Source organism: Tasmannia lanceolata, unplaced genomic scaffold (genome assembly GCF_043159265.1).
Source record: "Tasmannia lanceolata isolate RefF3 unplaced genomic scaffold, GAP_Taslan_0.1 ptg000013l, whole genome shotgun sequence".
NCBI lineage: Eukaryota > Viridiplantae > Streptophyta > Magnoliopsida > Canellales > Winteraceae > Tasmannia > Tasmannia lanceolata.
The window spans coordinates 10,330,440-10,402,139 of NW_027518690.1; the positions used below are offsets into that span (position 1 = coordinate 10,330,440).

A 71,700-nucleotide genomic window follows, 5' to 3' on the forward strand; every position below is an offset into this window, starting at 1 on the left:
TATGTAGATTAAAACCTGTCTTTCGGTACAAACTAATTAACTTCAGTACCGACCGAGCAATTAATACGCAATCGACTGAATGAAACTGGTCATCATAAATCTCCCATGATTTACTGTTCAGCCATTTAAGAATTGTCAAATCACGCTTCTGTGAGATGGCAACCTTTCTCATAATGACCTTAGTACACTGTTCTCGAAGCAAATGGTATCATGACACGCGTCAGGAGAGCGGGGGAACCCCAAGGGGTGTCTTTTCACCACCTTTTGAGTTCTATTAATAGGAAAGTTTTTCTCAAACGCTTACTTACTAAATCTTTCACACATATTTTCTCCTTCTTCCCTTCCTACTTTTCCTTACTTCCCAATCGCCATGGCCGAAAACCAGGATTTGGATCTTTCTAGTCCTTGGTTTTTCGAAGATCATACCATCGACGTTGAAGCCATCCCGGAGGGGGATATTATTCCCGTATCTTCTCCGGAGCCGTCGGTAGAACGAGTGGCTAAAAGGGGGATATTATTCCCGTATCTTCTCCGGAATTCGCTATACCCGATAATTATCTTATTCGGATGCCCAATCCTACCGAGCGGGCTTACAAAAGCTCGGTCGCGAACGAGACGACCTTCTATCTGGAGGTCTTTCGCGGGGGTTTAAGATTCCCCATGGCCGAGGTAATTCCTCAAATCTTTAAATTTTATGGGATTGCACCCTCCCAAGTTTTCCCCAATAGTTGGAGAAATTTACTGGCCTATTTGGCAAAAAGCAAACTTTTGAATGCTGGAGTATCGGTCGATGTCTTCCGTCGATGTTTCAAGCTGGTGGATGATGGAGAATGGCTGACCATCACACACCGGCGAAACATAATGATTGGATAAAAAAACCCCTCTTCGATCAAGGGGCGGAAGAATGAGTTTGTCTTCATTCGGCCTCCTACGAACGCTGGGTGGGAGTTTCCTCTTGATTGGAGAAAACCCTCAACCGACAGATTGAGTGTTATGCCGAAACTAGGAGACGTGGCAAATAATATTTTCAGGTCCGTCTCGTCGGGTTTTAAGATCGATACCCGGGAGTTCAAGGACCAGGAGAAGCTTGTAGAATATGGTTTGTGCCGTGAGGTAGCTCGCCCCAAAGTTTCCATCAAGGGGATCGAATCCACAAAAAGCGGTAATTTTTGTTCTTGCCTCTTATTCATTTAGTCGTGTCTTTGTTGAAGATCTTTAAAAATTATATTCCTTTATGCAAGAATGGAGTCTCAACAGACGGGCGGTCCCGAGAAAAAAAAGGCCCCGGAAAGAATCCAAACTCATGAAAAGAGCAAAGAATCCGAACAGGGTAAGGTTGCTGAGAAAGGTGAGGCTCCTTCACGAACGATGCCAGTAATATAAGTGGTGGCTCTGGAAAGGGCTCGGAGGGCCAAATAGGGAGGGCAACAACTTGGTATTGCTCCTCCCTTAACAACCCTTTTCGGGAAGCCTACAGAACCGTCGGGAGGGGAGAGGCCTAGCCCGGGCAAGAAACCCAGAGAGAGCACTCCTGATGTTCTAACCGATGGAGGCCCCAGCAGTATTCCTCGTTCTTCTGCAGTGGACGGGGGTATGCGAACACAGCTTCTCTTTCATCATGTTGACTTTCCCGAGGGAGACGACAAGATCTGAGGGGGCCTTTTTACCCCTTCCTGGAAAGTCGAAGATAAGGATTCTGCTATGCATAAACCTCGGGTGGGGGTAGAGATGTGCCTGAACAGCATGCTCCCGAATGATAAGGAAGAGCTGCGAAAATTGAGTGCTGGGGCACTAAGCCGCTTCTTTCTTCATCAACAGAAAATAGTATGTATCACCGTGTCTTTCTTCTTTCCTTTTCTTTCTATATTTACTTGGACTTACGTCCGTCACCCTTTATCAGATGAACGACCTCAGTGCCACGGCCTCCAACCGTATTATGGATACTCTAGCAGACAATCTAAAACTCAGAGACGCGGTTGGCGGTCTAGAGGGAAAGAATGGCCTTTTGCAAGAGCGAATCGTAGAATTGGAGGGGAAGGAGAACACCAATAAGGAGGTCACTGCCCAGCTCCGTAATGATTTAGAGGACATACAGAGGAAGCTCAAAAAGTCGGAGGAGGTAATTAAGGATCTTACTAGAGATCGGTCGGTAGTCGAGGCGGAGGCCATTTCCCAATTCAAGCAGAGCGAGGATTTTGGTTTTGCAGTGGCATACTATGCTCTTGACTTTGAAGTGAGAGGGTTTGAAGAGTGTAAGAAACAGGTCCTACAGATCATGCCCGATTTTCCGGTAGACCGCTTCGCCGCCCCCAAGATCGATACCGTTGCTACCGATTCCCCGATTATTGCTGAGTTGAATCCTCCTGCTGATATTTAAAATCCTTACTTGACACTTTATTAAACTTATCTTGGTTGTAATATTTGCCCCGTGATGGGCATATACGCTGTCGTGATGTGCTTTTATTAGTACTTTTTGATACTTTTCAGCACATTTTATTTATGTTTATACGGTGCATAGGTCCTATTCCTTATCTTTATGGGGGAATAAGACTTATACTTTTGATTTTATAAACCTCCAATCTTGCCTGTACAAAGGGATGTGATTTTTCTTTTATTATCTTGGTTATTTCTTCTCTCCTTATTTAAAAATCAAAGAGGAGAGATCCAGATAAGAAAATGGGATGGATGTTTGGTCCTATACCCTTTTATGAGACGTGGGCCAGACGTTTATCTTTAGGGATACGCTCTCTTGTTCCTTTATAAAGGTAATAATTTCTGGGTATTCCCTTTGTGCTTTGCACGTCGGTCGTCTTTCTTCGATTGATCAATTCGAAGTCGACTGACCCGCCCTCCTTTATGAGGAGGGAACTCATATCCAGTGATATTTTTAGTGGTATCTGGGATGATCAACCTCGGTCGCACTTTACACATCATCTGGTTTGATCTAAAGATCAGGGCATCGGGTCCTCCTGTCTAATGGGTCAGACGAGTGCCTCACCCTACTCAACCGGCTTTTATGCGCGATTGGTGGGCATTAACCTTAAAAGGTTAATTGATGTAATGACATCGAGTCCTCCTGTCTTGGGTCGGACAAGCGTCTTACCTTACTCGACCGGCTTATATGCTCGGTCGGTGGGTGTTAACGTTTGTAAATTAACCGTTATATGCATATAACTATTTATGTTTGTTTATTATCTAACCTTAATATATGCGTGTATGAGCTTGTTTCTCCTTTTTCAAGGATAAGCATTTTTCCTTGTCTTAGTCAGCTTATACACACTACTGACGAAAGGTTAGTAATATTTCAAAAAGTTTTTTTAAACATATATAAAAATAGTAATCATTCATGGAAATAGAATAGGAACACTTATTGAAATAAAACTAAACTTTATTTAATCAGGTGAACTTCCTTATTACATCGTTTCTGAGATCCGTCTCTACCTATTCCTGCATTTTAAAGAAAAAGAACAAGACATAATAGCTGAAATAAATAAATAAAAATTAACGAAACTTACTGATAGAACTTTCTCAAGTTCTGCATGTGCCATGCCCTGGGGATTGATGTTCCATCCAGATTTTCTAATTGGTATGCTCCTGGGCGTAGGATCCTTATAACTCTGTAGGGTCCTTCGCATGAGGGGCGAGTTTTCCGGTGTTCCTCGGGTCTAAAACCTCTGCCCGTCGGAGTACCAGCTCTCCTTCCTTAAGAGCACTTCCTTGTATCCGATGGTTATAATACCGAGAGACCCTTTGTTGATACGCTGCGACTCTGATTCGTGCTTTTTCTCGGGTTTCCTCAACGAGGTCTAAACTGCTTCTCATGAGTTCCTCGTTGGTATGTTCATTGAAGCTTTCAACTCCAGGAGAAGGAATGGCTATCTCAACAGGGATAACTGCCTCGACACCAAAGGTTAAATTGAATGGAGATTCGCCCGTGGCGGTGCGCGGGGTAGTTCGGTAGGCCCATAGGACATTTGGTAATTCAGATGCCCAGGTGTTCTTGGCGTCTTCAACTCTTTTTTTGAAACTCTGGAGGAGAATCCGGTTGGTTACCTCGACTTGTCCATTAGCCTGTGGATGTCCAACCGAGGTAAATCTTTGTTCAATCACGAGCTTTTCACAGAGAGTTCTGAATTGTTCACTGGCGAACTGTGGCCCATTATCTGTAACCAAAACTTTTGGAATTTCAAACCGACATATGACGTCGTGATAGAGAAAGATCTCTGTCGCCTTCGATGTGGCCCTTTTAACCGCTTTGGCCTCTACCCACTTGGTGAAATAGTCTATTGCAACATATAACATTGTATGCCCCTCGATTGACGGTGGGAATGGACCTAATAGATCCATTCCCCACATCGCAAAGGGAATTGGACTAGAGATAGAGTGGTATTGGGTTGCTGGCTGTCGAGGTACTGATGAGAATTTTTGGCATTGCGCGCACCTCTTTACATAGTTCTGAGCATCTCTTAATATGGTAGGCCAAAAGAAGCCTCGGCGAAGGATTTTGTGAGCCAGGACTCTGCCCTCCGAGTGATCTCCGCATATGCCTTCATGTACTTCAGTCATAGCTCGGTCGGCGTCCATAGGCCGGAGACATTTTAGAAGTGGCCAAGAGAATGATCGTTTGTAAAGTATCGCGTTTTTCAGGATATATGGGGCGGACTTGGCTGTAATTCGCCTTGCCTCCTTTCTGTCGTCTGGCAAAACGCCGTCTTTGAGGTACTGAACGATGGGATCCATCCAACATGGTTCGTGGTCCAGGTGAGTGACTTCATCTCTTTCTATGCTAGGGTGGGAGAGAACCTCTGTGTATACATTCCCCCAGCTGGTGGTTTCTGAAGAAGCCATCCTGGATAAGGCATCGGCTCTCGCATTAAGAGTTCTTGAAATCTGAATAATCTCGAATTGCTGGAAAAGGGAGATTTTTTCCCTTACTTTTTCCAAATATTTGATCATCCTTTTATCCTTTGCCTCATAGAATCCGTTGATGTGTCCAACGATGAGTTGAGAGTCACTATGGGCTTTCAATCTGTCGGCCTCCAACTCATGCGCGAGAGAGAGGCCCGCTAGAAGTGCTTCATATTCGGCTTCGTTATTAGAAGCGTCGAAGTCGAGTTTCAAAGCATATTCAACCAGGAACTTGTCGGGTCCAGTCAAGACTAGGCCCGCTCCTTTTCCTTCTGAATTGGCTGATCCGTCGACAAACAATATCCATGGGTATTGTTGTTCTGGACTTTGCTCTTTTACTTCTTCCTGCCCCCCCCCCCCCCCCCGAGTCTTCGGCCGGAACCGTGCATTCTACGACAAAGTCGGCGAGTACCTGCGATTTAATGGCAGGGCGGGGCCGTACTTGTATGTCAAATTCGCCCAGCTCGATTGCCCAATTAATCAAGCGTCCAGAAGTATCAGGCTTCTGAAGGATTTTACGCAATGGGTGGTCGGTGAGAATGACTATGGTGTGGGCTTGGAAATATGGGCGCAATTTTCTAGCAGCGACGACCACCGCGAAAGCAAATTTCTCAATATTTTGACATCGAGTCTCGGCATCATGCAGTACTCGGCTGACATAATATATGGGGTGCTCGGTTTTTTGTTCCAGTTTAACCAAGACGGCACTGACTGCTAAGGCGCTTACCGCTAGGTAGAGATATAACTCTTCGTTGGGGAGAGGTTTCATCAATACCGGAGGAGATTGGAGGTATTGTTTGAGCTTTTCAAAAGCTTCTTGTCATTCAGTCGTCCACTGGAAATCCTTCACGTTCCGCAATATCCTGAAAAACGGGAGGCATTTTTCGGCTGATCTGGACATGAAGCGATTGAGAGCCGCTATTCTTCCTGTAAGTCGTTGTACCTCATATACAGTTCGTGGTGGGGTCATATCGAGGATGGCTTGTATCTTTTCGGGATTAGCCTCTATCCCTCGTTGACTTACCATGAAACCGAGGAACTTGCTGGATGTTACCCCGAAAGCACATTTCGAGGGATTGAGCTTCATCTGGTATTTCCGTAACGTTAGAAGTGCTTCCTGGAGGTCGGTAACATGGCTGGTACTGTTTAAACTCTTAATAAGCATATCATCAACATAGACTTCCATGTTCCGACCAATTTGTGTAGCGAAAATTGTGTTCACTAACCGTTGATACGTGGCTCCCGCATTTTTAAGGCCGAAAGGCATGACTTTGTAACAAAACAAACCTTGTTCTGTGACAAAGGACGTTTTAGGGATGTCGGGGGCAAACATACGTATCTGGTTGTATCCAGAAAAAGCATCCATGAAGCTGAGCATCTGATGGCCTGATGTAGCGTCTATCAACATGTCGATTCGGGGAAGCGGGTAGTGATCTTTCGGACAGGCCTTATTTAGGTCGGTAAAGTCGACGCATATTCTCCATTTCCCGCTTGCTTTCTTGACCATTACTACATTAGAGAGCCAGTCCGGATAATGGATCTCGCGGATAAACCCCGCTTGGAGAAGCTTATCGACCTCCTCTTTGATTGATTTCTGTCGTTCGGGAGCAAAGTTCCTTTTCTTTTGTTTGATCGGTCTATGAGAGGGGTCGCTGAGCCGATGGACAGAAACGTCTGTTGGAATTCCCGGCATATCTAGAGCAGACCATGCAAACACGTCTGCGTTATCTTTTAAAAATTGTATCAAAGTGGTTCGGATCTTCCCGGTGAGAAGGGAGCCGATCTGGACCACCTTTTCATTATTCTCCCCGAACAGTGGTATCTTGGTCAACTCTTCCATCGGCTCTCCGCGCATCTGGTAATTATCGGGACGGAGGTCAGTGCCAGCGATCTGGAAAGCTTCTTTTGCTTTCTTTACTACTCTGGTGTAGTCAGCATAGCAGTTCCGAGCCCTCTCCTGATCTCCTCTAACTTCACCGACTCCCGCTTTTGTTGGGAATTTAATTTTCAGATGGGGTGTCGAAACCACGGCTTCAAGCTTGTTCAGAGCCGGGGGTCCTATAATGGCGTTATAAGTAGAGGGGACCTTCACAACCACGAACGTTTGTATAATGGTTTTCTGGCGAGGTTCGGTCCCAAAAGTTATAGGTAGGTCTATTCTTCCTTCGATGCTAATGGATCCCCCAGAAAAGCCATAAATGGACCACTCGACCGGAATAAGCTTGTCTAAGCCCAAGTGCATTTCTTTAAAAGCATCGTAATGTAAGATATTGACAGAGCTTCCGGTGTCTACCATCACTTTACTTACACTGAAATTGGCGATAATAAGGCGAACGACGATCGCATCATCATGAGGGAGCAAAATATCACTATAGTCTTTTTCGGAGAATACAATTTGCCCCTCAGCGTCGGGAGATTGCCCTCGTAATTTCTTTGCAGGGCCTTCCACTGTATGAACTTGGGCGCATAAGCTTTCTGTCCAGAAACCGTCGGGCCACTCGAGGCTGGTCCTCCGGCGATTACATCAATGCTCCCTGCGAGTGTGAGGGGAGCGGCGATTCGTACATCCGGGAGTTGTTGGACCTCGGATATCTGCCTAGTTTGATCATTCCCGGCAGCCGATTGGGTCGGGATGGGGGGCCCAGAGGTCTTTAGAACCTCAGATTTATAAGAAGGCCCGATATGTTTCGGGTTCGACAGATACCGGTCAATGCGCCCAAGTCCAACTAATCGTTCGATTTCATTTTTGAGATTATAACAATCTTCAATGGTATGGCCATGATCCCCGTGGAAATGGCAGTATTTACCAGTATTACGCTTTCGACCAGTGCCCTTCATCTTTGGTGGCCATTGGAGATCCTCCTTTCCCCGGATTTCATAAAGGACATTGGCAACGGATGTGTTCAATGGGGTGTAGTTACACCTGTCGAACTGTTGCGGGGGGACGCGGGTACCTGGTTGTGATTGTCGGTTATCGGACCGAGGGGGTTTGCTCTGGCCATTGTTCGAAATGGAATCCTTCTTCCTCTTCTCCGGGACCTTAGCGAGTTCCAATTCTCTCTCCATAGCGAACGATTCTTCATTGTTGACATACTTATCTGCTACCGCCATTAGTTCTTGCAGATCTCGGGGAGGGTCGATATTAAGGGCGACCTTAAGATCTCGATCGCGAATGGCCGATTTCATTGTTGCGCGCACCATTTCGTGGTTAGGATTTTTGATTTGGGATAACTCGGTCCTAAACCGATCTATGAAAGAACGCAAGGTCTCATCCTTCCCTTGGCGAAGAGCCAGGAGTGCGTCGGCCGGTTTTTTCTGCGGTCGGCTATTGGCGAAATATGTCACGAATTCTCGGAAAGATATGGAATTAGGTCTAAGGCGATTGAACCAACTTTTCGCCCCTTTTTTCAAGTATGAAGAAAAACCGCGACACGTGATCGCGTCACTAGCTCCCTTGAATTCCATCGCCCTTTTGTAAGACTGGAGGTATTCTAAGGGATCCAACGTACCGTCATAGAGATCGAGTCTTGGTAAGTCAAAATTGGGCACGAGTTGAGCTTGAGCGATGGCCTCCGTGAATGGTGATTGGGTTTCATTCTCCCATTCGGTAAGGAGGTCAGGTTCATAAGGTTTCCTAACATGACGCTGCATCTCCTTTACCTGTCTCTGAAGCTCAGCGAGGAGTGCCGAGTCAGGGGTATGAATTTCGCCTCTTGAATTACGTTGCGGGTTATCCGGTGATCGGTGGGGTCTTCTTGCCTCAGTAACCCTCTGAGGGTCGTTGCTTGGAGTTGTAATTGGCCGAAAAGTTAATTCCGGCGCTCGTCGGTCGTTCACATCATTATTCCCATGATCCGGCCTGGGGCTAGTGATCGAGACCGACGGTCGGTGATTCACGGGCCTTCGACTGCGAGGATTTCTGCCCTCCGGAGATTCGACTTGGTCTTCTTCCAAACGCTGATCTCGCACTTGTACGATCATTGGGGGAGGATCGGCATTTCGAACTACCGGGGGAGGGGGCGGAAGGCGTTGCAGTATGTCGTGGAGGGTGGTCGAAACGTGACCTACTTGCGATGCAAGTTGATTGAACATGGTCATAGTAACTTGAGTAGTGTCGTCATCGTTGGGTGTTTCCTCCAGCACTTGATCCACGGGAATCACCGCCTGAGCTTGACTTCTAGTCAGCACTCCTTCGCCTGGTGGGTTAGCTGCGGCAGATTTCGAAGTTTTTGACTTCGAGTTCGTCATGGTACCACGGATGGCGCCAATCTGATGATACCAAAATCTGCTTTACACGATCTAGCGGTGATAGAGTTATCCCTGTAAGTCACTTGCACTCACAGAGAGGTATTAAGGGTACCAGAATTATGATACTTCAATATTTAAGCTAGAAATTGGAATCTCAGGTAAATTTAAGGGAAGGAGATTAAGTACAGAAGTGTTATCAACGAAGGAGATGTGATGGATGATTTGACTGAACCTGGTCTTCCCAAGCTGCCTACGTACCCCTTTTTTTGAGGATCAAGTCTAACGTAGTTCCATTATGAATATGAGGATCCCTTTTATAGAGAACAGAGTCCATAATAGTTAGAATCTTGCTGTTTTAGGAGTCTTTCCGAATTGGTCGACACCCCCGGGAGATAAGCTTATATCTATTTCCAATAGATATCCCATGTCCCTTAACGAGCAAGTTATTATTATGGGGCTTCTCATAGGTAGAAAGTTACCGCCTTAGGGTAGATTGCCTTTATGAGGTGCGGTTTCCCAATTTGGACGTCACTATCTATGCGGAGGCGATAAGATCTTGTTACCTCTTTTTATAGAAACTCTTAAACCGGCTCCTCTTTCTTTAGAGGTGCCACGTGTCGTTCATCCACGGTAGATACCGATTTTACCCCCAACAGGTCCCACTTGGTCTTGGAGTGGGCCTCACTTGGAGTGGGGTATGTTGTAAATACATAAAGGCAAGAATAGGGTTTAAAAGAAGGGTTAGAGAACTTGAAAGGTTTAGAGAAGTGAAGAGAAGAGAGGAAAAATCTAAAGCAAGGAAAGAGGGGTTTTCTCTTGGGGCTCTAGGAGGATTTTTGTGGTGAAACAAGAAAAAAGATCTCTCTCCTTATTCTTGGTTAATCAAGGTGGTTCTTTTACTCAATGGTAAGAGGAGAAAATATGGGCAAGAAGAGGGGTTTTTCTCTTGGGGCTCTAGGAGGGCTTTTGTGGTGAAGCAAAAGAAAGGTTCTTCATCTTGAGGGTGAGAAGAAAGGTTAGAGTAAGGCTAGAGGGGTTTTCTCTTGGGGGCTCTTGGAGTGCTTTTGTGGTCAAGCAAAAGCAAGGTTCTTCTTGGAGGTATAATCTTCTTGTTCCATTGCTCTTCTTCTCCATAGAGTTTTCTTCTTTGCAAGAGAAGCATTGTATTTGAGGGTTTTCCTCATATTTGGTGTAGAGATTTCAGGGTCGCTTCGGGGTTGCATAAAAGGTTTGAGAGAAGGGTTTTATCAGTGGATTTTACCGATAGAGGTAACATTGTACTATTGGTTCTAAATAGTGGATTTTTGTGTTGCCTTGTCCACAGAATAGTCCATTGTGGTGAACCACGCATATTCTTGTCTTCTTGTGGTTGCTTATGATTTGCTCCCTTTTTGTGGTTGTGGTTTATTTGCACATATTTTCTCCATCTTGTTGTCCAAGATCTTGGATATTTCCATGTGTTCGCCGGTGGTAGATCGACAGGTGTTATTGGTGGCGGGTCTTAATGCCCAACACAACCTTCGTAGTTACCATGAATTTTCAGCATCCATTCGCCATCATGAACAACAACATGCATTAAAATTTCTCCTAATTTCCAAGGTTTCTGCTGCTGTTGGAGATGATTGCGTTCTCTTGCAAAAAAAGGGGTTTTAAATGAAAAGAGTTTCAAGAAAATCAGCGCCTTCAATGCAAAACGGAATTGATTGAGGGGAGTTCTTTCTGAGATTCAGCCATGGCAGAAATTAGGGTTTGCAAAGAGAAAAGGGACAGAGGAGCAGAAGATGGGAAGGACAAACGAAGATGTCTGAGAAATGAGAAACATGAGGAAAAAACCACTTCTCTCTTCTCTAGCGCCAAGATCTGGCTTGAAAGACCATCAAATCCTACGGAGAGAGAGAGAGAGAGAGAGACAAATGAAAAATTGCAATTTTTGTACGCCGCTTTCCCACCCATAGCGAACTTGGACTCGGAAGCCCCCGACAACTCCGACTATGAAACCAATCACTATCTTTTGGAGTGTATGCGACTTCCCCCGTTTTGGGGTAGACGGATGGCGGGGCGGAAGCAACTTATGCGCTAATTTCCCTAATTTAGAGCTCATGGAACAACCACCACTTTTGCATTGGGGGTAAACGAATGTTTTACCCCCTATTTACCCTCACTGGAACACACCCGGCTCTATTTGGATGCTGGTAGATGTTGGCAGGATTTGGAGAAGAAGAAGTCAAAGGGAGATTAAAAGCAAATCAAAAGGAAATCAGTCGACGGGGAGATTGAGAGCAAATCTCCCAGACGTTGTTTGGTTGCGTTAGGAGATGTGAAGGAGGTTTTTTGCCTTATTTTTTAAGATCTTTTTTATAGGAATTTGCTACCCACCTTCGCCGAGGCCACTTGTGCGCTTGTGGCCCATCCTTTGATGCAAAGATTGGCAGAAGTAACATGGTGAAAAGGTGGCTAGCAAAAACGAAAAACGTAATACCAAAAAATGGTAATCATTACGATTTGTGATAGAAGTACCAAGTTTGAAATGAAAAATTACCAAAAAATGGAAGCAAAGTTGGAAAATTGTGAAAAAAATACCAACAGGATGGGCTAACATATGACAATTACCAAAAAAAACTACAATGAAAATTAAAAGATTATGACAATTATGGGAAAATAGAATTTGCCTGAGAAATTCTCCCCTTTTTTCTTCATTTTGGAGAAATGCGTTGAGGGAGTTTACAGGGTTCCACTTCAGCAGACAAGCGCCCGACAACCCCAGTGGTCAAACTCCCCATTTTTGCTAAATTCCAAACCGAAACAGCTTTAAGCAAATCAGTAGAATAACATTCCCTGGTATTTTTCTCCAAAAAAGGTGACCAAACAGAGCATTAGTAAAATTCCAGATTCCGTTTAAATGCCAGTGGGCCTTCCAAGCACCCTTCCATGTGCTTGTGCAAATGTTGTTCCCGAGAACACAAATAATCAACAACACCTATAGCATCAACAATAGCAGTTTTTTTTTTCACGTACCAAAATATCCAAAAAAATTCTTTTCTTCTTCTCCATCTTCTAAAATGGAGAAATAAAAAAGAAAAGGTTAGGGTTATGGTTAATACAATTGTCATGGTTGTATTAGCAGCTTGCATGGTTGATTGCATTTTTCCAGGGTTAATAACAGTTTTACTAACAAGTTAGGATTAGAGTTAGTAACAGTTTTTCGCATGCCAAAGTACCAAAAATCTCCTTCTTCTTCCCCATCTTGTTCTCAAATGGAAAAAAGAGAGCGTAGGTTAGGGTTAGAGTTAGGAATGATAACAACTTTCGTGGTTTGGGGTTTAAATGGAAATTTCCAGGGTTAGTTGCAGTTTTAATGGCAGGTTAGGATTAGGTTTAAAAGCAGTCTCCTCATACCAATAGACCCACATATCCAATAGCAACTTTCATGGTTGATTGAGAACAAACGGTTTCTATTCAGGTGAGAACAGGCAGGAACTGTTGGATATGTAAATCATTTCGGCCGTGTTCAATGGTGAAATTCCATTAAGCAACCCAAGAGGAGGGGTAGATTGGGTTTATAAAAATTTAAGGCTAATACTTATAATTTAAAATTGCAACCACCCCTTGTTAAGTTTAGAATTGAAAACAGGCAAGATCGAAAACCCTCTTACAATGCTTGATTCACCTTTCTTCATGGGGCGAATCGATGACCCTCGTACAATTGCTTGAATAGAAACAAAGAAGAAAGCTTGATGTCTCTTGAAGGCTTGTACAACTTGTAAGCTCACAATACCTCTCCAAATAATTACAATAAAGGACCTATTAAGATCATCTTCTCAAATGACTAAATGCACAAATTGAAAGGTCAAGTAGGTGTGTGTGTGTTTGTTTTCCAATTGTTCAAAAGGTTGCTAATGCATCAATTAAGTCCATATTTATAGGCCTTTAGGAAATATGACCGTTGGAGGGTAAAATGGGCAAGATTGATGCAAAAAGACCAAACAGAAAACTAGCCGTTATAGCCCGCAACGGCTATATTTTTGTAGGTCCGGTCGACCAGCCAGTACACTCTGGCCGTTTTATTTTTGAACAGCAAGAATCGCTTGGTCGATCGGCCCTTCACGGATTCCCAATTTTGATTTTTCCAGGGCTTCGACTCGAATCCACCGGCCCTGTAGGAAATTACAAAATTTGAAATTTAAACATTAATATCTTTGAGATTTTGTCCATGGGTCTTGATCTTATCTTTTCACAATAATTGGGACCTTTGAAAATGATTTGAGTCAAAGCATGGAGGCTTCCAAAATGGTTTTCAAAAGAAATTGATAAAAATCTTTGAAAGAGTGCAAAAACCATTTAAAAAGCGATCTCCAATACAATTTAAGAAATGTAAAAATACTTGTCTTCTTGATTGTCTTGGCTTGAATGGTCCCCTGTTGGACTCTTGCATCTGCTTGTGAACCTTTGGCTAGAGTTGAGCATGCGAGTCCACCATTCCCGAACACTTTCACTTTGGTTCCATGAATGAGTCACATCATAGGTTCATCTTTCAAGCTTGGGCTATGGAACTTGTGCAAGAAGTGATGTCCTCATGATTTGTCTGTCTGATACACATCACATGCAAAGTACATTGGTATAGTTAATCAATTTTGGTTTGAGGGTCATCAAAACATAGGTAGGGTTGAACCCTTGAGCTAACAAATGGATCTTGCCATTTTGAAACTCCCTGGAGAGGATCCAAGAAAGAACACTCTCTTCTAGTAACCGAGCTATTTATAATTGTGTTTATTCTTTTAAACACTCTCTGAAAGCTAGGGTTATTATGAGAATGCAGCTGTTAGTTTTTATATTGCTATACTGATTTATCTTTTTGCATTGACTTTACCGAATCCGAATAGAATTGAACACTAGAATTGGAAGAATTAGAATAGGATTGGAATTTGGCGTCGATACTGATTCCTGTATTTCAAATGCAGCCTAAGGCTACATTTGGATTGCAAGAATCGGGAATTGAAATTGGCATTCTATTTTGATTCCTATTTTGAATTCCCTAAGGTTATGATGAGAATGCCTCCTCTTGCTGAAGGCAGAAAACAGATTACAGTATTTTTCTACATCAGTGTTATTTCCCACCTGTTGTAGTGGGAAACAGATTCAATCACTTGATTTTGGCAATCCAAACATACCCTAAGGTTTTCAAATTCTTCTGGAAATACAACTCAACTCAACTTAAGACTTTGTCCCAAACTAGTTGGGGTCGGCTAATGAATCCTTCAGAAAATTTTCATGAAAAAGTTCAAAGAATCTCAAATTCTTCTGTAAATGAAATGGAAAATATCTATTTTGAAAATGGGTTTTTCCCCACGCCTCATTTTTTTAGTGGTTGCCCGACATGGGTCTTATCCAGCACTGATTATCCTAGCAGCCATTTGCTTAGAATAGTACCAGCAACTTGTGTGACCCCAGAAATTGCCGTAGGCATAACAAGATATTGGATTGTATCATTCGACACTTACATTTTCTTGTAATTGGCCATCCTGCATGGATAGATTCAAGCTGTTTTGCACACAAAATACTACTGCTATATCATCACAACACAAACCTACTTTAAACTTTTGGCATCTACCAGCCCTACTATGTCCTTGATTTTTTTTTCCTTTTTTTTGAAAGATAGACCTACTATGTCCTTGAATTTGTAACCTATGGGTATCCATAGTAGCTTATGATTGATCGACCTACTCGAAGCGTGGTTTCTTCCGGCTTCCCAACTCTCTTTCAGCACGAGCACTTTCTTCTATGGCCTCAGCACGAGCACTTTCCTGTCCGGCCTCAGCATGAGCACGAGCATGAGTAAGATCTACTTTCTCTGCAACCTCCATATCTACTTGAATGCCAACATTTACCTTTCCTTTTTTAACACCACCAGCACTTTTTCCTAGGAAGCTCCTTTCTATATGACTAGGCCATTCCATGAGACCCGAGCACCTTTCCTTTTCAGGCAATGCAATTCCATGCAATTCAGAACTCTCCGTCAACTCAAGAGCCTCCGTTTGACATTGACTAGCACGAGCACTTTCCTTTCCAGCATTAAACTCTGCTTTAAGACCACTAGAAATTTCCCATCCGCTCCTCCCCATTATATGAACATATAAGGGACGCAGATCAGCAAAACTTTTGAGAAGATCAGTAATCTTTTTGCGCAAAGCATCCTCACGTTTGACGAAACTCAACCACCTTTTCCTTTCAGGCAATGCAATTCCATACAATTCACACCTCTCCCCTGTCAACTCAAGAGCCTCCGTTTGAAACTGATAAACAACATCTCCCATTTTCGACAGCACGCATCGGACCTTTTTCATCAACTCAGTCTTTCGCTCAGACAAAACACCCATTCTCTGGATTTCAGAAAAAGAAAAAGAAATATTAGATTTGCTTCGTAACGTGCTTTACAGTGAAGGAGATAATAAATCAAATAGCTAAGAAATATCAAAGCAACCTAATCATTTAACTATCCAAAGATAATAGGAAACATGAAAGAGAAAAAATAGCTCCTAGATCTTTTTTTGGTTGACCCAGAAGATCTTTTTTTGGTTTTTACTGGTCGCTCAAAAATCACTGAAATCTGTTGTCATCGAATTCTACCACCTAATAATCTTTACTTCTAGTCATCGAATTTGAACCATATTCTATATAGTTTTCGACCGTCCAATGTTCAGCGAGGAAAAAAGTACATGTTGTCTGATGTTACAATTGCATAACTCTGTTTGAACACCAAAACTTACCACCTTTCCAGCATTCAACTCTGCTTTAACACCACCATCACTTTCTCCTGGGCTCATCCTTACTGTATGAACATATACCCGACGCAGAACAGTTACCCTTTTGAGAAGATCAGTCACCCTATTGCGCAAAGCATCCTCGTGTTCGATGAGACTCGACCACCTTTTCTCTTCAGGCAATGCAATTCCATACAATTCACACCTCTCCTCTGTCAACTCAAGAGCCTCCATTTGACACTGATAAATATCATCTTCGACTTTCGACAGCAACCGTCGGACCTTTTTCACCAACTCAGCCTTCTGCTCAGACGAAGCATCCATTCTCTGGAATTCAGAAAAAGAAAACGAAATATCAGATTCGCTTCGTAACGTGCTTTACAGTGAAGGAGATAATAAATCAAATAGCTAAGAAATATCAAAGCAACCTAATCATTTAACTATCCAAAGACAATAGGAAACATGAAACAGAAAAAATAAATAAATAAAGGACCCAAAATCGTTTGGGTTAATTTTCAACAGACAGATTTCTTCCAGTTTATATCAAACCGGTTTTAAACGTGAGAAAGAGTTGATAGTGGTCGTTCAATTTCCTTATTTCCATAGCAAACAACTAGCCGTGTTTTGCACTGGATTGTCTCGTCATCTATCATATGATCCCAACCCTTCAATTGGAGGAAATTTGTTATTGAATTGTCAATGAGGCAGCAGCCTCAACCCAATAAAGCCGAGTGAGTCCTATCTTTGACCTATCTAAACCGTCCATCTGATATTCTTTACTTGGAACCACCTATGGCTCAAAAAACAAAGAAATCAACAATTCTACCATCTAATAATCTTTACTTCTAGTCATTGAATTTGAACCATATTTTATATAGTTTTTGACTGTCAATGCTCAGCAAGGGAAAAAGTACATGTTGTTTGATGTTACAATTGCATAACTAATTGATTTCTTTTCTTCTTCTTTTTTGTGGTGGGGGGGGGGGGGGGGGGGGGGGGGGGGGGGCGCATGGCATTGGAAATATGCAAAAATTTAAATCAATCTGAAAAGTAATGTAACCGGCCATTGAAACACTTAAATTTTGGTACTCTTGCAAACACGTGGCCGGGTTTCGGGTCGGGTCTGGTTATCTTGTGTTCAACCCGAACCCAATCCGAAATAAAATCGGGTTGGTTTTTTCGAACCCAAACCCGAACCCAACCAGAGTTACCATATGGCCAACCCAACGCGAGCAGAAATCGGGTTGAACCCGACCCAAGTTGCACCCCTAAAGGCCCATGAAATGAGCAGTTACGATCAGTCAAAGATGGGACTCCATGTATCATAGTGGGAGTGTGTGTGCTACTTGGATGTGATCAGATCCGTTGATAAATAGACGACTACAGATCTGGCCAGACGGAATTGAAGTATTGAACAATGATGATTATTTGATAAGTGTGCCCACAAGGGTCTCTCCCAAGTCCTAGTAAAAAAACTCCCAGCTAACTCAAGAATTCATCCTCGGGTCCAAAAGGATGGGACACTGATCAGAAATGGCTTGTCGAAGGCAACCTGCTCCTGACCAAACCCAACCAAGCATGGCAAATTAGGAAGCAATCTAATCTACTCTTCTTTATGTGCCCCAAACAAAGCAAAGTCAACAAGAGCATTTCTATCAACTAACTTTGAGAACGCCGGCATGCCAGGCAGAATTCTGACACTAGAAACATTGCTCAATAAAACATTTGGCATTGAAGTCTCATCTCACACGCACAAGGAAGCCGTCACCTTCCTCTAACCACCTCTAACCCCACCCAAAAACTACTGTGTGCCCATTTTTAACCTCCAAAAATGGAAGGGTTAGGATGATCCTATGAAGCTGGTTTTTTGGGCGCACCCTATCTATATGAGGGCCTCTCAAAGGAATGCTTTGGATCATCCAAACAATGTGGGGACCCCTGTATTTGTGAGCTCTAGCTATATATATATATATATATATATATATATATATATATATATATATATATAGCTAAATTTTCACCCCCACAAATGGACATCCTATGATGATCCAATTGAGCTAAATTTTGGTACACACCCCATCCATGATGGGGCCTTTCAAATGAATGCTTAGGACCACCCCAACAATGCGGCCCCACCCTTGTTTTACGCTTAGCTGCTAACGTTAGCAGGAACCCTTTTCTCATATATATATATATATATATATATATATATATATAGAGAGAGAGAGAGAGAGAGGTGTTCCTGAGCATTCATTTGGGCCCACATTTTTGGGGTGATCCAAAGCATTCATTTGGAAGACCCTTCCATGGATAGGGTGTGTACCAAAAATCAGCCCTATAGGATCATCCTAACCCTGCCATTTGTGGAGGGAAAAATGGGCAGAAACATGGACACAGTGTCTGTCCATTTTCCCCTCCACCTTTGATGGGGTTAGGATGATCCTATCGATCTGATTTTTGGTACACACCCTATCCATGGAAGGGCCTTCCAAATGAATTGGATGCCTCCAAAAATGTGGGGCCACACGTTTTTGAGCTAGAGCTCAGATAAGCTTATCTGAGCTCTAGCTCAGGAACACTTTCCTCATATATATATATATATATATATATATATATATATATATATAGAGAGAGAGAGAGAGAAGGGTTCCTGTGCTTGAGCGCGGATAGCTTATCTGTGCTCGAGTGCTGAAAACAGGGGTGAGGCCACATTTTTTGTGTGTGTGTGTGTGGGGGGGGGGGGGGGGGGGGGGACCCTAAGCATTCATTTGGAAGGCGGCCCCATCATGGATAGGGTCTGTACCAAAAATCAGCTTCATTGGACCAGCATAGGGTGTCCATTTGTGGGCTTCAAAATGGACAGATACTGTTTGTCTACTAATGTGCCCAGTTTTCACCCCACAAATGGACACTCTATGGTGATCCAATGGAGCTGATTTTTGGTGGACACCCTATCCATAAAAGGGCCCATCAAATGAATGCTTTGGATCCCCCCCCCCCCACCCCAAATATGGCCCACCCCAGTTTCTGTGCTAGAGCGCAAATAAGCTTATTTGCGCTCGAGCGCATAAACCCTTTTCTCATATATATATATATATATATATATATATAGCAGAAGAGAAAAGGAGAGAATTATTTGAATTTTTCCCAAAATTCTATGTGAATTACACATCACTTTTTTTAACAAAGGCACCCATTCAACCCACATATTTTCAATCCTACCCCCTCCCTTTATGTTTTTTAACAAAGGCACCCATTAAAGCCACATAATTTCAATTCTACCCCCCTCCTTTATGCTTTTTTAATTATGGAAACCTCTATAGATTGGAGGGCTAGGATCAGCCTATGGAAATGATCTTACGGGCACAACCTATTGATGTTGTGTTCCATCACATGGACGGTTTGGATCAACCGGTGATGTGGTCCGTACAATTCTTTGTCGGCCCGTGCATCGCACGGGGTTTTTTACTAGTATATATATATATATATATAGAGAGAGAGAGAGAGAGAGAGAACGGTTTCTACACAATAGTGTAGATAAGTTATCTACACACTAGCTTAAAATACAATGGAGGGCATATTGTTTGGGTGATCCAAACCATTCATTTGATTGGCCTCACATAGATAGGGTGTCCACAAAAAATCAGCTCCATGGGATCATCCCAACCCTTCGAACAGTGGAAGCAAAAAATGGATAGATTTGTGAAGGGTTGGGATGATCCTATGGAGCTGTTTTTTGTGGACACCCTATCTATTCGAGGATCAATCAAATGAATGGTTTGGATCACCCAATCAATATGCCCTCCACTGTATTTTAGGCTAGTGTGTAGATAACTTATCTACACTAGTGTGTAGAAACCATTATATATATATATATATATATATATATAATGGTTCCTGCAAACGTGTGCAGGTAAGTTACCTGCACACATTTGCAAAAACAGGGTAGGGCCACCATTCATTTGCAAAAACATGTGAACGGATCTGCAAATCAAGAGCAATGGAGTCACAATGGCAGGAAAAACAACGGTCCAGCGAGCAAAAAAAAAAAGGGACACCAAAGGTGCGCACAACGAAAGTATGTAAAGAATTACAGCTAAACAGATAATCAAGAAATAAAATGAGAAGACAGTAAATGAAGTAAAGAATGAACAAGAGATAATAAACAGATAAAGACATAATAAAATATAACTTAGGGCATCACATAGCACCCTAAAGAAATATAAATTAAGGCATCACATAGTGCCTCAATGAAATATAAATTAGGGAATCACATAGCGCCCTAATAAAATATAAATTAAGACATCACATAGCGCCCTAATTCATATCAGTTCTTGCATAGGCAGCAATAAAATATATATATATATATAAGGAACATTCTTTTTCTTCCAAGCTCGCTCAAATGGCCTTGTCTGTAGCTTCTCAATCTTTTTTGAGGTGTATTGTTTTAGTTATATGTTACTTCTCTGTAGCTGTTCTTGCTGCTGGAAATAGCTCTTCGAGCTTCGACGAGCTCTTTCAGCCAAGTTGGGCTTCGGATCATGTGATGTATGAAGGAGAGGTTTTGAAGCTTAAGCTCGATAACTCTTCTGGTGCCGGATTCTCGTCCAAAAACAAGTACATGTTTGGAAAAACTACGATCCAGATTAAGCTCGTTGAGGGAGACTCCGCTGGAACTGTTACTGCCTTCTATATGTCATCGGACGGTCCAAATCAGAACGAGTTTGACTTTCAGTTCCTAGGCAACACCACAGGTGAACCCTACCTGGTTCAAACCAATGTGTACGTGAACGGGGTTGGGAAAAGGGAACAGCGCTTGAACCTCTGGTTCGACCCTACCACCGATTTTCATTCCTACTCCATCCTTTGGAACCAGCAACATGTCGTTTTTACGTGGATGAAACTCCGATACGTGTGCACGCGAACAAGGAAAAACAAGGATTGGCCTTTCCAAAGGACCAACCAATGGGGGTGTATAGCTCGATTTGGAATGCGGATGATTGGGCTACTCAAGGAGGTAGAGTGAAGACAAACTGGGCCCACGCTCCGTTCATATCTACTTACCGTGGATTCGACATCAATGGTTGTGAGTGTCCCATGTCATCATCACTTGAGGAGAATATGAAACGGTGCAGTAACACTAGAGCGAGGTACTGGTGGGACCAGCCAGTTATGACGGAGCTGAGCGTGCATCAGAGCCATCAGCTAATGTGGGTCCATGCCAAACAACTTATTTATGATTACTGTGCTGATTCTCAGCGCTTTCCGGTCTTGCCTGCAGATTGTGACCCGCAACGAGAGAAAGAGAAGGAAGGAAACAAGAAAAGGAAGAAGAGGAACATGGTTGCTGTGGTTATGTTCTTATCATGGGGATAAAGATGTAGTGGGTTTTGATTGGGGGTTACACTGTAAAAATGGGTAGACAACGACATGATCTCAATGTTTTTTTTTATTTTTCTTCTTTTGGGCTTTTGTTAGACTTGTTGTTTATGTAAAAATTTATAAAATTCAAAAAAATAATGAAATAAACTAATAAATGAAGGTAAACAAGTAACAGCTACTGTTAAACACATAATCAAAACAATAAAGAACTGCAAAGAAAACTACAACTAAGCATGTGAGTAAGGAGATAATCTCAATCTGAAAGAAAACACACAAGAAACAATGATAACCACAAACATAAACTTTAAAACACTAACAACAAACCCTAAGACTATAAACGTTGTCGCCCGAATCTTCGGATGGTCTGAGATGTTCATCTAAAGCCGCCTACGTATCCCCGCCTCACAGGAATCAAGACAATGTAGTTCTTACACGCCTATTCTAAATTATGATGCCTAAGACATCTAGACCACTAAACTAGACTCGACCTAAAAGACCGAACTGATTTTTAAAGCCTCTTTAACGTTTATTTAAATTCAAGTGAATTGTGAATTTTAGGACACCCTATATGCCCTAACTAAATGCAAGTTTAACCCTAAGCTAATGCAGGTGGTTCCTACAATCTATGTGCAACTAGGCTGTGTGTCTTAAGGAAAATAATAGGCAGACTAAAGCATCATAAATCTAGTCATCAGTCGGCGATGTGGATCGCCAACTGACCGAACAGAGGTGTCAAACTCCTAGCTAGGACAAACTCTTAACTATAAAACAAACACAAACAAAATACACAGTATATCAGGACAAACTCCTAACTTTAACACCCTCTATCTAGGACAAACTCCTAACTCTAGAGGAAGATCTTTTCGAAAACATGTTTTATGAAAAAAAATTGTATTTTTAAAAGGGTTAAATGATTTATTTACAAAATTTGACTGGACTTGGGATATGGATCCCAAGCTGCCTACATACCTCGTGGAAGAGGATCATGCCAACGTAGTTCGAAAACAAACTTTCCTAACTACTGCCAAAATTTTAAGTTTTCAAAGGTTTTTGAATTTTTGAATTTCTGATGTTTTCAAATGTTTCTAAGTTTTAAAATTTCTAATGTTTTTGTGATTTTAATATATTTCAATGTTTTTTATGTTTTAAAAATGTTCCAATGTTTTTTTACTTTTAAATGTTTTCACCCTTAAAGGGAACATGCAAACACAACAACAAACTAGGGCAAAGCCCTAAAGTTAAAGGGGAGACCCCAAACAAGCAACTAGTATCAAAAGGAAATGATTCACAACGAATAAACTAATGTCCCAAAACAAGTAAATGATCCAAGATCCCAAGCAAGCAAACTAGTGTCCCAACTAAAACAAACATGGTAAGATCCCAAGTAAGCAAAGCTCTAATAAGATTGTGCTAGTCTCTAATAAAGATGAGTGATAACAACATTAAAGAACAAACTCCTAAACTAAAGGATAAACTCCTAAACTAGTACCACTAAGAGGGGAGGCAAATAAGTCAAAGACTCGCTAATAACGCTACCAAAATGAATAAACAAGGGTGCTAGTGAGACTGAGCAAGTTTCCTAGACACAAAGGTGGACTCCAAGTATCCCTATCATTGCCCTTGCAATGATAAATAGGGTTTAAGGTAACTAAAAGAGTAAGTTAGTCTTCTAACTATAGGGGGTACAAGTTGGGGTACAACTTAGAGAGGGTTCTATAAATGAGGCGACGCAAGCCTCCTATAAGTAAACTTTATAACATGACCAAAGTGACCTCCCTAAAGGTAGGCTCTACATGAGGCTTGTCTCCAAAGGAGAATTGCCTATCGAGACAGAGTGTGTCTCCTAGTGAGGGCTCTAGATGACTTTTTCATTGCTCTTGCAATGAAGAAAGGCTACTAACACTCCAAAGATATAAACTTTATAACATGACCAAAGTGACCTCCCTAAAGGTGGGCTCTACATGAGGCTTGTCTCCAAAGAGAATTGCCTATCGAGACAGAGTGTGTCTCCTAGTGAGGGCTCTCGATGACTTTTTTATTGCTCAGAAGAAAGGCTACTAACACTCCAAAGATATATAAAAGACTGGGTAAGTCTAAAAATAAAATAGGGGAGTGCTACTAGGACTAAGCAAGTCCCCTAATGAAGGGCTTGGGTTAACACCTTCATCGCCCTTGTCTTGCAATGACAAGGGAATCTAATGTCTAAAGGGAATATCTGAAAGACTTGAAAAGGCTCCTAAAATGCAGAAAGAGAATGGGACATAGGACTTAAGCAAGTCTCCCCTAATGATTGGCTTGGGTTAACACCTTCATCGCCCTTGCAATGAATAAGTAACAAAACCTTATATGTCCAAAACACTTAATCAAGGGATAATATTATGAAACTTGAAATAAACCAGCAACGCTATGACTTGAAACATTTTGGGCAAAACCCAACCAAATCAATGTACCACTCAACCATATAACCTTGAGGTCACAATGTCGTAACATCTTTACACCAAAGAACTCTATAATAAATGGAATGAAGGGTAATTATAGGCAAATAAATATCACTCATATAGTTAGAAACAAAAGTCAAAGACTATATATATGACTATCCAATTGTTACTAATTAACACACCAATACAATGAATTTGAATTTATCATAATGAAAACAAGATATAAAATCTTCCAATTCAGCACACTAAAAATGAATGTTGATAGTTTTCAGAAATGAAATGAGTAATTACCCAGCCAAAAGGAGACCATCCACTGCTGAAATTAGTACACACCATTTGTGGTATATATGCATTAACTAACCACAAACATATTGCAGAAATAAACAACAATTTTTTTATGAACAAAGCGAAAAAAAATGCATTAACTAACCACAAACATATTGCAGAAATAAACAACAATTAATCTTAGAGAACTGAGCAAATAATTGAAAGATTCATTAGTTATCCCATAAAAATCCTGACTTTTATAATAAAAGGGAAAGTCCCACCTATTAAGGATGGAAAAGTCCCACCTATTAAATAGTTAGGGTTGTTTTGAAACGAAATGTGCAATAAAGCCTTGTTCCATTAGAAAATTGATGATTCTAACCTCTTGAGGTGTCAATAAGGTTCACATATGCACCTGTACTTCGCAATTCGTCCAACCATTCCGTTTTCCGTTTCTCTGTTCTTTTCCTTACATTTATATTATGGACTCTAAAAGGCATACTCACCATTTCGAGGGATAAGTTCCACATTTTATGTTTTTCATCCTCTCTCACAGGGGAGGGAAAAGTTTTCTCCCATCTAATTCACAAAAAGTAATCTCTCATCCCTTCTGCTGAATGCACACCGACACAGGTTTCTTTCTCATGCACGAGGGCAAGTTTCTAACCATGTATAATTTTGTCAATCAAGTTGTTTAGAAATTTATCAATCAAAAAAAGGTTGTTCAAAAATTGTGTCACTTGATCAATGAATTACCAAATGCATTTACTATCAGACTATGTTCTTTTTCAAAAACATATATTTCTTCATGTTCTCCATGCATCACAAACAAGCAACATAAACAAAATATGGTTTCAGTGACGATTCAAGTTGTTTCATACCAGTATTAGGGGATAGTAGATTTTGAAGCTGTTCTGTTGTTACTTCCTGCACTGATGAACACGAAGAACTGAAAACATAACAGAGATGGAAGGACATAATTTAAACTCCAATTGTTGCCTTATACATTGACTCTGTGCAGAACATTATTAACAGTGATTATATACAGTTTAGATTAAAAAAAAGAGTGCACTTTAAAATTCATGCAAATGCTACTAATAGAGAGAAGATCCTATACCTCCTATCTATAGAGGGAGACTGAATAAAAACAGAGGTAAAATCGAAAATTTTTGCATGATTTTTTCATGAAAAAAATAAAAGAAAAATAGAAGGAACCAAAAAGAGAAACAGAGAAAATCCAGTATAAACAATGAGAAAAAAAAGAAACAAAGAACAAAAGCCACTTTAAACGCTAAATTTTTGCAACTTTTTTGCAGCAAAATCGAAAAATTTGCACTATTGATGATTTTTGCAGCAAAAAAAAATCCTAACTTTTATACAGATAACAACAGGGAATGGTATGAGAATGAAGAAAAGTGGGTTTCTGCTAGATTGCCATGTGGGGGAGATGGAATAGAAAAAAGAAAATAGAAAAAGACAAAGGCAGAAGATGAAACCCTACATACACTAAAAATCTAAAAATAAATACAAACAGATGAAACCCTATTAAAAAATGATTTGCAGGCCATACCCTCTTAAAGTGATAAAACAGATGAAACCCTCTTGAAGTGATTTGCAGATGAAACCCACTTAAAAAATAGATGAAACCCTATTAAAGTGAGGAAAAAATGATGAAACGCTCTTTTTGCACATCATTTGCAGGAAAAAAAAGAGAAGAAGAGATTAAAGTTAGAATCACACTAACCTTAGGGGCGGCAGAGAGGAGACTTGCAGAGAAAGCAAGAGAGAAGAGAGACGCGGATTTAGGATCCAAGATTGAAAGAAAGCTTGAAGGAACAAAGCTTCTGGTTCGAAATCCTTGCTCGCACGAGTCGCAGAGAAGGAGAGAGATTTCGGCTGGGTTTTTCTTCCCAACAGAGTCGCAGAGAAGGAGAGAGATTTCGGCTGGGTTTTGTAAGAAATCGCAGGTTTTTCTTCTCCTCTATAAATTTTGTTTTTCTTCCCAACAGGTTTTTCTTCCCAACCGCACCAAAGAAACATGCGATCACACTCTTTTGAGGTTTTTCTTCTCAACAGACTCGCAGAGAAGGAGAGAGATTTCGGCTGGGTTTTGAGATTTCCGCAGAGGAGAGAGAAGCTAGATCGTGACGCACCCTCGATAACGCAATTTCTCTCTTTCTTTTCCCGCATGGGCCCACGTTTCAATAGCCAATGAGATAGCTTCTCTCTCTTCAACCGCATGTTTCGTGGGTGCGCTCAACCGCACACTCTTTTTCCTCTTTTTATGGGTAAGCTATGAAAGACTTTATTGAACCAAATTAATGCAGAACTTACCTCCGGCCATGGCAATTAGAACCGAAGATCACGACTCCCTCGAACACAATCTCCGCTGCGCAAATCTCAAAACATGCGGTTGAAGAGAGAGAAGCTATCTCTCTTCAAGAAAACTCAGCCTGGGAAAAAGAGTGTGCGGTTGAGCGCACCCACGAACATGCGGTTGAAGAGAGAGAGAAGCTATCTATCAGATAAACCGAACTGAAACCAACCCGTTGCCACCCCTGTTCACACCTCTCAAAACAGCTATGAAAGTTGTAAATTAAAAAAGGTTCTTAGTTAACGGTCCGGGTTTAGAGTTCTCTAAAAATCCGGGTCGTTACATGATCAATCCCATCACTCCCACACACCCCGTTTGTTTCAGATTATGTCAAATGATTGTAAGCCCAAAAAATATTATTGGACTCAAAATTACATTTAAATTTGAGTCCAATAATAGGTTTTGGGCTGACAATCGGTTGTCAGAATCAGAAACGAACAGGGCCTTAATCATTTAAATATAAACTGAACGGTGATATCGATGATAAAGAAACTTGTGGAGCAAGATAACAGAGCTTCACATTCAAATCCACACAAAAATAAATACCTGGCATCACGGAATCCAGTCAATGCTAAGTAAAGGGTTCGTGGTATGGGCGTTGCAGAAAGAGTGAGAACATCAACTGAAGTCTTGAATGAAGCTATCTTCTCCTTTTGTTTGACGCCAAACCTCTGTCAGGTCAAGAACCAAAACTCATGGAAATCAAGCACTCATCATAGAATATGATATGGCAATCAAAATAGTAAAGATCAGAATAGTTATGTGGTAGTCAATAGTCATAATTCCATTCTCGTTAAAGCGCATTTGCCTAAGAACATGCAAGTGGACTATGAGATTCAAGATTAGAACAGCATCTTTTTCCATCAGAAAAAAGGATGTATAAATGCCCTTGTCAGATTTGGACATTTTTTCAGGGCGTGAAAAATGCCTCGATTAAAAATATGAGACATTATTCTGTCAAAAGAAATATGTACAACATTTGGTCCAACTAAGCATTTCGACATTTTTTGTGAAGGTGATTGATTAAAAAAATATTGGAAGTGTACATAAAAAAATAGAAAGAAAAACTTGCTTACCATACCAGCAATAGAACATAGAATTTCACAACTTTATATAGAAGACGAGTGAAAATACATGCATGCTTACGCATCCAAAGGCGTTAAATTTATCAGCAAACAAAAAATATGTTCAATAGCCTCCAACATCATAGAATTTATTGGCATTTCATTGGAAACCACCAGCAAGAATGGAATGAATAGCCTTACGGCTCCAATCAAGGGATGAATTCCAAGGAGACTCTTAAGAACACGGAGTACCTTGTGCATGTGCTGTAACCTCAGGAATAGAAACTTCTTTTCTAAAATATATTCCTAGTAAATCATTTACAGAAATTGCCATCCCTATTGTTTAAGACACTTTGATTATCCTAAGACTGTATGATAAATTATTAAGTTCTAATTCATTTCATGTCTTTCTAAGAGCCAAAGACCCCATGAGGATTAGGATCTATTACATATAAAACTAGAGAGACTAAAAGGAGGCAAACCTGTTCCTCATCAACAACAAGAAGGCCAAGATTGCTATAAACCACCCGACTCCCAAGAAGCGCATGAGTTCCAACAATGATGTCCAGATGTCCGTGTTTAATCATTGAAAGATACTCCTCCTTCTCTGCCTTAGTCTGCAAACAACGACAGAGTTAGTCTATCATGGAAAAAACATTTAGAATTACACCAAAGTTTACATTTTTTATATGCTATACCTGTGCAAGTTTGAATATATGGTTTATAAATAACAGAAAATATCCTATTTTGAATGGAGTATCTTTTGAAAAAAGGGTCATAATAAGATCACAATTTATTTTTCTTCTTTTTTACCAGAAAATAAGAACATTAGCATACCTGAAACCTGCTCAAAAGTCCAACCTCGATATCTTGATACTGAGAAAAGCGATCGGAAATGACACCAAAGTGTTGCTTGGCTAGAACAATAGTGGGTGCTAGAACCATAGCTTGTTTCCCTGCTGACACTACGCAAAAAATGGCACGAAGAGCAACTTCAGTTTTTCCAAACCCAACATCTCCACAAATCAATCTGTCCATTGGAGTTTCCCTCTCGGTCAAATCGTTCTCAACATCAATAAAAGCCTGCCCAGCTCAACTAATGTAAGGAATACATAACATAAGAAAAATACATAGCATCTAGACTACAACAAACTTTAAACTGGCTATAAAGAAATGTAGATCCATTATTAAGTCACAAATAGAATATGTAATTTTTGAGAGCTGATATTTGGACCTCCCACGTTTTAATAACCCTGTCCCTTCTATATGTCATTTTCTTATTGGATATACCCTGATTTTTTTGTTTTAAAAACATACAATTGTTTATACAAAATGACTAATATGCCCAGTCCTTTTCCATCAATTCCTCTTATTCCCTCCGTTGCTGGCTTGTTGCTTTCTCTCTCCTATTCTTTCTCACCCACCAACCCCGACACCAAATTCGCTAACTTGTTCGATTGGCCAATTCTCATTCTCAGTTATCCAACACCAGATCTTCCCAAAGGACCCAAACCCTCCCTGTTCCAAGACCAGGCTCAAACCAACCTCAGTCTAGAAAACCCCTTTTATGTGCAGATAGAGCTTATGATTTTCAACCCTATAACTATTTGCCATCATCTAGAATGCATATAAATTGCAAAATCCACAATAAATTCTTCTCAGATTTCTTAACATTTCAAACAAACCAGCAGATAGTGATGACTGACCTGCCCCAAGTCTACAAATAGGAGAGATTTTTATTTTCGAAATTGACTCCTGACAGATCAACGTAGTAGACTCCATAGCAGAGAAACTTATCCATGGTGGTGATGGAGCTCAGTTCCCCCCATCCCGGCCGATCTGATCTTCAGTGTCTTAGTCAAGCATTAATGTGGAATAGCTTCATTCAACACGAGCAGAGCTTGTGCATACCTTTAGAGGAATAACTTTGGAGAGGGAGGGGGGAGTCGGAATGAAATTGCCTGTTTTTGCTAATATGTTGGCTGTCAGGGATGCAAATGTTCATGAAGATAAGTTCTCAAATAACTGTTTCAATGTGGCCTCTGCATTAGCAACCAAAGTAGACTATGATTTTGGGCACAAATTTCATAGATATCAGAAATTTCATAGCCTGGTTGGGAGGTCAATTCTGGAAGTTCAGGACAGAATTACGTTAAATGGTGCCACTTCTCCATGTTGAGGTATGATTCGAGATCAGACCTCATTTTGCTCTTGAGATCGGAATTCATAGTGACCGTGTTAAGCTTCAATGGATGTGTGAATTTAATGTAGGTCCCGTCTAATGGTTCAAGACTCTATTTGCACATTCTGGTAAAGCTTGATCTCTGTCTTTCGCTGCTCAGTCTTGTCAGAAATCAGTTGCATTTTTCAGAGATAAGATGAAGAATCTTTCATTTATCTTGGGTTTTAAGAAAATATCATGCTTTTCACATCGGTTTTCAGGAGACGTTTGCACCAAGAAAAGAATTGTGAACATTCTAATTTTATAAGATCCCATGGGCATTCTCTCATTATATATATATATATATATATATATATATATATATATATATATATATATATGATTTTGTGTGTGTGTGTAAAATTTGCCTAAATTCATATAGACAAGTGGCCCCAAATAAAATTTTGGCATTCCAGGGCGCTAAAACCTCAAATCTGACTTTCCATATTTGTTCTTGTTGGTTTTGAACGAAGAGGTGAACGTTGAGGACTCCTTTAGCAGAGTAAATGGGCAAGTTGTTTGGAATGTGAGATTCAGAAGAAACATGTTCGATGGGAAGCGAATAGAATGACATTGTTCACTGGGTTAGAGTTGGTTATATAAAAAGGCATGGGTTTGATAGAAGGATTTGGAAAGGTAATAATTTGGGAAATGTGGTAAAGTCTTTTTTCAATAGCTTTGTTGGACTGATATCCTAAATCTGGGGCTACGATGCTTGGAGTTTGGTTGCCCCTTCCAGAGTGAAGGCTTTCTAAGAGTGTCTTCTTAATTCAAAGATAAATTTTTTGCTGAAGTGGTTTTTCGGCTTTGTGCCTCCCATCTTTCTAAAGCTATCCTGCCTCTTCCTTTTATAGATCTTGAGACGGGATCCGGTTGAGTCATTCCTTTTCTAAGAGACCTCTGTCACATTGGGACCCTCCTTCCTCCATATTCTTGAAGCTCAATTTTGAATGTTCTAGTATTAATAATCCGAACCTGTCTAGTAATGATGGTCTCCTTAGATCTAAGGACAGAGTGACAATGGGCGTTTTGGGGACCGATTGGTTTTAGGGACTCAAATGAAGAGGAGGTTCTTGCACTTCTCCATGCTTCTTGTCGATTCGTCAGGAGCCATTGGACCATGTAGTCCATGTCATCGTTGAGGGAAACACAGTCAATGTCATTAGGTGGCTTAATGATAAACAGAGACATCCCTGTAGATTCGCTGATTAATTAGAGGGATGGATTTAAATTTCAGTTTCGCCCTTGGCCGAAACTGAAACTTTGGCTGAAATTTGGGATTTCACGAAATTCGCTAAATTTCGGTTTTGGTTCCAACTGAAATCTGAAATTTTGGATTTCGGACCAAATTTAAAACCATGATTAGAGGAGATTTTTATTTGCTCGGCACAGTTGAGATTGTTGTTAGACATGTTTGGAGGTCTTGGAGGTCCTCAAACAGTGAAGCAAATCAGTTGGTGAGGGAAGGTTTAGGCAGAGATCATATTACTTTCTTTGTCATCCTCTCTCCGCGAGGTTGAGGTCTTGTTTTTCCTTTTATTGTTACTTTTTCTTGATTTTGTCTTGCCTCTTTGCTTTTGTGTCTCTTTGCTTGTATTTGGAGACCTTCTCGGGCTCTTCGTTTACCTTCGGGCTTCTATGTAGACTGTTCATTGCTCAAAAAATGATGGAAATTTAAGAAAAAAAGACACAATAACTAAGCAATGTTACCTTGAAGTGCAAGCATTGCTAACCTGGTTAGAGATAAAAGAGAAGAAAGAACCTAGTCAAAACCAATATGTAAGCTAAGCCACCATTTTTTCATTGTTGTTTTAACATTATCCGTGGAGTTAATTATGGTACAAAACATGTAAGGTTGTACACTACAAGGACAGTGCATGCTATGATAAAAGAGATAGTGCCCATAAGAAAAATTATGGCCATGCAAAAATCATGTCATTATTCCATCACTCGGTCAACAAGTGATGGAATTGAATGGGCGGCCCAGTGCACGAGGCTCCCGCCATTGCTGGGTCTGGGGAGGGCTGGATGTGCGCAGCCTTACCCCTGCTTTTGCAGAGAGGCTGTTTCCGTGACTCGAACCCGTGACCACTAGGTCACAATGGAGCAACCTTACCGTTGCGCCAAGGCTGCAACTCTTTAAATATAAAATAAAAAAATTACCGTTGGAGCAACCTTACTTGTATTCAATTACAAGTGATGGAATTGAATACATTAAAAATTTGTGTTAAATATAAAATAAAACAACTAACCTTCTAGAATCTTCAAAAGCAAAATCCTAGTAGTTCATCTTCATGAAATACAACAGACAAAATAGGACAAACACAAAGAGGTGCAAAGAAGCACTTGGTTAAACAATTGCACCTGTTTTTGATCTGGAGTGGGCTCATAGGGAAATTGAGCAACAAATTCATCCATAATAGGACTTTTTGGGTATGGAGGCCTTTTTTGTTTTAGCCTATGTAAGTACAGCTCCATCAAGTCAACAACCATTTTTTGAATAGCAATCTTCCCTTTTATCCTTCTCCTCTCCCATGCACTAGAGTCATTTAATTTGCTCAATGTTCGAGGCTTTTTTGTTTCGTTTGGACTGCAAAGAAGCATCAAAATAGCTCAAAATTAATTTATAAGAAACTTAAAGGATAACATATAGAGGGATATAATGATAACCATTCTAAAAGTTCCAGAAAAAATGTACAGAGAGAGAGAGAGAGAGAGAGATAAATAACAACCCAAACCGCTTCCTCCATTGTTAAGATACCATCTCCTGGGTAAACCTAATGGTGCTTGACAATTTTATACCATCTCCTGAGTAAACCTAATGCTGCTTGACAATTTAATACCATCTCTTGAGTAAACCTAATGATGCTTGACAATTTCAAACAACTACACACTATAACCAGGGATAAGTCCAGGAAGCAACTATATGTGACTTCAATTTGGAGAGCAACAACTATGAAATATTCCATTTCAAAAAAAACAACTATGAAATATAACTATAGTCAACAAAGAATGTCACAAGAACTGCAGTGCTTAAGGTCGTGAAAATTAAAGCTTCAAGAAGATGGCTCTCAAATTAAACAAACCCATATAGGTCAATAAAAAAGAGTCGAGCCCATGGATCAATGGGGTTCACTCATATCACGCAATGGAGAGAACCCAAGGACTAAAGAAACAGCAGCCATGATCTCACTCCAAAAAAGCCACGCTCTCACAAAATAGTGCAAGAATCAAAAAGAAAAGTACTCATATTTTGTAGGGTATCACTTTTGGAGCTAGAGGCCCCATGGGACACCCACTATGATGCATGAATTCTTCGCCCCATGTTTCAAATCCGTATCGATGCATTTCGACCTGCGAATCGAACATGAATTCCAGTGTTCTAAAAAGCGCTGGGCGATGGATTCTAGCAAATCCCCATATATATATTTATTTATTTATTTTTATTTTTATTTTTGAGAGAGAGAGAGAGAGAGAGAGAGAGAGAGGAATGCTAGACTCACAGGAGCCCTTGCAAAAAAGGGTAAAAGAGAAAAACTCGGATTTGAAAGAGAACTCGTCCAAGGTAAAATGGAGTCAACTTGAGCGATATGATGATTGACTCAGGGACTTTTTAAATAGTGGGTTAGAGTATTACTACATTCCAAACCCTTCACTGAGTTGAACATGGTAGTGCTATGAAAGGAGCAACAAAACTCTAGCATCCTCATAAATGAAACATAACATTCTTGACATGATTGGAAACGCCTATAGAAGCACAAGAAGTATTGTGAATAATAATCTTCATAAAAGTTTCAATTTTCCAGCATTATTAAAAACATGATGAGAGACATCTAATCTAAGACTCATACATACCACAACTATTAGAAATAACCCTACCCAAAACACGCTTTAAACCCAAAATGAAAATCAAACTATCAATAGGCCGTCTACTTTAGTCAGCACGTATTAAGAGTCAGTTTCTATCCTTTCCTTTTTCTACGATATTTTCTGTTGGAATAATGATTCCCCATAGCTTCTACAATACCATTCTAGAGCTTGTCCTGTCTTGCCACGGCATGAAGTCATTAATGATTAATTTGAACTTTGACGGTCCTAGTTGGGACAAGTGTGAGCCTATGGGGTATTGAAGCATCTTTGGCAAGTCAAGTTGGAAGACCTTTTTATCATTCATGACCCCGTGGTAAATTGTTCAAGACCAAAGCATTGACGTAAGATGCACAATAAAGGTAGCTGGTATTCCTGGCTCGGTGTGAACTCACTTGTTTTATTAAAAAAAAAGGTCAAAGATCCCCATCAATGATTCACTCACTTTATAAAGTGATGACCTGGCTAAGAGCTTGAAGGTGCTTCTTCTCCTTTTGTATGCAGAAAAACTTGTTTTGGACAGTTTGGCTTGAGTCCTGCATAAATGATGACCTCATGGCCCAGCTGATAGCTTGGCTTACTTCGCAACTTTTCCTTCTGTATGCCAGAGTCAACATAACTAAGAAACATATTCAAAATGTCTTTTGATCTCCTTCAAAACCAATACACATCTAATATTGGTCCTACGTATCTGGATTATCAAAAGGAAAGAAATTGTACTTGAATATCAAAGCTTGAGTTCCTTTGATCTTCGAAACAAATACACATCTGATATTGGGCTACATATTTGACTGAACTCACTCGTTGTGTCAAAAAAATCCATTCAAAAAAAAATATCAAAGCTTGAGTTTTGAAGCTATCAAACAAAATGTGTTAAGCAGTGATTGTTCAATGGAATTTGAGCTCCGCTTTTTATTCAAGAAGGTCAAGTACTTTTGTTGAATCTTCTCCGAAGAAGCTAGCATGACATTACCAAGAATTCCTAATCCCATTTCTAATCTTACACCAAATCGAGTTTTATAAGTTTCAGGGAAATTCCTAAATATTTATATGCTCAAATTGTTCTCTTAACAATACGGTCAGTCGGTTAATACCCCATTAAAGCCCCCTAGAATGTGTAATTAGCAAATCGATGGGAATTAATATCAACAAATGAAAAACTTCTTCGAATAGAACAACCTCTAGAACTAACACCAGAAAGCATTTCAAAAGTGCAATCACATCAACAAATGTTTTAAGACTTCTTCATTGGAAACATGTATAAATTATCCTTCCAATGCACTTTATTAACGAGCACCCTTATAAGCAAAACCCAAAAAAATATAAAACAAAAGGAACAAAAAACTCACAGGCTATAGCGGTAGAGCATACGAGACGCCTTCTTAACAGGAAGTTTCGCCATTCCATCAGCATACTCTATAAAAACAAACTCAATCGGCTCCCTACAATCTTTATTTACATCAAATTTAATCCCCACAAATCTCCCAATTCCCACCTTCTTATGCACAACATAATCCCCCGAACGAAGCGTATAAGGATCAACTTTATAACTAAAAACCCCATCTTTCCCTTCCCTGTCTCCCTTCAATTTCTGCAAACCCCTTTGCTGTTGCTCCTTCACCATCTGTATATACTTATCCGCTTCCTCCGAATCCATGGCCGGTCTCGAAATCTCTCTCTTCCCATGATCTCTACGGATTTTTTCATTCAAGGCCGCAATCCCGTCCTGCTCGATCTCTACCTTGTCTTTTCGAGGATTTGCTTTTGAGATTGATATTCCTTCTGTGTATAGGACATTTCTGAGAGAGAATTGGGTTCTGCACGGGCATTTTAGGGTTAGGAATTTCAAAAGCCTAGGGGACTTTCGGGAATTGAAAAGTAAGCGTTTGCTTGAAGGCGTTTGGCGTTCGTAGAGTAGTATTGGAAGGAGAGAAGCTTTGGTAATTGCCATGGATGAGTTTCAGAGAGATGGAAATTCCGCCATTGAAGGTGCAGAGAGAAAGGGTTTTGGAAGGGTTTTTCACGGATAGGGAAGATATTTATTAAGGTGGCTTTGGCTGAAACTGTTGTGGCGGGGAGAGTAAGCTGAACTTCAATCGGACTGAAATAGTTGTCTGAAAATTTATATTTGCACCCCCTCCCCCTTTCTTCCATTTACACCTCCTTTTGTTTGTCGTTTAGTACAAATGACTGTCAATTGGTCGTTAATTGAGATTGAGATGGGACAGGCATCAATCGTGTGGTCCACCACAAGCATGGTTCGATTATGCTGGTTTCACCTAATAAGATGACCCAATTGAGTGATTTTATCATTGAAATGATGGGTAATTAACTCTAAGATCTGTATTTTTTATGACAATGAAACTGTAATCAAGGACTTAGCTCCCACAGAAAGGGGACAATCTTTGGCGATTCAACGACCATGATTGTGCCACGTTTACGGACGATCCAGGGATCAAGTTAAGTGTGACATGAAGAGACATGAACATTTAGACAGCAAAGACAGAGTAGAAGGAGCTTCTAAATGGAGCCCGACACATTAACAAGGGAGGGTGGGCAGCATCCTAAGACACCATGTTCCCCAAGTCAATGCATGCAGCATAAGGTGAGGCCGCTTTTGGATGCCTCATGTTTTTGTATTTGGATTTGGATTTGGAATTGATTTTTGGATATAAAATACATCAATCATCAAGCTCGTGTTGAGAGAGAGGAATGGAGGGAGGAACGTCTTGTTGTTGCAGCAACAAGGTCAATGAGCAACGAGGGTGAAGGTAATTGCCACAAATATTGATTTCCAAATAATATCTTGCAGAACAGATTTGCAAATAGGATTATTTTTCATTGCTGTAGCTAATTTGCAAATCTAAGGATCTTATCCGGTTCCAAATCTCAATTGCAAATGTGAGAAATCCAAATCCAAATCTTGTGGGTATCCAAACGTGGTCTGATGGAAATGCATTATGAAAGACATCAAAAGACATTACAACTGCCTACTCGGGGCCTATCGGAGTGGCAGACTCAAACGAGGCAGAGGTCCGAGCCGTTCATAGTGGGCTTCTCTCGATGCCTCGTCTAGAGTGCGACAAAATTATCGTCGAAGGGGATTCCTTAAATGTTATTCGCTGGCTTTCGGGTAACGCTTCTCCCCCTTGGCGATTTTTGCCTCTCTTAGAGGAAATAGAGGACAGAGCTAAGGGCTCCTCAATAGTTTTTCGCCATGTCAGGAGATCAGCCAATGCGGAAGCAGACACCCTTGCCAAGAAAGGAGTCTTTCGGGCCGCGTTTGAGTGCTTTGACTATCTACCTCCTTTAATTATTGTACTGCTATCTTTGTATTATCTTTGTTCCTTCAGGACCACCTCGGTTCTGTTTATATATATATATATATATATATATATATATATATATATATATTCTGTTGCTCTTTTAAAAAAAAAAAGACATTACAACAACTCCCCAAGAGTTGCTATATATACTCGAGCCTGTGAGGTTCAAGTAGGGGTGCAACTCGGGTCGGGTTGGGCAAGGTTGAGGCCAACCCAAACCCGACCCGAGCAACCATTTGCTCAACCCGAACCCGACCCGACCCGAGTTGCAACCCGACGAGGTTCAACCCTACCCGACCCAAGGAACCCTTTTTGTCAACCCGAACCTGACCCGACTCGAGTTCAACCTGACCCAACCTAAGATTTTAAGCTTAAAAAATAAAAATAAATTATTAAAAATGTCGGGTTCACTCAGATCGGGTTGCCCAAGCCCTCAACCCGAACCCGACACGAACTCAACCTGACCCGACCCGACTTTTTTCCGGGTTGAATCCGTCGGGTTCCAATCCACCCGAGTTGCACCCCTAGTTAGTAGGACGCGGGGTAAGGGACACCAGACTTAGACAGCCTCAGATGCACTCCTGCACGTGGGACACTTGGAATGAAGGATGAAGATCTTGCCAAGTCATTTTTATTGGGTCCGGATGAATTTATCGTGCGGTTCTCATATCAAGAAATTTTATTGATTTCCAAATAATGTCTTGCAAATCAGATTTGCAAATAGGATTATTTTTCATTGCTATAGCTGATTTGCAAATCTAAGGATCTTATCCAGTTCCAAATCTCAATTGCAAATGTGAGAAATCCAAATCCAAATCTTGTCGGTATCCAAACGTGGCCTAATGGAAATGCATTATGGAAGACATCAAAAGACATTACAACTCCCAAGAGTTGCTATAAATACTCGAGCCTGTGAGGTTCAAGTAGGGGTGCAACTCGGGTCGGGTTGCGTCAGGTTGAGGCCAACCCAAACCCGACCCGACCCGAGTTGCAACCCGACAAGGTTCAACCCGGCCCGACCCAAGGAACCCTTTTTGCCAACCCGAACCTGACCCGACCCGAGTTCAATCTGACCCAACCTAAGATTTTAAGCTTAAAAAATTAAAAAAATTATTAAAAATGTCAGGTTCGCTCAGATCGGGTTGCCCAAGCCCTCAACCCAAACCCAACACAAACTCAGCCCAACCCGACTTTTTTCCCGGTTGAATCCGTCGGGTTCGAGTTGAGCTCACCCGAGTTGCACCCCTAGGTTCAAGGCCCTCACTAAACACATTGTCTTTACTTTATCTTTTACTCTATCGTTCACTGTACCTTTTTATTTACTTGTAACCTTCACCAACCTAGTTTAGCATAGCGTAGCATAGTTGTAAACTTCAACCACCATCGGTGCCCAGGATATACTGGCATCTTGTTTGCACTTATTTAATGCAATTCATTTGTATTGCTCTCTTTTCTCATTTTGGTCTCACATTGCTCATGCTTTAGTAGCCAACTAGAAACAACCGTTGCCACCGGCATATTCACTCCATTTGGTAAAGGATTGTCCGGGTGACATTACTCCAAAGAGAACCCATAGGAGGGGAACCTTGACCTTTGGAATCACCTAATTTGGACAAGTGACCAAACTAGCGGCCGATGAACCTGAAATCTGAGTGAATGCACGATTTGTTTGGTGTTTCGGGTCAAAATTGGTCAAACTCATTGAACCGTGGCTAATTTTGGCACATCTGTGCACATAATATGTCGAGGAAGGTGCTTTGGGGAATGCTAGCACCCAAGCAAAGTAACAATAACAAGAAACACACATGCACGCGACATATACACCGCTCAGGTCAGAACCAATTTCCCATTATATGAGAAAATTATAAAGATTATAAAATATATTAAACCTGAATACAAGTGAGAATTGATTTCTCATTGCATGAGAAAATATAAAGATTACAAGAAACTAAACCCAACACATTTACAACCATAACCCTTTCCCTTTTCTCGCCTTGAAAATAATCGAAGAGATTAGGAAGAGATTATATTCAAAGAAGAAGAAAAAACTCTCTTCAACACCCTATGAGGTTCGTGTTTTGTGTCCACTCTCAATTTTATCTAAGAACGGCATCTCTTTCAACTACTCAAATTAAGAGACCATAAGATAATTTTTCAACTGGAACGATACATTCTAAAAATATATATACTGATATTTTAAACAAACAATTTTGAAAAAATATCACCTATGGAAGAAGGAAAAACATTCTTTTCTCAAAAAAGATTATTCTTTAAAAGTTTTACTGACGTTTAAAGAATGAATTTTCCATGAAAAGATTATTGGTTAAAAAAAATTTACTATACATTTAGTGGGTGCGAGGGCGGGAGACATCCGGCATGTAATTATTAAAGGATTGCTTAAAGGAGATTTTATATGGTTTAAGCCCTTATAGTACCTTATTTTTCAAAAAGTGCTCTACGGACCATACTATAGGATGATCCAAACCGTCCATATGATGGGCCATAACGTAAATAGGTTGTGCCCAAAAAATCATTTCCATATGATGATCCTAGACCTTCGATCTATATAGGTTTCCATAATATATAGATCGGAGGGTTGGGATCATCCTATGGAAATGATTTTTTGGTCTCAACCTATTTACGTTATGGCCCATCATATGGACGGTTTGGATCATCCTATAGTGCTTTCCTATAGTGCAGTCCGTACAATACTTTTTGAAAAATAAGGTAGTATGCAGGAATTTTTTTGGTTCTTGGGATTTTTGTGGAACAAAAAACTTCCTGGGAGATTGGTGGGGGGGGGGGGAACTCCCTGGAAGTATCCGGGTAAAATAAAAATCCCATGTTTGGTTGATGGGACTATGGTGGGAAAAAAAAATGCTTTGTTTGGTTGCTTGAACTGTTGGGAATAAATAAATTCTTCTGTAAGCTTGTTTTTGGTTCCTGGGGTTATTTTGGTTCTTAGGAGTGTTTTTTTTCCTTCATGGGGTTTCGTGCAGGGTTATTTTGGGCCCATAAACCAAACGTGGGTTTTTTGTGGAAATTCCACAAGAGTCCCAAGAATCAAAAAAATTCCGGCAACCAAACGTAAAGGATTCTATTGCTTAAAAGTTAGAAATGTGCAAAATTGGCCAAAGTGAACCGAAACCGAGTTGAAACCGAACTGAAACCAACCCGTTGCCACCCCTGTTCACACCTCTCAAAACAGCTATGAAAGTTGTAAATTAAAAAGGTTCTTAGTTATAGAAATGTGGAAATCTTGCACATCTATCAGATAAAAATTAAGGCCGTGTTAGGTCTAAAATTGGTAACAGGTTATGGTAGGGCCGGAAAGGCTGATCTGGACCTTAAGGGCTGATCTGGACCTTAAGGACTGATCTGGGCCGAAGGACGGCTGATCTGGGCCTGAAGGACTGATCTGGACCTGAAGGGCTGATCTGGGCCTGAATGGCTCATCTGGGCCTGAAGGACTGATCTGTGCCTGAAGGGCTGATCTGGACCTGAAGGGCTCATCTGGGCCTGAAGGACTCATCTGGATCTGAAGGGCTGATCTGGACCTGAAGGACTCATCTGGACCTGAAGGGCTGATCTGGGCCTGAAGGACTCATCTGGGCCTGAAGGGCTGATCTGGGCCTGAAGGGCTGATCTGGGCCTGAAGGACTCATCTGAGCCTGAAGGGCTGATCTGGGCCTGAAGGACTGATCTGGGCCTGAAGGACTGATCTGGGCCTGAAGGGCTGATCTGGGCCTGAAGGACTCATCTGGACCTGAAGGGCTGATCTGGGCCTGAAGGACTGATCTGGGCCTGAAGGAGTGATCTGGGCCTGAAGGACTGATCTGGGCCTGAAGGGCTGATCTGGGCCTGAAGGACTGATCTGGGCCTGAAGGGTTGATCTGGGCCTGAAGGACTGATCTGGGCCTGAAGGACTGATCTGGGCCTGAAGGACTGATCTGGGCCTGAAGGGCTGATCTGGGCCTGAAGGACTGATCTGGGCCTGAAGGGCTGATCTGGGCCTGAAGGACTCATCTGGACCTGAAGGGCTGATCTGGGCCTGAAGGACTGATCTGGGCCTGAAGGGCTCATCTGGACCTGAAGGGCTGATCTGGGCCTGAAGGACTCATCTGGGCCTGAAGGGCTGATCTGGGCCTGAAGGGCTGATCTGGGCCTGAAGGACTCATCTGGGCCTGAAGGGCTGATCTGGGCCTGAAGGACTGATCTGGACCTGAAGGGCTGATCTGGGCCTGAAGGACTGATCTGGGCCTGAAGGACTGATCTGGGCCTGAAGGACTCATCTGGGCCTGAAGGGCTGATCTGGGCCTGAAGGGCTGATCTGGGCCTGAAGGACTCATCTGGGCCTGAAGGGCTGATCTGGGCCTGAAGGACTGATCTGGGCCTGAAGGGCTGATCTGGGCCTGAAGGACTCATCTGGGCCTGAAGGGCTGATCTGGGCCTGAAGGACTCATCTGGACCTGAAGGGCTGATCTGGGCCTGAAGGACTCATCTGGACCTGAAGGGCTGATCTGGGCCTGAAGGACTGATCTGGGCCTGAAGGGCTCATCTGGATCTGAAGGGCTGATCTGGACCTGAAGGACTCATCTGGACCTGAAGGGCTGATCTGGGCCTGAAGGACTCATCTGGGCCTGAAGGGCTGATCTGGACCTGAAGGGCTGATCTGGGCCTGAAGGGCTGATGGAGTCCTGCGCTGTTAGGGCCTGACAAGAAGACAAAGGGTCAGAAGACCAGCCCGGAGTGGTGCTCCGGACGGGCGCTTCGACACTCAAGTCAGTATGAGCAGGAGTGCAGAGCAATTCCGAACTGAGGAGCTTAGGATTTTGGATTTCAGATCTTAGAACCCTCACCTTAGCACAAGTGAAGGCTATTTATAGTGATTCCGAGCCACCTGTCTAGGACAGGTGGTAATTCTGAGCCACCTGTCCAAGACAGGTGGTGGGCTCTGTATGGACCAGGTCTCATACCTAAGAAGGGCAGGTGGAAGTCCCTGATTGGTCCAGGTGCCACACCTAGTGGGGACAGGTGTTGGCCTTCCAACGGTCCTTGTGAGGGCCACGTGCCAGCAGCCAATTGGATGCTGAGTTCGGACCCCTCAGAGCTGAGTTCGGACCCCTCAGTGCTGAGTCCGGATTTCCTCAGTGCTGAGTCCGGACCCTATCAGTTGCCCCCTGGTTCTTCAAGCCATGAAAGTGGCTAGAAGAAGCAAAGAGAAGGTAAAGACAGCGCCGGGCCGGCCTTAAGACATCCAGGCAGCTGAGGCCGGGCTCAGACTCAGCTAGGAGAAATAGTGGCCGGACAGGAGACTATAGGCGCCCTGGCCTGGCCTTGGCGTTTGGCCTGCAGGAGCACGGCCGGGCAGAAGGCATTCGGCTATCCAGCACGGCTAAATTTTTGACCAGAGGTCTGGGCGGCCAGGCTTCCTGGACGTCCTTGGTTCAGGAGGTTACGTGGTCCTGTTCGGCTAAGGCTGTGGACGGCCAGCCGGGCAGGTTTTTGCTGGGAAAGCTTTTGTCGCCTAGCGCTTTTGTCGTCTAGCGAACGCGCCATATCCTGTCCGGACAGCCGGACAGGTCTTTGTCTTTTGAATTATCCTGTCCGGACAGCCGGACAGGTCTTTTGTCGCCTAGCGCTTTTGTCGCCTAGTGAACGCGCCATATCCTGTCCGGACAGCCGGACAGGTCTTTTGAATTATCCTGTCCGGACAGCCGGACAGGTCTTTTGTCGCCTAGCGCTTTTGTCGTCTAGCGAACGCGTCATATCCTGTCCGGACAGCCGGACAGGTCTTTGTCTTTTGAATTATCCTGTCCGGACTGCCGGACAGGTCTTTTGTCGCCTAGCGCTTTTGTCGTCTAGCGAATGCGCCATATCCTGTCCGGACAGCCGGACAGGTCTTTGTCTGTTGAATTATCCTGTCCGGACAGCCGGACAGGTCTCTTGTCGCCTAGCGCTTTTGTCGTCTAGCGAATGCGCCATATCCTGTCCGGACAGCCGGACAGGTCTTTGTCTTCTAAATGCGCCATATCCTGTCCGGACAGCCGGACAGGTCTTTTGTCCTCTAGCGCTTTGGGACCTGTGCCTTGTATTTAATGCAGGCGGCGCATTTAATGCGAGCGGCGCATTTAATGCGGAAGGCGACGTGGCGCACTCCGGCTGGCGGAAATGGGCGGGATTTTTCCCGCTCTTCCCAGCTTCTCTATAAATACAGAAGTTTACTCTTCATTTCTTACTTTTCATCTTTTACTCTCCTCCTCTTCTGTTCGGCTACTCAAGTTTTCTGCCCGCTTCGGATCAGTGAGCCCGGAGGTCCTCGTCCAACACTTCAGTTCGGTAATCTTTTTTAGCTTTTAGCTTTTCTTTTCTTCCTTTTTTATGTCTAGCACTAGTTCGGAGACGGACTCCAGTTCAAAGGAGTCCGGTTCGACCAGTACCGCATCGGGGTCCGAGGCGTCGGAGAGGGCGGTTCCGGCCTCACCTATAGTGGAGGCCGGTGTTGAGGGCGAAGAGCTAGTGATCATAATAGACGAGGAGAGCGGTGAGGAAATGAGTGTGGACTTAGACACAATCCCGGCCTGTGGGGACGGACCGGACCGGGTAGAAACCAGCGACGATGATGAGGACGTCGAAGCGGCAGTTCCTCAATCGTCGCGTATGCCAGTCGAGGTGCTAGCGGAGGCACAGATGGAAGCCAACCCGCAGTATAACATCGGGGCCCTATACGAGGTGAACCATCTGTGGCCGAACAGGCTTCAGATCGTCAGGGACAAATACTGTATTCCTAGCCGGTACATTCTGAGGGCGGCTGTCGAAGGGGATCGGGCCAGCAACGATAGCGCAGACCTCTGCGTATATGAGGAGGCCTTTCGGGCCGGGCTTAGGCTCCCCTTCCACCCCTTCTTTGCGGACGCACTGAATTATTACGGGCTGGCAGTTACACAGGTCGTCCCGAACTCTTGGAGAACACTGATCGGCTTCTTGTACCTTCTTGAAGTCCGGCTCCGTAGGAACCCCACCGTGCCCGTCTTCAGGATGTGTGCGCACCTGAAGAGGCATAAGGACGGCGGCTGGATCTACATTAGCCAGAGGCCTGAAATGAAAATGATCACTGGGATACCTTCTTCCATTCACACATGGAAGAACAGGTTCTTCTATGTAAAGGACACCGCGCCGGGCTCGCAGTGGCCGTTCTCATTACAATGGAGAACGCTGGACACTCGCCGCCTTAGTAAGAAACCAGCCCTCGAGGACTATGACCATATGACCTTCGCTCTGATCAAAGAAGAGCTCAAGCGAGGTCCAGTACACTGCTCAGAGTTCGAAGAAGAGGCCGAGCTGGTCGCACTCGGGGTCAGTCGTGCGACGCCGGCACGTACGTAGATACTATAGGATAACATTTATTTTTCTGAAGTGTTTTTCAACTTTCATATTTCTGACTGCGCTCCGTTCTCTTTTGCAGAAATGGTGAAGCAGATGTCCCTTCTGGACAGAATCAAGCAGTCCTCGGGCGCGTCCCCAGCGCAGGAGCAGCCCCAAACAAAGGGCAAGAAGAGGAAGGTGCCGGAGTCGACTCCGCCGATGGTCGCGCTGGCTAAGCCTCTGAAAAGCAGCCGGGCGACGCATAAGCTTGCCCTATCGAGCCGGGCAGACACCACGGGTCAGAGCTCCAAGTCCGGAGCGGCGACAGGGTCAAAGCACGGCGGGGCAGTACTGGGTATGCCGGCTACTGCATCGGTTGGAGGCGACAACGTCTTCCGCCCGAACTGGGCCGTGCAGAAAACGGACACCGGCCTGGGGGATACCCGGGTGGCCACAGAGTTGATGTACAAGGGCGTCCTCCCACGCGACCGGTTAGCAGTCGAAAAAGAGGTGCCGGAGACCTGCGAAGCGGCAATCAGCTCCGCCCTCTATCAACTCCAGGTCTACTCAAGGGATATGGCCAAGAAGCGATATCTCTTCTCCGAGACGATCACAAGGATCGAGTCCGAAAAGGCCCAGCTCCAGAAGGAGAACGGCGAGCTCAATGAAGCCGTCCAGATCAAAGAGGTCGAACTCAACAGCTTACAGGACGAACTGCAGAGGGTCAAAAACCAGGCCGTGCAGGATCTCCTAAGTTCGGCCGAGAGGGCCGGAAGGAAGGAGAAGGCGGCCGTGGAGAAGGCCGTGAAGGAAACTGAGGAGAGGAAGGAGGCCCAGCACTTCGACTTAGGCCTCCAGGCCTACAGGGCGGGTTTCCTTCTCTGCTCCGAGCAGGTGAAGAAGCTTCACCCCGACATCTCCTTGGACGGGCTAACCGTCCCGTATGCACCTCCAGAGGATGAGGAAGATGAGGAGGAAGACGAACCGGACTCCTCCCGGCCTATTGAGGTAGATGCGGAGGTGACTGTGGCCGCCGTCTCCTCGGCGGAGGGTGGCGAGCTTGCAGCCCTCACTCCCGCAGAGGTCGTCACCGAGGTGGTGGCAGACGAGGAGGCCTGAGCAGCAGCCTTCTTTCTTTTTTGGTGATACGTTTTTTGTTTGCACAGTTTGTAACGCCTATTCTTTGTAAGCCAGCTCGGCGAAGAGAGCAATTTTGTAATACGAATACTGAATACAAATACATTTTTGTTCAACTGTCTGTACAGCATTCTTATTTTTTGTACGCATCATTTCTGTGCTGCATCGAAGACCGAGCTGGAAATATTTGGAGGTGGTTTCCACTGCGGGCGTCCTGGCTGGAACTGATCTCCAAGCCACTAGGATGAGCCGGAGTGCACCACTGCTGCTCGTCGTCCTAAGTCTGCGAGAACCGAGCTGGAAGCTTGGTACTCAAACACTTAGGAAATATTTGAAGGTGGTTTCCACTGCGGGCGTCCTGGCTGGAACTGATCTCCAAGCCACTAGGATGAGCCGGAGTGCACCACTGCGGGGCTTCTAAGTCTGCAAGCACCGAGCTGAGAGCTAAGTATGCAAACACTTAGAGTCTTTGAAGGTGGTTTCCACTGCTGGCGTCCTCGGCTGGAACTGATCTCCAAGCCACTAGGATGAGCCGGAGTGGGCCACACTACTGGCGTCCTCGACTGGAACTGATCTCCACACCAAACAGGATGAGCCGGAGTGCACCACTACAGGGCTTCTAAGTCTGCAAGCACCGAGCTGAGAGCTAAGTATGCAAACACTTAGAGTCTTTGAAGGTGGTTTCCACTGCTGGCGTCCCCGGCTGGAACTGATCTCCAAGCCACTAGGATGAGCCGGAGTGGGCCACACTACTGGCGTCCTCGACTGGAACTGATCTCCAAGCCACTAGGATGAGCCGGAGTGGGCCACACTACTGGCGTCCTCGACTGGAACTGATATTCACTGCTGGCGTCCTCGGCTGGAACTGATCTCCAAGCCACTAGGATGAGCCGGAGTGCACCACCGCTGAGTCTGCGCTTCAAACAGGTTCTACGGAGTGAACCTCTGCACCGCTGCTGAGGTCTAAGTCTGCAAGCACTGCAAACACTTAGACTCAGGACGCACATGCCTGTCCCGGAGGCTGTTGTCTCGTCTTGTGAAATGACGAGTCTGATTCCGGTCCGGGGGCGTGTGTTCTCCGCGCCAATCCGTCCTACCATTTTTGTCTGAGTGAGATTTCGAACAGCTTTTTGTTGCGAGGTCCCACGGATGGCGCCAAATCTGTTAGGTCTAAAATTGGTAACAGGTTATGGTAGGGCCGAAAAGGCTGATCTGGACCTTAAGGGCTGATCTGGACCTTAAGGACTGATCTGGGCCGAAGGACGGCTGATCTGGGCCTGAAGGACTGATCTGGACCTGAAGGGCTGATCTGGGCCTGAAGGGCTCATCTGGGCCTGAAGGACTGATCTGTGCCTGAAGGGCTGATCTGGACCTGAAGGGCTCATCTGGGCCTGAAGGACTCATCTGGATCTGAAGGGCTGATCTGGACCTGAAGGACTCATCTGGACCTGAAGGGCTGATCTGGGCCTGAAGGGCTGATCTGGGCCTGAAGGGCTGATCTGGGCCTGAAGGACTCATCTGGGCCTGAAGGGCTGATCTGGGCCTGAAGGACTGATCTGGGCCTGAAGGACTGATCTGGGCCTGAAGGGCTGATCTGGGCCTGAAGGACTCATCTGGACCTGAAGGGCTGATCTGGGCCTGAAGGAGTGATCTGGGCCTGAAGGAGTGATCTGGGCCTGAAGGGCTGATCTGGGCCTGAAGGACTCATCTGGGCCTGAAGGGCTGATCTGGGCCTGAAGGATTGATCTGGGCCTGAAGGGCTGATCTGGGCCTGAAGGACTCATCTGGACCTGAAGGGCTGATCTGGGCCTGAAGGACTCATCTGGACCTGAAGGGCTGATCTGGGCCTGAAGGACTGATCTGGGCCTGAAGGGCTCATCTGGATCTGAAGGGCTGATCTGGACCTGAAGGACTCATCTGGACCTGAAGGGCTGATCTGGGCCTGAAGGACTCATCTGGGCCTGAAGGGCTGATCTGGGCCTGAAGGGCTGATCTGGGCCTGAAGGACTCATCTGGGCCTGAAGGGCTGATCTGGGCCTGAAGGACTGATCTGGACCTGAAGGGCTGATCTGGGCCTGAAGGACTGATCTGGGCCTGAAGGACTGATCTGGGCCTGAAGGACTCATCTGGGCCTGAAGGGCTGATCTGGGCCTGAAGGACTCATCTGGGCCTGAAGGGCTGCTCTGGGCCTGAAGGACTGATCTGGGCCTGAAGGACTGATCTGGGCCTGAAGGGCTGATCTGGGCCTGAAGGACTCATCTGGGCCTGAAGGGCTGATCTGGGCCTGAAGGACTCATCTGGACCTGAAGGGCTGATCTGGGCCTGAAGGACTCATCTGGACCTGAAGGGCTGATCTGGGCCTGAAGGGCTCATCTGGATCTGAAGGGCTGATCTGGACCTGAAGGACTCATCTGGACCTGAAGGGCTGATCTGGGCCTGAAGGACTCATCTGGGCCTGAAGGGCTGATCTGGACCTGAAGGGCTGATCTGGGCCTGAAGGGCTGATGGAGTCCTGCGCTGTTAGGGCCTGACAAGAAGACAAAGGGTCAGAAGACCAGCCCGGAGTGGTGCTCCGGACGGGCGCTTCGACACTCAAGTCAGTATGAGCAGGAGTGCAGAGCAATTCCGAACTGAGGAGCTTAGGATTTTGGATTTCAGATCTTAGAACCCTCACCTTAGCACAAGTGAAGGCTATTTATAGTGATTCCGAGCCACCTGTCTAGGACAGGTGGTAATTCTGGGCCACCTGTCCAAGACAGGTGGTGGGCTCTGTATGGACCAGGTCTCATACCTAAGAAGGGCAGGTGGAAGTCCCTGATTGGTCCAGGTGCCACACCTAGTGGGGACAGGTGTTGGCCTTCCAACGGTCCTTGTGAGGGCCACGTGCCAGCAGCCAATTGGATGCTGAGTTCGGACCCCTCAGAGCTGAGTTCGGACCCCTGAGTGCTGAGTCCGGATTCCCTCAGTGCTGAGTCCGGACCTCATTTTCTCTGGTCGGCCTGAGATGACCATGATTTTCTGGTCGGCCTGAGATGACCTCATTTCTCTGGTCGGCCTGAGATAATCTCATTTTCTGGTCGGCCTGAGATGACCTCATTTCTCTGGTCGGCCTGAGATGACCTCATTTCTCTGGTCGGCCTGAGATGACCTCATTTTCTGGTCGGCCCGAGCCCTTCTGGGCGGCTCGGCCGGGCAGACTTTTGTCTTCTTCAGATGACCAGATTTTCTGGTCGGCCTGAGATGACCTAATTTTCTGGTCGGCCCGAGCCCTTCTGGGCGGCTCGGCCGGACAGAATTTTGTCTTCTTCAGCGAACGCGTCATATCCTGTCCGGCTAAGCCTTTTGGGCGGCTCGGCCGGGCAGGTCTTTTGTCTTCTAGCGAATGCGCCATATCCTGTCCGGACAGCCGGACAGGTCTTTTGTCTTCTTCAGATGACCAGATTTTCTGGTCGGCCTGAGATGACCTCATTTTCTCTGGTCGGCCTGAGATGACCATGATTTTCTGGTCGGCCTGAGATGACCTCATTTCTCTGGTCGGCCTGAGATGACCTCATTTTCTGGTCGGCCTGAGATGACCTCATTTCTCTGGTCGGCCTGAGATGACCTCATTTCTCTGGTCGGCATGAGATGACCTCATTTTCTGGTCGGCCTGAGGTGATCTCCACTGCTGGCGTCCTCGGCTGGAACTGATCTCCAAGCCACCGGGATGAGCCGGAGTGGGCACTGCTGGCGTCCTTGGCTGGAACTGATCTCCAAGCCACCAGGATGAGCCGGAGTGAGCCACTGCTGCTTCAAGGTGGTCTTCACTGCTGGCGTCCTCGGCTGGAACTGATCTCCAAGCCACCAGGATGAGCCGGAGTGAGCCACCGCTGCTTCAAGGTGGTCTTCACTGCTGGCGTCCTCGGCTGGAACTGATCTCCAAGCCACCAGGATGAGCCGGAGTGAGCCACTGCTGGGCTTCTAAGTCTGCAACCACCTAGCTGTGAGCTAAGTATGCAAACACTTAGAGTCTTCGAAGGTGGTATTCACTGCTGGCGTCCTCGGCTGGAACTGATTTCCAAGCCAACAGGATGAGCCGCAGTGCACCACTGCGGGGCTTCTAAGTCTGCAAGCACCGAGCTGAGAGCTAAGTATGCAAACACTTAGAGTCTTCGAAGGTGGTATTCACTGCTGGCGTCCTCGGCTGGAACTAATCTCCAAGCCACTAGGATGAGCCGGAGTGGGCCACACTACTGGCGTCCTCGACTGGAATTGATCTCCGAGCCACTAGGATGAGCCGGAGTGGGCCACACTACTGGCGTCCTCGACTGGAACTGATCTCCAAGCCACTAGGATGAGCCGGAGTGGGCCACACTACTGGCGTCCTCGACTGGAACTGATATTCACTGCTGGCGTCCTCGGCTGGAACTGATCTCCAAGCCACTAGGATGAGCCGGAGTGCACCACCGCTGAGTCTGCGCTTCAAACAGGTTCTACGGAGTGAACCTCTGCACCGCTGCTGAGGTCTAAGTCTGCAAGCACTGCAAACACTTAGACTCAGGACGCACATGCCTGTCCCGGAGGCTGTTGTCTCGTCTTGTGAAATGACGAGTCTGATTCCGGTATGGGGGCGTGTGTTCTCGGCGCCAATCCTTCCTACCATTTTTGTCTGAGTGAGATTTCGAACAGCTTTTTGTTGCGGGGTCCCACGGATGGCGCCAAATCTGTTAGGCCTAAAATCGGTAACAGGTTATGGTAGGGCTGGGTGGTCCGGGCTAACGAGCCACGACTGAGGGGCTGGTTGAGTCCTGCGCTGCACAGAGTACAGACAAGAAAGAAAAGGGTCAGAGGACCAACCCGGAGTGATACTCCGGACGGGCGCTTCGACACTCAAGTCAGTATGAGCAGGAGTGCAGAGCAATGTCAGAGCAAAAAGCTTAGAGTTTTGGTTCTCAGTTTTTCAGGACCCTCACCTTAGCACAAGTGAAGGCTATTTATAGTGATTCTGAGCCACCTGTCTAGGACAGGTGGTAGTTCTGAGCCAGGTGGTGGCCTCTGCATGGACCAGGTTTCATACCTAAGGAGGGCAGGTGGAGGTCCCTGATTGGTCCAGGTGTCACACCTAGTGGAGACAGGTGTTGGCCTTCCAACGGTCCTTGTGAGGGCCACGTGCCAGAAGCTAATTGGATGCTGAGTTCGGACCCCTCAGTGCTGAGTCCGGATTGCTGAGTCCGGATTTCCTCAGTGCTGAGTCCGGACCCTATCAGGCCGTAAAAAGGAATAATGCTGTTATTATAAGAGATGAATTCCTTTAATTCAACTTCCCTAAGAAAATTAATAGACCTTGTATCGCATCGGAAGTCCTGTTATCTATTGATTTAAAAGGAAATGGAAGTTTATACTTTCGTTCTGGTAAAACTCTCACTCGCAAACCATTAAATAGTCCCAACAAGAAAACTCAGCCTGGGATAAAAGACAAATCCATATTTACAACCATAGCCCAATTAGAGCAATCTTTCATATCACAAACAAAACCAAATTGTACATTTCACAACTGGAAGAGCGAATACAACTTCTCTTCATAACTGATAACATGTTGAGAGAGAGAGAGTGCAGATATCAAAACCAAAGAATCAATCTTTGTTCGCTTCCACTCCTACCGATTTCAAAGTCACTACTTTTGGTCGGCTGCAACATATAACCACAACAGCAGAGTGAAATCATCAGCCACAGATGAAGAGAGAGTGCAGATATCATTCTCGTGGTTATTTTTTTACCTCTTGGTGGGGTCGGACACTTTGGGAGACTTGTCTGAATCTTGGACGTGGGCCACCCTCCTGAAGAAGGACTTTTTGACAAAGTTCTCAGACTCCTTTGCCACGTCATCCGGGTCCACCACCTCAGGCAGAGTCTCCCTCTTCTTCTTGCTGACGTGGACTCCAGGTGAGTGCTTCAACTGCTGCTTCGCTGTGTGGGCCCCAAGTGACACTGCCACTAGGATCATTCCCAATACCACGTAGACCGGGACGTATTCTCCTTTTATGAACCTGATCACCACCGCACATCAAACGATTATCATTGCCTCATAATCGTTTTTGAGTAGATTATTCCTTCACTTTAATGTCAATATCGAAGTTTTCACAAAAGAAAAGCTGACCTCCGCTTTGGGCTCCGAGTATCTTGAGACCCCCTTGCAAAAGACTTGGTATTTGGTGCGGTAGAGGTTGCAAACCATCGATTCCCTCCGGTTCGGTTCACTATCGATCTCCAATAACTCTGTAAATTCTCAAGTTTTGAATGAAAAAGGTGAAGGCTCATATTCTCAATCCCTTCTTTTGATAGACACACCCCTCTTTTATTTGCTACAGCAAAAAAAAAATGCAGAATATGAAAATATTGGTGGCCTAGCAGATGAGTGGTCTGGATCATCGAATAGGTGGACCCCATATGCACTATTACACGATAATGCATTTTCAAAACAATACATGCAGCCTAAATTAACTGGTGAGAGAACAACAATGAGAGAAGGTAAGAGAAAAGAGCATAAAAAGTAATGAAACGGGAAGAGGGGCTTTTGGGCTGTTGAAATTCAAGAGAGAAACTAATCAACGGTATGAGATTGCTTACCGTCGCTCTAAACGCCATGATCGCCGTCCGACTAAAGAACACGGATTGAACTCTGCACTTCACTTTAGAACCCCGTAATCGATTAAAACATGCAAGAAAAGGAGTAGAGAAATAGCAGCGACCAAAAAATTGTAAATTAAAGTGATTCTTTGCTTGATACCTAAGGCTAAGCCTAAGAGCACTTATATTTATCACTTTCTTTAAAGTGGGGAGGATTCCAGAACTACGTGCCAACAGCTGGTAATAGCTTGACACGTGTCAAATTTAGATGCCTACACGAAGACAATGGAAAGGTCCCGAAGTGCCACCTCAAAGTGCCTGTAATAATAATTAGAAAAAAAGAAGGAAAATGATATGTTCACCCCTGTTTTACTTGGGACAGCCCCTTTGAGGGTAAAAGAGTGACTACACTAGTTTAGTAGGGGTTGTCCCAACTGAAAAAAAGGGCGAATAAAAATAAGGGCGTCCAATAAGGAATGAAACCCTGGCCCACATAAACTACTCTCCGTCGTTGGATGATGATGGTTTTGAAAGGCGGGTTTGATGATTGTGGCTTCTGAGGAACGAGATCATTAGGGCCAGATCAAATAATCTCAACCGTTCCTCGGTGGGTCTTTCTACCGATGGATTTATGACACAAAATCACACATTAAACTGTCTTAGCCCTCTTATTCATATATTTATGTTAAGAGAACTTATATGATGTCCGACCGTAAGACTATAAAAGGCGGAGAGAGAAAACCATCTCTTACTTGATTTTTAATTCAGGAGAAAGCCCTTTTTTCTTACTTTTCCTTGGTTAAAAAACGAAGGCAGCAAGTTTTGTCTCAACCTGCCCTTTACATTCTCGCGGTTGGGCATCATATAATTTCTCTTATTTTAAATGGACAGTTCTATTTTCATCAGGAACTAACTCTCTTCACAAAATTAGAAGATTAAGAACTTAAGATAGTCTCTTGATGGTTGATACTATAAGCTAGGGGTGGACATGGTTCGGTTCGGTTCGGTTTTGGGCTGAACCCAGAACCGAACCATATATAATCGGTTCCTTGAAATTGGAACCAGAACCGAACCATATATGTATGGAACCGAACCGAACCAGAACCATATATAATTGGTTCGGTTCGGTTCGGTTCTGGGTTTACCCAACCTTCACCAATGGCCCTGTTTATTAGGCCATGTCCACCCCTAATTTCTAACAATTCATTCATACAACCTGATTGTGGATATTACTCTATTTTTTGCAGCTGTCTGGTTGTAGCCATTGATTGGATGTTTGGGATCATCCGGTGAGACTAACTTTCTGATCATGTCATGTTCACAACAGGGTCTACCAAATAAAGGGTTCAGATCACACTATCTGACATGGGTGGGCGCATATCAGGCCTCTCATGCACTTTTTTATTGTACCATTTTCCATTTTTATGGCAGTCCAGAGTGTTTATAACTTTATATAGATAGTGGGGTGATTTTATCAAATTGGCGGGGGGTGATTTTAAGAACTTAAGGTGAGGGTCGGTTCTCGGTTCGGTTTTCGGTTCCGGAATCCGAAACCTAGAACCGAACCGAATCTGCACCGGTTCCCCGATTTCGGAACCGGAACCGAACCATATACATATAGAACCGAACCGAACCATATGTGCCGGTTCGGTTCGGTTCCTCGGTTCGAACCGGAACCATGTCCACCCCTACTATAAGCTATCTACAACGGGGGCAAAACCGTTATTTCAAGCAAGAGTAAGATTATTTCTATGCCGTCCGGTCCTATACTCCTATCTCCAGTTTTGATTTTTCCTCGAGATTCCGCTCCAAGTTATTTATTTTTGAGTGCTGATGAATTCGCTCCCTGTACGATAATTTGCTCCCCTTGTAACGTGATTTTGACGTCAGAAAGCGTTGAAAGTTGATCACAATTTACGTAATAGGGGCATTTTTGTAATTAAACGGATAGTTTTCTCTCTTTGTTTTTTTGGCCCTAAAAAGAAGTTTCCTAGTTAGCATGAAAAACTATCGTTAGTTTCTATTTCTATAATCCATCTCAAAAACTATCGTTAGTTTCTATTTCTATAATCTATCTCCTCTTTTCCATGATTATCTAAACCAGTAGAGTAGAGAAAATCTCCTTTTTTATCTTTAAGACTCAAATTCCCTCGGTTTATTTTACGAACTCAGACGAACCCACATAACTTTCCTTCTTCTTCTTTTCCACAGACAAGCTTTCTTCTTCAACAATGTCTACCTTCAATCTGATTCCAATAACAACTCTACAACCCTGCATAAATTTTTCTGAAGAACAAAGAGTAATTATCAAAATTCACCATTACAGCAAGGAATTGCTCTCGGAAGAGATAATCGAATCATTCGAAAGAGAGTTTTCTTACTATCTCTGTCACATAATTCAACCCGATTCATGTAGGAGATTAGTAGGTGAGATGCTTTTCGATTTCAATGTTTTGCCAGAACATCGCCAAAATCTGCAAGAAAAGATGTATTTGTATTGCCTATACTACGGAGAAGAAGCGGCTCAAATGAGTTTTTTGAATTTGGAAATCATCTTTGAAGTGGAGCAATTTATTTCATTTGAGTTTGATGATAGAGTAGAAACCAACTCAGATTTGATGGATGATGATGATGATGATGATGATGATGATGAAGAGACCAATTCGGATTTTATGGAATCAGTGTATTCCAGTCACGGGGAAGGGATCGGAGGGATCCCGGCATCGAGATTATCAATTGAGACATTAGAGACGAAGATTTGTGATTTGGGCGAGAGTTGTGTGGTTTGTTTGGATGAGTTTTTGGTGGGGATGAAGGGGAAGAGAATGCCATGTTCGCATGTATTTCACGAGGCGTGCATTACTGAGTGGTTGGAGAAGAGCAATATGTGTCCAATCTGTAGATTTCATATGCCCACTTCGTCTGATTAGTTGTATTGAATTTGTTTGTTATTGTTAATGAATACTGATTTGTTACTCTTTAATTTAGGGTTTAGGGTTTAGAAAAGTCCAATATGTTTCTTTATTTGTAAAGTTTATAAGTTTAATGAAAGTGTGATTTCTTTTTGTGTTCTTTTTCTTGATGAAGATAATTTATAGTGAGGGGTGTCTTTATCAAGACAGAGGATATTTGCTATGGTTCAGAAATAGTAACATGCAAGGAAAGATAAAGGGATGACTCGGGGAAGAAAAGGGGAGGAAACGGGGCAGATATATCACTTCCCTAGGCTCTGTTAAGATTGCGAGAAAAACATTTCTGATGAAAAAAAATTCTTGGGATTTTTTTTTTACTTTCCATGATTTAGATGGAAATGATTATGTATTGATAATGTGATCATTAAAAAAAAAGGATTTAGATGGAAATGATATGATATGGTTAGTTTGGATGAATACCCTCTAAATAAAATTTGAATAAGGTTGGTTCGAATTATCTTTTCGGTAAGGAAGTTGGAGTTGTTCTCCAAAACCGCTACAAGTGATGATTGAAAGGATGATCGTTGAAACTAAGATGGATAAAAACCACCACTGAGGAACATGCTCATACTTCTTCATCAACCTGTTATGAACATCGCTGGTTTGGTTTTTGCCATGGAAGACGTCTTTATAATGCCGAATAATCGTACTAAGAAAAAAAAAACATGATGATTAATAGCCTTGGCTTCGCGTAAGAGATAGAAACATATCAAAATAAATAAATAAATAAGTCAAAGATTTTTTTATAGGGGAAATGTTATCAGCGTTACTGTATTTTGATGAGGGCACTATTTTGATGAGGGCACTCCTCACTTTATTAAAAGTAAGGTATGGCCCATACCATAGGATGATCCAAACCGTCCATTAGATGAGCCACAGCCTAAATAGGTTGTGCCCCAAAAATCATTTCCCTAGGTTGATCCTAACCCTCCAATCTGAATGTTAGAGGGTTGACCCTAACTGTCTATCGATCGGAGGGTTAGGATCAACCTATGAAAATAAATTTTGGGGCACAACCTATTTAGGTTGTTGCCCATCCAATGGACGGTTTGGATCATCATACGGTGAGGGCCATACCGTACTTTTAATAAAGTGAGGAGTGCCCTCATCAAAATACAGTAGTGCTCCTAACATTTCCCTTTTTATATGGTGTTCATGTTTAGTGTGACTTGTAGGGAGTAATAGTGAATTAGAGTTGAAGTAGAATAGTGGTAAGTAGTGTTTGTTTTTTAATTGAAGTAGTTTCCTAGAGATGATGTATAATCACCACCTTTTTTTTGTATTTCTTTTGTTTTCTTGTTTCTTTCTTGGAGTGGGTCCCACTTGGTCTTGGAGTGAGTCCCACTTGGTCTTGGAGTGAGTCCCACTTGGAGTGGGATATGTTGTAAATACATAAAGGCAAGAAAGGAGTTTAAAAGAAGGGTTAGAGAACTTGAAAGGTTTAGAGAAGTGAAGAGAAGAGAGGAAGAATCTAAAGCAAGGAAAGAGGGGTTTTCTCTTGGGGCTCTAGGAGGATTTTTGTGGTGAAACAAGAAAAATAATTTCTCTTCTTATTCTTGGTTACTCAAGGTGGTTCTTTTACTCAAGGGTAAGATGAGAAAATATGGGTAAGAAGAGGGATTTTTCTCTTGGGCTCTAGGAGGGCTTTTGTGATGAAGCAAAAGAAAGGTTTTTCATCTTGAGGGTGAGAAGAAAGGTTAGAGTAAGGCTAGAGGAATTTTCTATTGGGAGCACTTGGAGTGCTTTTGTGGTCAAGCAAAAGCAAGGTTCTTCTTGGAGGTATAATCTTCTTCTTCCATTGTTCTTCTTCTCCATAGAATTTTCTTCATTGCAAGAGAAGCATTGTGTTGGAGGGTTTTCCACATTTGAGGGTCGCTTCGGGGTTGCATAAAAGGTTTGAGAGAAGGGTTTTATCTGTGGATTTTACTGGTAGAGGTAATATTGTACTATTAGTTCTAAATAGTGGATTTTTGTGTTGCCTTGTCCGCGGAATAGCCCATTGTGGTGAACCACGCATATTCTTGTCTTCTTGTGGTTGCTTATGATTTACTCCCTTTCGTGGTTATGGTTTGTTGGCACATATTTTCTCCATCTTGTTGTCCAAGATCTTGGGTATTTTCGTGTGTTCGCCGGTGCTAGATCGACATATGTTATTGGTGGCAGGTCTTAACCCCCAACACAACCTTCGTAGTTACCATGGATTTCCAGCATCCATTTGCCATCATGAACAACAACATGCATTAAAGTTTCTCCTAATTTCCAAGGTTTCTGCTGCTATTGGAGATGATTGCTTTCTCTTGCAAAAAGAGGGGCTTTAAGTGAAAAGAGTTTCAAGAAAATCAAAGCCTTCAATGCGAAAAGGAATTGATTGAGGGGAGTTCTTTCCGAGATTCAACCATGGCAGAAATTAGGGTTTGCAAAGAGAAAAGGGACGGAGGAGCAGGAGATGGGAAGGACAAACGAAGATGTCTGAGAAATGAGAAACACGAGGAAAAAACCACTTCTCTCTTCTCTAACGCCAAGATCTGGCTTGAAAGACCATCAAATCCTCTGGAGAGAGAGAGGGAGAGAGAGAGAGAGAGAGAGAGAGAAGAAAATTCCAGATTCCGTGTTTAAATGCCGGTGGGCCTTCGTAGCACCCTTCCATGTGCTTGTGCAAATGTTGTTCCCGAGAACACAAATCATCAACAACACCTATAGCATCAACAATAGTAGTTTTTTTTTTCACGTACCAAAATATCCAAAAAATTTCTTTTCTTCTTCTCCATCTAAAATGGAGAAATAAAACAGAAAAGGTTAGGGTTATGGTTAATACAATTGTCATGGTTGTAATAGCAGCTTTCATGGTTGATTGCATTTTTCAGGGTTAATAGCAGTTTTAATAACAAGTTAGGATTAGAGTTAGTAACAGTTTTTCGCATGCCAAAATACCAAAAATATCCTTCTTCTTCTTCTCCATCTTGTTCTCAAATGGAAAAAAGAGAGTGTAGGTTAGGAATAATAACAGCTTTCGTGGTTTGGGGTTTAAATGGAAAATTTCAGGGTTAGTTGCAGTTTTAATAGCAGGTTAGGATTAGGTTTAAAAACAGTCTCCACATACCACATATCCAATAGCAACTTTCATGGTTGATTGAGAACAAACGGTATCTATTCAGGTGAGAAAAGGTGAGAAAAGGCAGGAACTGTTGGATATGTAAATCATTTCGGCCATGGTCAATGGTGAAATCCCATTAAGCAACCCAAGAGGAGGGGTAGATTGGGTTTATAAAAATTTAAGGCTAATACTTATAATTTAAAATTGCAACCACCCCTTGTTAGGTTTAGAATTGAAAACGGGCCAGATCGAAAACCCTCTTACAATGCTTGATTCACCTTTCTTTGCCGGCCGAATCGAAGGCCCTCGTACAATTGCTTGAATAGAAACAAAGAAGAAAGCTTGATGTCTCTTGAAGGCTTGTGCAACTTGTAAGCTCACAATACCTCTCCAAATAATTACAATAAAGACCTATGAAGATCATCTTCTCAAATGAGTAAATGCACAAATTGAAAGGTCAAGTAGGTGGTAGGTGTGTGTGTTTTCCAATTGTTCAAAAGGTTGCTAATGCATCAATTAAGTCCATATTTATAAGCCTTGAGGAAATATGACCGTTGGAGGGTAAAATAGGCAAGATTTGATGCAGAAAGACCAAACAGAAAACTAGCCGTTATAGCCCGCAACGGCTATATTTTTGCAGGTCCCGTCGACCGGCCAGTGCACTCTTGCCGTTTTATTTTTGAACAGCAAGAATCGCTTGGTTGATCGGCCCTTCACGGATTCCCAATTTTGATTTTTCCAGGGCTTCAACTCGAATACACTGTCGTCCCTGTAGGAAATTCCAAAATTTGAAATTTAAACATTAAAATCTTTGAGATTTTGTCCATGGGTCTTGCTCTTATCTTTTCACAATACTTGGGACCTTTGAAAATGTTTTGAGTCAAAGCATGGAGGCTTCCAAAATGGTTTTCAAAAGAAATTGATAAAAATCTTTGAAAGACTGCAAAAACCATTTGAAAAGCGATCTCCAATACAATATAAGAAATGTAAAAATACTTGTCTTCTTGATTGTCTTGGCTTGAACGGTCCCCTGTTGGGCCCTCGCATGTGCTTGTGAACCTTTGGCTAGAGTTGAGCATGTGAGTCCACCATTCAAGAAAGAACACTCTCTTTTAGTAACCGAGCTATTTATAATTGTGTTTATTCTTTTAAACACTCTCTGAAAGCTAGGGTTATTATGAGAATGCAACTGTTAGTTTTTATATAGCTATACTGATTTATCTTTTTGAATTGACTTTCCCGAATCTGAATAGAATTGGAAATATAGCCTCCTAAACACTAGAATTGGAGGAATTAGAATAGGTATGGGTATCCATTAGTAGCCCTACAATGTCCTCGATTTTTTTATTTTTTATTTTTTGAAAGAGAGACCTACTATGTCCTTTAATTTGTAACCTATGGGTATCCATAGTAGCTTATGATTGATTGACCTACTCAAAGCGTGGTTTCTTCCGGCTTCCCAACTCTCTTTCAGCACGAGCACTCTCTTCTACAGCCTCAGCACGAGCACTTTCCTGTCCGGCCTCAGCATGAGCACGAGCATGAGTAAGATCTACTTTCTCTGCAACCTCCATATCTACTTGAATGCCAACATTTACCTTTCCTTTTTTAACACCACCAGCACTTTTTCCTAGGAAGCTCCTTTCTATATGACTAGACTCATAATGCCCAAGAACTACCCTTTTGCGCAAAGCACCTTTGCTTTTCAGGCAATGCAATTCCATGCAATTCAGACCTCTCCTTCGTTAACTCAAGAGCCTCCGTTTGACATTGTCTAGCACGAGCACTTTCCTTTCCAGCATTCAACTCTGCTTTAACACCACCAGAAATTTCCCCTCAGCTCATCCTCACTATATGAATAGACCTGGCAAATGGGTGGGTCGGGCCGGGTCAACCCGCGGGTGATGCGGGTGCGGGTCACACGGGTCGGGTGAGGAAATTGCAGGTCAGAATTTAGGTGACCCGCGCGGCCCAAGGGTGGGCCGGGTCAACCCGCGGGTCACCCACAAATTCAAACAGTTGCTTATTTTGAGAAATGTTATCACTGGATTTTGATGAGGGCGGTATGGCCGGCACCGTGGGATGATCCAAACCGTCCATTAGATGGCCCACAGGCTAAATAGGTGTTGCCCCAAAAATCATTTCAATAGGTTGATCCTAACCCTCCGATCTATAGAGGGTTAGGATCAAGTGATCAACCCTCTAACATTCAAATTGGAGAGTTGGGATCAACCTATGGTGCTAGCCATAACCTATTCAGGCATCAAACTCTTAAAAAATAGATTAGCATGACAAAATCACCATCCTTGGCATTAGAAAAAAAGCCATCTAACTAGATTAGCATAACAAAATCACCACCCTTAAAAAAGCGGGTGCCCGCGGGTTGACCCGACCCGACCCGTGTTTTTGCGGGTTGGGTCACCCGTGGGTTAGTTTTGACGGGTCACTAAAACTCAGACCCGTGCCCGCAAATTTTCGGGTGGGTCGGGTCGACCCGCGGGCACGGGTCGCGTTTGCCAGGTCTATATATGAACATATAAGGTGTTAGTGATTTTGGATTTTCAAAATCATGTATTTTGCATGTTTTAGTGTTTTGGAAAATGTTTTATCAAAAGCGTTTGGGAAAAAGAAAATGTTTTCTTGGAAAGATTTGGTTTTACAAAAGGATGTAGAAGTGTAGTTGAAAAGATAGTCTCGTACCGGATGAGAGAAAGGAAAGAGAAGGGCTTATAAAGCACTACACTTCTCTAATACTTGTTGATTGCACATTGGATTGAACCTATGGTTGGACCCGCGGGACGGTGCAATGCACTGTTCGCACACGCGCGCGGCGTGGGCAATGGGCAATGGGCTATAGGGCGCATAGTGGCGCACTTTACACTTACGTTTTTGCGAGAAATAAGTTCCTTCATACTGAAGATTGCTACTTTGTATTGATCCAATGGTAAGATCTTTATAAATCTACCGGGATATTGATCCAATGGTAAGATCTTTATAAATCTGATCTAATACTTTTTATTTATTAGTATCCCGTATATTCCTCCTTCATTTAGGAGAAAATAAGTGTCTTTATTCAAAGAAGATTACTACTATTTATTAGTATACCCTTATATAATTTCTTCAATTCTTCTTAGATCACAACTTACCTTCTTCTTACACTGAAACAATGTATTCTATTTATCTGCGTACATCACCAATTCTTCAATCACGCAACAATTCCGAAGGCTTAAGAGCATCCATACTAATACACTATACAACCAAGCTAAGAGTCATATCCCGCTCTCAAGGAATCACAACGATAACAAAAAGATATTATGGTAAAAAATATATATATAGGAGAGAGGAGTAAAAGACAAACTTAATAAAAGAAAAAGCTTCGAGCCAGCGCGGGAGGCCGTCGGTACTGTGCCGGGCGGGCGGCGCTCGTGTGTGTTATGGTCTAGCCCAGTGGCCCTCTCGACAGCTCATGCGCGAGCGTCTCTCCTTTTTCTCCTCATTTAAAGGCTAAGGAAAGTAGAAGTGTATATATACCCACTCTCTTCCTCTCAATCTAACCATCTAGGACTGAAGGTCCACATGACTTTAGCACATTTGGAGAAAAGTTCAAAGTTTGGAAAAAGGCTACAAACATAAAGTAAGTCACAAAAGGACAAATAGAAAAATCATTTGTAATTTTGAATTACAAAAGACTTTTTAAGAAAATAAAAGTCAACAATTTACACTGAGGAGACTTTCTAAATTAAACTGCATCATTGGCTCTTGTTAATCGTTTGGAAATAATAAAAGCCAATAGAATATAAAGTTTTAATGGAGGAGGTGCTTATTCTATTAAATATATGATAAAAGACAAGATGAGTTAGTGCAATTATTAAAACATGGTCGTGCCAATATCAGTAGCCTAAGTTAGATATGGTTATTAACTTATTAGTAATTCGAGTTAGGAATATGAAATCATATGAAAACAACCCGTAATCTGAATGGAACCGTTCATCTAGTGGGCCTCGTGGAGGAAATTGTATAGGAATGAAATTTTTATTAATCTTGGTTGATTACAACAATACAACTAGCCTGTGTTTAAATAGAAACCTTAGAAGAATGTGCACGGAGAGATAAAGATGAACTTAGGAAAGATAATCCTAATATAAACTACTTGTCTAATCTAGCCTACATATCTCTTGCTAGCACTTAATCAATCCAACTAATATTCTAACAGAAATCTCATGTGAAGATGATGATTTGTTTCTTGAGATCAATGAATATTTGCAATTTGGGCTGGTTGGTTTTATTTCTTTTGATCCAGCAATTTCAAGGCATCAATTGAAATGCTAGGATTGCCTGAAAGGAAAATTCTTTGGCTAGAGGATGCAAACCCATTAGGATTCAGTTTCATCTGGCCCCACTTGGATCAACCTCATGTATTTCCATTACTAAAAAGAGTGTTTTTATGGTGAGTAGACGTGAGGTCGAGTATTTTTCAAAAAGTACGTACAGTGGGGCTCACTTCATAGGATCATCCAAACCCTTCATTTGTTGGGCCAAAACGTAAATAGGCTATACCCCATTGATCATTTTTATAGGATGATCGTAACCCTCCGATCTGTATAGGAAAATATATCTGAATTTTGTCGATTTGATCCATATCCTATGGTTCGAAATTATTTGGGATAAAATATAATTTTATGAATATTCATGTAGGGCATTTTGTAACGGCTAAAACTGCTGCTCCAACCAACAAACAATCTCTCATTTTTGGGCTTTTTATTTCTATGATGAGGTTTTTTTTTTAATCTCAAGTGGTTTCTCCCCTCTTCATTTCCCTATACATATACCATATGTGTACAACAAAAGTAACACCCAAGCAGGGCGTACCACTTTATAATTTAGATGATCTACACTGTTCCTGTATTGGGTTACCATTGGACTACTGAGATTTGAACAATGGAACAAACACTTGACCGGACGATGAAGTGCTTGGCTTAGGAAAAACAAGTAAATAGAAACATATATAGGGATACTTTCGAAAATATCTTTTGAAGACGTTATCTTTTAGGAAACTAATTTTAGGCATGTGATATAGAATTCCTCGTTTGGAAAGAGTATCTCTCCATATTTCACAAAATCACAAGTTTCTAATTATTTTACTTGACTTTTGTATAAGAGAACAAGCACTTCAAATTATACCACCATATCTTTATCTTACCTTTTTTTTTCTTCCATACAGTATTCTTCCATAATGTCTTTTGTTAAAGTACTTACAACACCATCTCTAGTGCCATGCATCAATTCTTCGGAAGCCCCAAAATTATTCATCGAAATTCACTCTACTATTACTGAACATATGATAGCGTACTCTCAAGTTATCAACGAGATGGAGATTGAATACCTAGAAAAAGAGTTTATTTTTTATCTCTGCCACATAAATCCACCAGAGATATGTAACATGTTGGTCAATACAATGCTTTCCTTTTTCAACTATTTGCCACAAACCCGCCAAAACTTGCAAGACCTGATGGTTCCTTTGTGCATCAGATATGGAGAAGAAGCAATTCAAATGGGCGGCATGAATTTGAAACTCTTATTTGATGTGGAGGAAATTATAACACTTGAGTACGACGAAGAAGAAGTGACCAACTGGGTTTTGACAGAATCTATGAATTCCAGTCGCCGGAGTGGGTTCGGAGGGATCCCGGCGTTAGAGACGAAGATTTGTGACGAGAAGGATTCGGGTGAGAGTTGTGTGGTTTGTTTGGATGAATTTTCAGTAGGGATGAAGGTCAAGAAAATACCATGTTCGCATATATTCCACGAGGCGTGCATTGTTGAGTGGTTCGAAAAGAGCAATACGTGCCCAATCTGCCGATTTGAGATTTCAACTTCATCTAATTAGTCTTATTGAATCTGTTTTTTATTAGGGTTAGTGGATGTTTCTTTAATGATATAGCTTGTAACTTTTTTTACTCAGTTTTAGTTCTTTTATTGATGAAGATTTTTAACGAGAGGTGTACGTATCAAAAAAGAAGAGCCTTACTAATTTAAATTTCATTCATTGTATATCCTAAATAGTAAGAAAATAGTAACAGGAGATGGATAAAACTTTTATTTTTGGCATGATGGATTTTATTTCATTTGATCTTTGCAATTGCAAGAGCAATTGAAGGGCTAGGATTTGAGACTCAATCTGGCGTATCATTTTAGATGATCTAGACTGTTCATGTGTTGGATTTTATCGGACGACCGAGATCTGAACGATGTTCAAAACCCTTGATCCGACGACACTGGGGAATGCTTAAGATTTCAAGGCAAAGATGTAAATTCATAGATAGCGAGGGATGCTTTTAGAAAACGAATTTCCATTTATTATAGAGATCTAGTATACGAAGATTTCCTCCTTCAAAGAGACTACAGTAGAAGTTTCCTAGTACAAATCTAACACGACGTATGTATATATGGGAACTACTAAATTCACCCCCTTTTCTTCCCCGGGCTAGTCCCCTCTAGTGCATTTATGATTCTCTTTTTTGCACTACAAGGGGCTGGCCTAGGGAAGAAGAGGGGGCGAGTTTATCATATAGAGAGAGACAGATTGTAAAATCTAAGATTAAAATCGACTTATATTCGCCCCCTTTTGTATTAAATGTCATTAGCTAAACAAATAGTGAAAAAGGAAAGAGGGAGAGATTGTAGGAGAAATAATTCCATATTTCACAACTACTATGTTTGACATCTATCTCTTTCTTCCAAGATTATCTCAAACTCCCTATTTATTTTAGGCACTCCCAAACCAATTAGAGGTTTCCCAACGCTATTAACATATATCAACCTCCCTATTTTTCACACGTTTTAGAAACACTTTCAATTTACTATAGACATCTCCTTTTTTATCTCAAACTCCTTGAGTTTATTTTACTACTTGAAACAAATCCAAGTAACTGTCCTTGTTCTTCTTCTCCAAATACCTCTATCTGAATCAACCTTTCTTCTTCAACAATGTCTTTCTACAATCTACGTACAATAACATCTCTGCAGCCACACAATGATTCTTCCCAAGAACAAAGAGTAATGATCCGAATTCGCCATACCTCCCAAAGAAGCGACCAGCAGGAGATAATTGAATCGTTCGAAAGAGAGTTTACCTACTATCTCTGCGACATAATTCTACCTGGGGATTGTAGGAGTTTGGTGGGTCAGATGCTTTTCGGTTTCAACGTTTCGCCATCGCCAAGTCTTGCAAGAGGAGATGTATCTTGATTGGCTCCACCATGCTGAAAAAGTGCTTCAAATGAGTTTGATGAATCTGGAAATCATCTTTGAAGTCGAGGAATTCATCGCATTTGAGTATGAAGAAGGAGAGGAGGAGGCAGAAGAAGAAGAAGAGATCGACTGGGATTTGATGGAATCAATGAATTCCGAACAGCGGGAAGGCGAGAGTTGTGTGGTTTGTTTGGACGAGTTTTCGGTGGGAATGAAAAATAAGAAATTGCCATGTTCTTATATGTTTCACGAGACGTGCATTATTGAGTGGTTGGAGAAGAGCAATATGTGTCCGATATGTCGATTTAAGATGCCAGTTTCGTCTGATTAGCTGTATTGATTCTGTTGATTAGGGTCTCTTAATGAATATATTGGTTTATTATTCTTTGATTGTAAAGCTTGTAAGTTCAATGAAACTGATTCATGTGTTCTTTTACTATTCAAGATTTACGGGCGACGGGGGTATCTATTAAAACAGGGTTAATGAATATTTATTTTTTGATTACGAAGCTTGTATGTTTAATGAATCTTTGATTTCTTTTTGTGTTCTTTTGTGGTTGAATGTGATAGAGAGATTTCATAGCCTTTCTAACATTTCTAATTTAAAGTTGGGATTGAGCCTAGAGGCTCAACAGTCAAGGCTCCATTATTGGACTTAGAGGATTGGGGTTCCATTCCAGTTTTTCTACCAAAATTTTTTTTCTCTAATTTAAAGTTCATCCAATTTTGTTCGTGCAAGATGAGTTAGTGCAATTATTAAAATATGGTTGTCTATGGTTATCAACTTATCAGTGATGTAATCTGATCCAGACAGTAAATAGGTTGGGGCTCGTGGTGGAAATTGTAGGAGTGAAATTTTTATTAATCTTGGTTGATTACAATAATACAACTAACTACAATCGGTGCTCAAATAGAAACCTCAGAGAGAGAGAGAGATGAACATAGGAAAGATAAATCCTAATCTAAACTACTTGTCTAGTCTTGCTACATAACCCTTCTAGCACTTAATCAATCCAATGGTCATATTCTAACAGATATCTAATGTAAAGATGGTGATTTATTTCTTGAGATCAATGATAATTTTCAATTTGGGCTGGTGGGTTTTACTTCTTTTGATCATTCAATTGCAAGGCATCAATTGAAGGGCTAGGATTGTCCGAAAGGGAAGTTTTTTGGGCTTAGAGGATACAAATCCATTAGGATTCAAGCCAGAAGGCCCCACTTGGATCATCCTCGCGTACTTACATGGTTGTAATTAAATTTTGGATGATCTCAACCTTCAACGATTTTTGTATGTGGGTTATATGATTTAGATAGTCTATCTCGGATAACTTCATATATATGGGAACTGATAAATTCACCCCCTTTCTATCCCGGTCCAGGTTCCTCTAATGCATTTATTTATGATTCTCTTTTTGCACTACAAAGGGCTCGCCCGGGAAAGAAAAGGGTGCCAATTTATCATTCCCCTGTATATGTTGAGGCATTCAACAAAGAACCAACATGCTAAATAATGTCTTCCTTTCATCTGCGTGCAATGCCAGAGCCGTGGCGCAATGGTAAAGTTGCTCCATTATGACCTGGTGGTCACGGGTTCGTGTAACGGAAACAGCCTCTCTGCAAAGCAGAGGTAAGGCTGCATACATCTCTAGCCCTCCCCAGACCACGCAATGGTGGGAGCCTCACCGATCCGCCTTTTTTTATCATTCTATGGAATGATTTTTAGCTGACTACCTATCTACAACAAGATGAGGGTGAGCCTTGGCACAACTGTAAGGTTACTCCATTGTGACCTGGTAGTCACAGGTTCGAGTCACGGAAACAGCTTCTCTGCAAAGTAGTGGTTCGTGTCAGAAGAATGATACCAAATGGGAAAATAACGTAAATCTGATCTGAACTGGTCATCTAGAGGGTACTTCATTGAAGAAATCTCCTGAATGAATGACAATTTTATTCTTAATATCAATGAAGATTTCCAATTTGGTGCGAGGGTTTAATTTTTTTTTATCACCGCAAGGCATCAATTGAAGGGCTACGATTGCCTGAAGGGGGGTATAGATGTTTTGGGCGTGCAAATGCAAACCCATTACGCATTCATGGCAGCAGGCCCCACAATAATTGTGATCCATCACTTCTTATACAATTTAAAGTGAAGATTTTAGGGAACATTGATGGGCTATTCAGTCTGGTCCACTTTGTTTTGGCTTTTGAGAATTGGTTTGAGTCCAATAATCAGTTTTGGGCTAAAATTCAATTCTCAAAATCGAAAAGGAACAAGGACTAAGCAGTGGAGCTCTATTAAAAAAACAGATCATCTAGCCTATTAGGAATCGCAAGATATAAAAAGGAGTGTGATTGTAAAAAGGAGAAAGGTTCCAACAATCTCATCCAACATAATAGCTTCATTGCAATTTAGTCTGTCTAGTTTCCACTATGACAGACCAACAATCTCATTGTAACAAACGTCCTCTGTACATTTCCATCCATCCTACGGAGAGAGTTCAACTGAATCCAGTTTAAACTCTATCAAAACTCAACGGACACCAATCAAACAAACATAGAAGTTTTCTACTCGACACTGACTCAGCGATTTGTACAAGACGAGACTAGTAAAAAAGGGTGAAATACCTACTGGGTCCGAAAATTATCATACAGGGGCCAGAAGCTTTCTAGAGGTCAAAAGGTTAGATCAGGCAAATGCAGAGACAATGCATTGAGACTTAGAGTTACCAGAAGAAAAACCTTCAATTCTTACGAGGGGCTTACCTCCGAAGGAAGCCCCACAAGAGGGCACTCTTTCTGCCCTCGGTGAAGATTTTCCCCCATGAGAACCTCCCAAGGGAGATGCAAAGTGTGAGGATTGCCTTACAAACCGTACATCATGGACTAACGGGTTGTTTGTACGAACTGGAGGAGATCCGCAGAAGAAGCCCATCTGGTCTTCGAGATCATCCTGAAAACAGTGAAATGCGGAGATCAGAAAAATTAGATGCTATGGGCCAAGAATCATTACTAGCAGTGCAGGAAGGAAAATCAGAAAGGTTAAGTACCTTGTTCAAAAATATATCCATGAATTCGAGCCCAGTATCTCCTCTATGGAGTACTGGTAAGTTGCTGCAATAAAAAAATTTAAGAAACGGGCATTACAAACTCCACACCATATAACAGAATTAGCTGATGACTAAAAAGAATTGCCAAAGACCCTTGATTACTTTTTCTTCTTTTTTTGAATTTGCCATTTTGCCGAGCCTCTTAAAATTATTTGGACTAAGAAAAAATTGAGTGTAGCTGATGATGATTTGCTGGTCCAAACCCAGGGTTAGCTAGATTAATTTCTTGAAACTTATGAGCTTAAATATGGTAGCTTGTTCAATTTATTAGTAATGCTATCTTCTCTCCGACCCACTCAATTGTCTCCCCCTCCCTCCTCCGCCCCTTCTCATACAACTCAGCCCACGAATATTCCATGAAATATTTTTTATTGATCACGGAACACAGTTTACATTATTCTCTATTAGAATAATAACATCAACGACATAGACAAGGCATCCGATGGCATATTTCCTGGAGAATCGAGATTGTCCAAGGCATCCTCTCCTACCAGTTTACATTTGATCCTATAAACTTACAACCTTCCGTAGGTATTTCATCAATGAAACAAAATAAATTCGGCTTAATACATCTCAACAGATATAGGAATCACAGTCTGTTTCAGAATAACTCCTAAACTCAAGTAACACTGGGCTTAAAAATAATTCCTTCACCTTGAACACCTTTCAATTACTATGGGTGAGCGCATGAACTGACTTACCACGCTAATTGCAAAAGCAATGTCAGGACTGTCCTTAAAAAAATGTCAGGACAAGTGATAGTCAAATAAGCTTCCCGACAAGTTGTCTGTATCTGCTTAAATCGTCAAAGAACTTTTCTTGATCATGTAATAACTTTATTTGGATCCATAGGAGTATCGACTAGTATAGTGCCCGACAAAGATCTTTGGGGCTATAATATGGGATGGAGGCTTGATTGATAGCTTCTAATCATGGAACGGGATTCTCTCAACATGGATCATCAAGCCTTGGGAAAGGCAAAAGGAAAAAACACTTTAACTGAAGGAGTAGATTAGATGACCTACATTGGATGTTCTTTCCCCATAACAAAATAAACAGCACATAATAATCAAAAGACAGCTAAGGTTTTCATAAAATCTTTAATCGATAGAAGTTACTCATCGAAGTTCCAAACAAGAAGTTCTAAAAAGGGAAATCATCTAATTGATCAACACAAATCAGATATCGAATTAGCTCCATCAAATAAATAAGATGGTCTACAAAAAATGCCTATGGCCAAAAGGGTATCTACTAGGTGATGGGAAAGGGTGGAAGTTATGCTCAGGCTATTGTTTTGAGGGTGACAAGGGTAGGACTGATTGTGGAAGATAGAGTAGAGCCGATGGAAAAAGATTCGGGGGAGAAATTTGGGTAGCCTATACCTGGATGGCATGACGCGCCTCAGTGATGTAGGAAAGTTTCCTTGTTTTTGGTCCCACTAGAATTAGAAGATATTTTAGTTTGTAGTTATTTGATATTAAGTCTTTAATAGGAATTAAGTTAGCATGAGTTATAGTCCAGCTAGAGTTTATCCTAATCCCAGTTGGATTAGAGATAGAATTTGATTCGAGATAGAGTTTATCCGAATCCTAGTTGGATCAGAGATGACATTTGAGTAGGAGAAGTATATGATTTTCTATAAAAGGTGGACGTGAGGTGCATGGATCGTCTTTCATTGAATAAACTTATTTCAATTTGCTTCTTTTCGTGTGGATTCAAGGGTTTTTATCAAAGGAGACGGTGTTCTTCAACAGGCTGAAGATGGTGATCTTCGCATTCTTTCCGCATGCTTCCACCACGTCAAGTGGTATCAGTCTCCTCAGATCAACCCAGCTTGCTTCAACCATCAAACTACCACCAACCGAGAGGCTCAAATTTCTGGTGAGGATTTGCCTCACAGACAGTCCACACTTCCAGCATAGCCACAGAAAACCTTCAAGGTTTTCATCCAGTAGTTATCATCTATCGTCAGAAGTTGCATCATTCAAAAAACCCAGGCCTTCCCTGTGTTGCCGTAGGGTCTCAGCCGCAACCCGATCACACCCAAAAGTCGCCAACCGTCTAGGTTTCCAACAGAGAACCCCTTCTCTCAGCCTCCTTGATTCGCACGATCACCAATATGCAATCTTTTCTGTCCCAAACCTTCACCAAATTTACACCCATCCGGATCCCCTGTAGGGGGTCTTCTTTATGTATCTGGGACCGCTTGTCCCTTCTTTTGTATATTCTTTTTTCTGGAATGAAATCCGTTAACTTCTCAAAAAAAAAAAAAAACAACAACAACAACAGTGGATTGTAATGCCACACCTTCTTTCGCAAGGCCGTCGGCAAAAGTGTTTGCCGATCTCCTCCAATGCACGAGCTGGGGATGCAGAAAACTAACCAAATCCCAGATTTCATCTAAAATTTTGTAAAGCCTCCATGGACCACATCCGCGATTTGATGCCCAAGCAATCACATTAGTTGAGTGACCTTCCACTATCAGCGGTCCTATATTGTTTTCCATAAACCATTTTAAATGCAAAGCAAACCTCTCGCTTCTGCCTCATTAGCCTCGCAGATCCCAGCCAGACCCATGATGGTCATGATGGTTCGGCCTCTGACTTTTGGTCGCAACAGCATCAAGTCTCAGCCATCTTCCCTGGATTAGTTCGCCAACAAGCCGATCCACAGAACCTCTCAGTTCCACTTTTCACAAAGATTCAGCACACATTGCTGCCTTCAAAACACCATTCTTTAAACCCAGAAACCCCCAAACCTAACGAATTCCTTGTGTTTCCCTCAACCCAGAAATACCTTGCTCTTGCCGCCGACCAGCCTAAGTTCACAGCCGATCAACCTGTTATTCGCACACTTCCCTTACTGATTGAAACCTCCCGAAACCCCTTAATTTTTAGTCATGAAAAAAACACCACTGTTGTCGTAACACCTCCCAAAATGCCCTGATTTTTAGCTGCAAAGCATCCCTCTCTTCACTGTTAACACCTCACAAAACCATCCCAAGTTCATAAATTTTAGCCACAACACCCGCCCCTGATTTTTTCCATTTTGATCTGAATATCCCCTCATTCTTAGTAGGATCACCTCTCCAATCCACCCTCCTCCAACTTCCACCGCGTCAAGTGGGCCGTCGTCTCCTGCTGCGCCGAAGAAAGAGGGGGGTGTTAAACAGCAACAAATGGGGGTGTTTCGCAGCTAAAAACCAGGGGGTTCGGGAGTTTCAATAGGTAGTGGAAGTGTGAGGATAATAAGTTGATCGGCTGAGAACTTGTGTGGATCGACGTCAACAGCAAGAAGAAATTGTCAAGAATG

At 42.5% G+C, this 71,700-nt stretch overlaps 3 protein-coding genes and 1 pseudogene across 9 annotated transcripts in view; 1 reads left to right on the forward strand and 3 right to left on the reverse strand.

Annotated features, from left to right (window-relative positions):
• Positions 1–14,607: 14,607 nt before the first annotated feature.
• On the reverse strand, positions 14,608–35,615 carry LOC143889745 (ATP-dependent DNA helicase At3g02060, chloroplastic-like). 2 transcript variants are annotated; one of them, XM_077394069.1, is made up of 6 exons: positions 34,877–35,615; positions 32,025–32,250; positions 28,277–28,522; positions 27,922–28,056; positions 15,924–16,241; positions 14,608–15,533 (listed from the first exon to the last, which is right to left on the reverse strand). In XM_077394069.1, exons 1-6 carry the CDS (start codon positions 35,476–35,478, stop codon positions 14,874–14,876), a joined length of 2,187 nt encoding a protein of 728 aa, XP_077250184.1. In that variant the 5' UTR covers positions 35,479–35,615; the 3' UTR covers positions 14,608–14,873. The 2 variants fall into 2 exon arrangements, with proteins under 2 accessions (XP_077250184.1, XP_077250183.1); XM_077394068.1 differs by having other exon boundaries at positions 15,921–16,241; positions 34,877–35,614.
• LOC143890543 (xyloglucan endotransglucosylase protein 6 pseudogene) lies at positions 20,293–21,290 on the forward strand (annotated as a pseudogene).
• A 15,159-nt stretch (positions 35,616–50,774) lies between the features above and the next one.
• On the reverse strand, positions 50,775–52,120 carry LOC143890795 (uncharacterized). Of its 2 annotated transcripts, none has more exons than XM_077395477.1 (4): positions 51,962–52,120; positions 51,492–51,610; positions 51,112–51,381; positions 50,775–51,022 (listed from the first exon to the last, which is right to left on the reverse strand). In XM_077395477.1, exons 1-4 carry the CDS (start codon positions 51,977–51,979, stop codon positions 50,968–50,970), a joined length of 462 nt encoding a protein of 153 aa, XP_077251592.1. In that variant the 5' UTR covers positions 51,980–52,120; the 3' UTR covers positions 50,775–50,967. The 2 variants fall into 2 exon arrangements, with proteins under 2 accessions (XP_077251592.1, XP_077251590.1); XM_077395475.1 differs by having other exon boundaries at positions 51,492–51,696.
• A 15,542-nt stretch (positions 52,121–67,662) lies between these two features.
• Positions 67,663–71,700, reverse strand: part of LOC143889746 (uncharacterized) — a 9,252-nt gene continuing 5,214 nt past the window's right edge. For all 5 annotated transcript variants that reach the window (XM_077394072.1, XM_077394070.1, XM_077394071.1 and 2 more), the window contains 2 exons: positions 68,329–68,392; positions 67,663–68,231 (listed from right to left, as the gene is read on the reverse strand). In XM_077394072.1, coding sequence (XP_077250187.1) covers positions 67,968–68,231; positions 68,329–68,392 — 328 coding nt within the window. In that variant the 3' untranslated portion in view covers positions 67,663–67,967. The remainder of the gene's footprint in view (positions 68,232–68,328; positions 68,393–71,700) is intronic.

Excerpts from the sequence above, each read along its gene's own strand:
- LOC143889745 (XM_077394068.1), bottom strand. The coding sequence starts at position 35,478 with ATGGCAATTACCAAAGCTTCTCTCCTTCCAATACTACTCTACGAACGC. Across the intron at positions 28,523-32,024 it reads CCACTCCAGATCAAAAACAG|GCTTTTATTGATGTTGAGAA; the intron begins GTGCAATTGTTT and ends TGAGCTGGGCAG. Across the intron at positions 16,242-27,921 it reads TTGTTGTTGATGAGGAACAG|AGAATGGATGCTTCGTCTGA; the intron begins GTTTGCCTCCTT and ends TCTGAATTCCAG.
- LOC143890795 (XM_077395475.1), bottom strand. The coding sequence starts at position 51,652 with ATGAGCCTTCACCTTTTTCATTCAAAACTTGAGAATTTACAGAGTTAT. Across the intron at positions 51,382-51,491 it reads ACTCGGAGCCCAAAGCGGAG|GTTCATAAAAGGAGAATACG; the intron begins GTCAGCTTTTCT and ends GGTGGTGATCAG. Across the intron at positions 51,023-51,111 it reads GTGTCCGACCCCACCAAGAG|CCGACCAAAAGTAGTGACTT; the intron begins GTAAAAAAATAA and ends TATATGTTGCAG.